The sequence below is a fragment of the Xenopus laevis genome, chromosome 1S, assembly GCF_017654675.1.
Source record: "Xenopus laevis strain J_2021 chromosome 1S, Xenopus_laevis_v10.1, whole genome shotgun sequence".
Taxonomy (NCBI): Eukaryota; Metazoa; Chordata; class Amphibia; order Anura; family Pipidae; genus Xenopus; species Xenopus laevis.
This window is the reverse complement of record NC_054372.1, coordinates 919,969-985,943: the sequence shown is the minus strand read 5'-3', so window position 1 is coordinate 985,943 and position 65,975 is coordinate 919,969. Positions and strand designations below refer to the sequence as shown.

At 38.9% G+C, this 65,975-nt stretch overlaps 1 protein-coding gene across 1 annotated transcript; it reads left to right on the top strand.

Annotated features, from left to right (window-relative positions):
• The first annotated feature begins 30,421 nt into the window (after window positions 1–30,421).
• Window positions 30,422–43,556, top strand: LOC121398253 (vomeronasal type-2 receptor 26-like). The gene is made up of 6 exons (XM_041577194.1): window positions 30,422–30,681; window positions 32,284–32,575; window positions 34,640–35,470; window positions 40,378–40,605; window positions 41,168–41,291; window positions 42,649–43,556. Exons 1-6 carry the CDS (start codon window positions 30,422–30,424, stop codon window positions 43,554–43,556), a joined length of 2,643 nt encoding a protein of 880 aa, XP_041433128.1.
• Window positions 43,557–65,975: the final 22,419 nt, after the last annotated feature.

Here is a 65,975-nt window from a genome sequence, read left to right as displayed (position 1 = left end):
GTTCAAACTGATTACAATGAAGGTGTGCTGTTCTCTGGTATATTTACAACATTTAGCACATAGGTCACATGACCAACAAAAAGGAATATCAATCTAGGGGGCAAATTCACTAAACGCTGAAGCGCCTAACGCTAGCGTTAATTCACTAGCATTGGGCATTTTCGTTAATTCGCCGATTCGCTAACGAATGCTGGCGTAAATTCGCTAGTGTTACTTCGCACCCTTACGCCTGGCGAATTTGCGCAACGTACGTAACTACGCAAATTCACTAACGCGCGAATGATTCTGAACGCTACTTTTTACGCCAGACTTCCTTCGCCACCTCAGACCAGGTGAAGCGCAATAGAGTATATAGGGATTGCTTCAAAAAAAGTTAAAACATTTTCTAAGTACCAAAAAACACTGGTGTTTTTTCATTTTTTATGGGTGATAGGCTGAAAAACATTGAAAAATTTTTTGGGGCTACCCTCATTCCCCCCTACATTTCCTAACTCATGGCAACTTAAAGGACCAGTAACACCATTTTTCATAATTTGAAAAAACGAAAGTATATACATAACTTACCTACAATATGCTGATCTTTCCTGCTGTTAGGGTAAGAGGTTGGAGAAATCGCAAACCGGCACTGTCCCACGGCATCCAAGGGGTCTCCGCCATCTTCTTCCTTGTTCTTCTTCATCTGCTGTACGTGCGCGCTGCTGTGGCTGTCTTCCGGGACCGACTTCCGGTTTTGTGACGTCACTTCCGGAAGTGACGTCACTTAGCAACCGAGGAGTCTTCAGATGGCGTCGGTAGTGCGGCTTCATTTCCCGGCTGCATCTCCAAGGGAACGGACGTCTTTTGGCTGCTCTCTCTTCACTGCTGACAGGAACACGCTGCTGAATCTTCACGCAGGACAGGATCTCTGCTTCACTTTTGGGTCATCTGATCTGAGATCTGTTATTTTGGTTCCACAGAAAGGGGGGGAGGCGTCTGGTCTGGGGTCTGGTTTTATTATTGGTACATATAGCAGGGGGGCCACCTGGTCTGGGGTCTGGTTTTATTATTGGTACATATAGCAGGGGGGATACCTGGTCTGGGGTCTGTATTTATTATTGGTACATATAGCAGGGGGGCCACCTGGTCTGGGGTCTGTATTCATTATTGCTGCAATAAAGCAGGGGGGATACCTGGTCTGGGGTCTGATTTTATTATTGGTACATGTAGAAGGGGGGCCACCTGGTCTGGGGTCTGATTTTATTATTGGTACATGTAGCAGGGGGGCCACCTGGTCTGGGGTCTGGTTTTATTTTAGGTACATAAAGCAGGGGGGCCACCTGGTCTGGGGTCTGTATTTATTATTGCTGCAATAAAGCAGGGGGGGCTGCCCGGTCTGGGGTCTGGTTTTATTATTGGTACATATAGCAGGGGGGGCGCCTGGTCTGGGGTCTGTATTTATTATTGCTGCAATAATTGCAATTGCTCCAATGGTCTGTGCACTTATAGTAACAGCTGACCCCCCCCAACGGTCTGTGCACTTATAGTAACATCTGACAGCTGACCCCCCACAACGCTCTGTGTACTTATAGTAACAGCTGACCCCCCACAACGCTCTGTGTACTTATAGTAACAGCTGACCCCCCACAACGCTCTGTGTACTTATAGTAACAGCTGACCCCCCCCCAACCTCTGCCGCTAATGGTAAATGAACAGTACTTTATGAAACCTGTCTTGTAACGATCTAAGCACCCCCTGTATGATAAAATGTAGACCCCTATGTTCCCAACTGCATTTTAGGAAACTTGTGTTACAAATACTTGTGTGTATCTATGTCCACTGTATCATGTTGTTTGATTAAAAGAAGAACAAAGAACTAATGTTTGTACGTTTTTTATTGAAAAAAATCATAAAGAATAATAAATACTACAAATTCAAACATCAATGACAAATAAACAATCACAAAAGGCATCAGTCCAGAGCCATATCAAAAGCATTATAGTCAAATGCCTGTAGAAATCCTCTGTACCGGCCTTTGGGGTCTGGATAAGAGCTGCGGACTTTTTTAACGACACAGGCTGGAATAGGCACCCGTTTCTTGGGCCCTAAGAATGAATGACCGATAGGAAGTCTGTCGTAATTTTCTGTAGAAGAAAGAGAGGATTAGTGATCTGTACAAAAATGTTGCTCTGCACTGGTCATCACACGCCAAGGGGATAGGTCATGTGACATTATTTTATAAAGGGTTAACACTGGCAGGACTTTATGGAGCAAACCGTTGTTGGAGCTAAAGTGGATAAAAAAACCATGACCAATTGTGCCATTTACAAAGCAGTTTTGTCTAGAACACATGTTCTTCACATAAGGAAGTTCAACTTTGGCTCCCGCACACCCGGTGCACAAACTTAGAGGATCGGCCGCCTCACAAACAATCTAGCAGAAAGAATCCCAAGGTTTATTGCGAAGTGCAACGTTTCGGGACGCCCCTTTCTCAAGCATGCTTGAGAAAGGGGCGTGACTCCAAAATGTTGCACTTCGCAATAAACACGCAATGCAGCTTGCTTGCATTTATCCTGTGTGCCTTGGGATTCTTTCTGCTTGACATAAGGAAAACACACTGAAATGATTCCCATAATCCTCAATCTATAGGTAAAAGTCAGATGAACTTGCCTGTTGTGGCTGCTTATTCCACCTGTGGGGTGTTGCATGTTCCAAAATATTTGCAAGTATTCCAGGTGGGATTTACGTAAACAGCTCAGGTAAAATTTGCTGCTATGGCAGATGCACCCATGTTGTAGATATTTCTTTTCCACAGATGATACTTCCATGCAACAAGAGGATTCCTCCACAGTTTTCATGGGCGCACAATTGCCACACCTACACCACTCAGTTGTCCCAATTCCATTATCTGCTCTTTGATGGTGACGTCCACTTGGTCTGTCGCGCACTGGCTCGTTGCCAAAACATGTCGGATCACCTTGCCCATGGGATTGCTATACAAAAAATAGTCAGGTTAGTCATAACAAATTCAAATGTATGAAAAGGGAGGAATCCGTTTCCAATCATATATTATATACCATGTTAGTTCTTTGTGCTTCAGGTTCCTTTTCATTCAACAGAATTAGTTTCTTTGGTGCCATAATCTAAAAATGTAAAAGAGTATATAATATGAAAAACAAGACAGAACAAATACTCTGCTTTCTCCCCCCCCCCCCAATATTAGAGCCTTCAGCCCCTCATACACAGTCTTTAGCCCCCACAATATACAGTCTTCCCCAAGAACAGCTTTCAGCTCCCACAAAGCCACCCCCCATTTGTCTCTCTACCCCCACAGCAGCCTCTCTCACCCACAGCATTTGTCTCTCACCCAGTCTCTCCTCCAGCAGTCTCTCTCTCAGCCAGCAGTCTCCCCCCCAGAGCATTTCTCTCTCACCCAGTCTCTCTTCACCAACAGCAGTCTCTGCCCCCCCCAGTAGTCTCTCTCACCCACAGCAGTCTCTCTCACCCACAGCATTTATCTTACCCAGTCTCTCCTCCAGCAGTCTCTCTCTCAGCCAGCAGTCTCTCACCCAGTCTCTCTTCACCCACAGCAGTCTCTGCCCCCCCCCACAGTAGTCTCTTTCCCCACAGCATTTGTCTCTTACCCAGTCTCTCCTCCAGCAGTCTCTCTCTCAGCCAGCAGTCTCCCCCCAGAGCATTTCTCTCTCACCCAGTCTCTCTTCACCAACAGAAGTACTGTGTCTGTGGAACACAGAGGGGGCAGAGGGCAGGCAGGTGACACAGAGAGGGAGCATAGGGCAGGCAGGGCAAGGAACAAAGAGGGGGCAGAGGGCAGGCAGGGCACACAGCTGAAATGATCAGCGTACACAAAAAAGTCACAACACACTTCAAAAAAAGCACACACTTCAAAACTAATAATTCATACACCAAAAAAAAAAAAAAAAATCATATATAAGTAGGCTCCAATAATCTCTTAAATTAAGGGCACACACACGCCATACAGAGACACGTCCAGCAACAGCAAATGCAAGTATGTAAAAAATTAGCAGCCTCCACTGAATAGCAAACACCCCCATATTCCACGAGCGCCCCGATATTACAGTAAGGGAAGATCGGAGTAAAATCCTGCCCCAGGAAAAAAAACCTAATGCTGCCCAGCTCAACCCCATACTCATTCAGTGGAGCACTGCGGTTCTGTGGCACTGTGGTTCTTCTCTAGGCAATCCCCGATTGACCACCATTTGAAGAAGGCGCTGAATATGCGCCGAATGTCACGTGACGGAGACGTTCCCTGAGGCGTTCGTGTGTGCGTTACGTCACCCACGGCCTGTTAGCAACTTGGAACTAGCAGCTACCAAGACGGGAACGCGCACGCAGAGCGAACTGGTCGCCTTTTCGCCGTTCTACATGGTAATGTAGCAAGGCTATTTTGATTTTTTTTTAAAAAAAAACCCTGTGTAATTTATATGAATGTATTAGGGCATGGCTATTATTTTTAGCTTTTAGAATGGGATTTTTAAGTAAAATTTTTTGGTGTTACTGGTCCTTTAACTATACAGTGGGCACATGTGTAGGGCAAAATAAAAATTTTATTTGCTGTTTTGAAGGTTTCCCAGGCTTTTGTAGTTTTGCTACATATTCCTCCATTGTAATTTGAATTTGGCGATGTATGCAAATTAACAATCGCTAGCGTAACTTTGCTTTGCTTGGCGAATCAACGCTAGCACAACTTCACAACCTTATGCTACCCCTGAGCGCAACTTCGGATTTTAGTGAATTTGCGGAGCGCTGGCGAAACTACGCCTGGTGAAGTGCGGCAAAGCGCAACTACGAATCTTAGTGAATGTCCCACTATGTGTGAGATGTCAAAAGTCTTTTATGAGGGGATCTGCAAGAGACAAGCAGATAAGGTACAAGATAATGTGGGTCAAAGAGGCTGAGTATAAACTAGGGCTGAATTATTGGCACGTAGAATAAAAGGAATTCCTTATAATCTTAGTCCAGATACACACGTTTGTACTTCTGACCGCATAATTAGCCATAAATCCAAGGCCCAGGTTTAGTCCCTTCTCCAGAGAATTGAAAGTTTCTATTAATTTGTATTCCCACACTTTTTGTTCATGAATGTATTGATTTACAATTGTGGAGTTGTAGCCCCTGTTGATGAAGTCAGATTTTTTGAGTGTTTTGAGGTGGTGGTTCCTTTCAGAAGTGTCTGAACATATACGATTACTGTATATTGAAAAGCCTGGCTGCAGATTATTGAGTGTTTAGAGTGGTTCAGGGTGAAAGCTATCATACATTAGATATGATGGTTTGTCCGTTGGCTTTTGATATATGGTGATTTGAATAGTATTTTCCCTGATGTCAATGGTGGTGTCCAGAAAGTGGATGTGAGTGGGGGAGTATCTCAGTTTCAAATAGATAGTTGGATGAAAATGTTTGTGAAACGGAATAAGTTCTTGTTCAGTATCTGTCCAGGTTATGAATATGTCATCTATATAGTGGAGGTATGTCAAATGCTTGGTGTTGCAGATGAAGTCCTCTTCTAGTTTTGCCATGGTTGGCATATTGGGGTGCAAAGCATGTACCCATACTGGTTCCCATCGTTTGCAGAAATACTTCCTGGCCAAAAAAGCAGCAGTTGTGTGTTAATGTGACCCTAAGGTTCCATTTTGATAAAGCTTGTACCACTGTATAATTGGACACATAATAAAACCAAACTATATTATCAGGCCTGTGCAATAGCAATGTAGTTGAGTTATATAGTAATTGTTTCACAAAAAAATGTTTTTTTGGATTAGAAGGACCGGGCAATATGCAAAAAGAAGGGTGTTGCACTCTAATGTCCATGGTGACTGAAACCAAAAGAGACACTTTGATGACCCTCAGTCATCTTTTATCATAAACAAATTTTGTGTTTTCTGCACCATCTCGAGTTTCTCTTTGCCAAAAATGTTTCTTTCTGAATATACCATTCTGTCGTACCAACACATCATTTTTCTAATGTCGAGTGCTTGGTGTTTTGGGTAGTCTTATACCAGGTCCTTTAGGCTGTCAAAGTTTATCAACTGGATATTGTGTATTGTAAAACAAGCAACAAACATGTTTGTGTTGCGTAAACGAGTTTGGAATTCTTTTGCATATTTCCCATTAACCATTGCTATCATCTGAAAAATCTAACGATGACACTTCAGACTGAGGAAGAAATATATACTTAGAGATCATCAGGATTAGTGACAATACTAGTTGTAGGCAGATTAGATTTTTGACCAAATTTACCCCACAGAAAATTTATAAACAGTTAAGATATTTGCCATTTTGCTGGATTATGTGCTATATATTCTTTATGTAATAGCACCCCCTGTGTTAAAATAATCTTCAATATACATCTGTTTTTTCTTATCATCTGCGCACCAACTGGGGTATACAGATTTTAAATATTTCCCCAATTTGATAACTCATATCAAAGGCCTTCTGAATTTCAGTTGTGCTACAAGTCCCTGTAAATGCACATTCATCAGACGTGTGAGATAGTGATGGGCGAATTTGCGCCGTTTCGCTTCGCCGAAAAATTCGCGAATTTCGCGAAACGGCGAAAAATTCTCGAAACGGCGCTGGTGTCTCGTTTTTGACGCCGGTGCCCATTTTTGACGCCGGCGCCCGTTTTTTCGACGCCGGCGCCCGTTTTTGATGCCGGCGTCCGTTTTTTCGAAAAAAAAATGTTGACGTCGGCAATTTTTTTCCGCGAATTTTCGCGGGCGTTTCGCGAATTTATTCGCTGGCGGCGAATCGCGCAAATTCGCTGCGAATTCGCGCCTGCCGAATAAATTCGCCCATCACTAGTGTGAGAGTAATCCATATCTTGATGTGTAGAGGCAAACGTATGGCACAGTGGAAATATTCGTTTTCCATTCATTTTTACAGGCAGGGCAGGAACAAACATGTATTTAGGATGATGTATTTTGACTTTAGTGATGCCAAAGTAAGAATCAAAAGACTTAAAATGTTCAAAGATAATTATTGGATGGCCTATTGGATATCTTTTTGTTTTATTTACATAGGGATATAGACTGGTGAAATCATAATAGTGCATCCCACAGAGACACTTTATGATAGAGCTTTATAGCATTTGTGTGACCACCGTACAGTGAATCAAAGGGTTCCAAGGGCTGGGGAGTCTTTTTTTTTTTCTTAAATGAATGCCCGCAGGTCCTTGTCAGATTCCAACATAACATGCCATTTAGGTTCAACCATGGTAAAAGCAACCTTGGAATTTGAAAGGCTATATGTTCGCTATTAGCAAAAGCATAACTGTCCAGCAGGTATTTACCCACCATTGTTTCACCTTCTTGTAAGGCGTGTTGTATAGAGATCCCCTCTTTGTATGAAATGTACATTAACCACTGTATTGAGGGTGTTGAGAAATGTTTTTGTTTCTTATTGTAGTTACCCCATTTCAATCTGCTTCACTGACCTTATCAACAGGTTCCCTTCCTTTGCTGCAATAACTGGCCCGTGATAATCTTAAACAGTCACCCTTTTTAAAACCCCTGAGGGTAGCGTCATTTGTCCTGTCCATCTACAATTGCTAGTCTTGGCCACTGCTGCATGTAGATCAAACATCTAATTTTTCAGTCCATGGCCTCTTTAGCTGATTTCTGGCCTCCCAGGGCCACAGGATCTCCTCTGCAGTTGGAAAATGTCAAAACACCCTTTCAGCCTCATGTAGTTCATTACTTGGCTGGGGTTTGGTTTCTCATACTCATAACGTGCTGAAAGAAAATAAAAAGTAAAAATGTTTGTACCACTTTGTAATTGGACAGAAAAAATACTTTTAGAAAATGGCACAAAAAAAAAGCCTGAACAAGTTCTACCAAACACATCATCCATACGGACTTCAATCTGTTGCCTCCTCCCTCTGTCATAGCGTTATTTTCTCTTGACTTCAGAAACCTCCTGAGTTGGGCCATTCATGTCAAGACCCACCGGAAACTTTTTTGATATGCTTATAGGAGATCTTTCTCATCTAACGACTTGCCTTGTCTGTGTCCGGCACATCTCCATCTCTGCAAAGCAAAACCAGATCTGTTGGGTTACAGAAGAAACACAACTTAAGACAACTACAAAGGCTCCCCTCACTATTGATGCTCAATCCATGTGCTAAACTAACCTTGAGTTTGAAGGCTTAGTCCATATCCACTGCAGATCACTCATATATACTCTGTAAGGTTGATATCATTCAGTTTGACATCTATTCTCAAAAAATCTTTTAGCAGTTCCTGATCATTTCTACTGCTGCCACAGATGACTTCAGAATGCGCAGTGTGTCCTGTCCTATAACCATGCAAGCATTCACCCTATCAGCATGTTACAAGTAGTGCCCATTAAGTCCATCATATGATACATGCTTTCCTAGAAGCAAAATGAGAATTGTTTGCTGGAATCTGCAGATGTCAATAAACTTAAAATGTAGAAATGAACTAGACAATTCATCCAGTTTCTGCCAACATGAATAAAACCAAACCATATCAGGTTTGTGTGACAAATGTGTATCACCATTGGCAATTGACAACAGTTTTACAAAATAACTTTTCTCCATTATCTGGTCCTGCTAAATAAAATACAGGAGAATGGATGCTGAAGGCGTGTATCCATGACCTCTATTTAGTACCCAAAAGGATATGTTGAGTCCTGGGCTCTATCTGCCAAAGGTTCTTGTTTCTGACAATAAAAGATTATTCTGTTCCTATTGTATCTGAGTTTCTTGGATAATCCAGAATTAGATCTTTTAGGCTGTAAAAATAATAAGTGTTGGCAACATTGAGTTATGCCTTTTACTTTCACCAGTATTTAGTCTTGGGACCTGCAGATACAGATTGTAATGTGTGTTATTTGGTGCTTCACTGGTCAGTTTGCCCAGGTAGTCTCCCAATGGTGCATTACTCTCATCCTCTTTCCTTACAGAAAATGCCCAAAGTCTATAATCTGACTGGTTCACCAATGTAAAAAAATCATATCTTTATATTTCGTTTAAGTATTATGGTAAAATTACCACTCACCAAGGTGAGAACAAAATATCTTTATTGTGTGAAATTGTTATGAATTATATGCAAAATACAAATAGCTGGTCAAACATACCATTGACAGCCTAAAGCAAATAATCTGCATGCATAAGTACAGTAAGTATAAAGTTTAAGTGTGTGAGGTGCATGAGTGTGTGTCCATCTCTCAGGGAGTGAAATCCTTCTGTTCCTCCAGGGAAGAAAGAGAGAGAGAAAAAGAGAAAAACCAACACCTATTGCAGAAACACAATCAGTAAATACTTTATATGTTAAGTTACCATCAGGGGGGCTGCATACACATGTTTTACAATATACAGGTCAGTCCAGGGGGCCTTGAGTCACATGTGGAGCCTAAATCACAGAGACTCAATATGGGTAATTATTTAGGGCACTTTATGGGACAGGCCATGGCATTAGTGACTGCAGATCCTAAAGAGTTTAAGAGTGCAGAGATAATCGTTGTCATAAAACTTAGTAAGATTTGTAAGGCTTTTGAAAAAGAAACAGGAGAAACAGTGTGACTAGAAACGGTTGGTGGTTGAAGGTTAGAACACGGCACAAACTGAACAGTGAACTGATCTAAAACTATAATTTGGGCTATTAAAATGTTGAAGATCTAGGGCTGCTTAAAAGGCATGGGAACAGATGTCATTGTTGTAACAATGCAAATCACTTTGCTACAATGACTTCTTCACATGACCAATCAGCTGCCTCAATACTCATGACAATGTCACAGAGTAACACATCTAGTTGTGTCAATGTAGAAATTAGCTGAGTATAAGTGGGGCATTTTCAAAGTGAGTCACCTTTACATTACTTACACCTCTCCACCAGATAAAGGGGTGTTATGTGTTACACTGCTCAGCACATACCTGATAATATTGGCTGCTATTAAACATGGCGACTCACCACCCCTAACAGATAGTGAAACCGATTCATCCATCTTAGAAATGAGTGATAATGGTGCTTTTCTTACTGCTCCATTGCAGGGGTTTTGATTTTATGGGCCCTGTTTTGATGAATCAGGAACAGGTGGTTGCGTGATGGTTTTGGTTGTTTTTCTTTGTGTTATTTCAGAGATTTTGGTGGTTTTACATATCCTAGCAACAAAGAGACAAGAAGACAAATTCAACATATTCTTTTTATTGAAAGTACTTGTTTCTTTTTAAAATACACGTTACATAAGAGCTGTATAGTTTGGTATATTTGTGTACTAACATTTATGCTGTTTTATTGAATTTAGTCTTATGGTGTATTTCATCCTGGGTAATTTCATGTGATGCTGATGTCAACAAAACATGTGCTGTACAAGGAATATTTACCTTTTCTCCAGTTATTTGCCCTGATTTTTTTAGCTGTAGAGACAAAAGAATAAACAAATTAGGAACTTTTGGACAAATGTTTTCCCTACAAAACTTTGCAAATTGTGTGTTTTCATTTCTTTTTCAGACTGTGACTGCTTTTTGTGTTTAGTCCTGCTCACACCATTAAACACAATCTCCTCCACATCAGCTTCTTACAGACTTGCAGTAAAGAATGTTTAATTCTAGAAATATTATTCAATAAGTATAGCGTGCATGTTCCCACTAGTAATGGGCGAAATTATTCGCCAGACACTAATTCGCTGTGAATTTGCCCTTTTCAACGCCAATTTGATGCCGGTGAATTGTTGCCGGTGTCAAAATCGCCATTTTGACAAATTTGCCCATCACTATACACCAATTATTATTTTCTTTGAAACCTTTTGCCCAGTCAAAATCTCTACCCAGAGGGATTCTACACCCTCACCAGTGGCAGCTATTGTTATTTCTTTAGCGCATGGCTTTAATTCAGGCTTTACATACAAACACACTCCTCCACCCGCTATTTAATCCCTCTGTCCCTCCTAAAAAGGGTGTAACCATTTAAATTCACAATCCAGTCACATGTTTCATCCCACCAGGTCTCAGTGATACCAATTATATCAGAATGTTTAGAGCAATTAATTCTAGGTCTCCCATTTTACCTGACAAACTCCGTGCATTTGCAGCATACAGTGGAGGTTACTACTTTTACTTTTGAAATTTGCATTACTTAGTGGAGAATTATATGTTGTTAGTATTATTCTGTTTTCCTTGTAACAGAGGGACCTCCTCAGCTGGTAAACTGTATGCCCCCCTCACTCCTCTCCTATGACCCCTTACTAACCCCACTGCCCTCTCTACCATAGCTTCCCCATAATTCTTTATCTCACCCCCCTTGCCTAGTTTAAACACTCCTCCAACCTCTTAGCCATTCTTTCCCCCAGCACCGCGGACCCCCTTCCATTGAGGTGCAAACTGTCATGACTGTATAGGTTGTACCCCAAGGAAAAATCAGCCCAGTGCTCTAGGAACCCAAACCCTTCCTTCCTACACCAAGACTTGAGCCATGCATTTAGCTCCCTGAGCTCCCGCTGTTTTCCTAAACTTGCATGTGGCATGGGCAAAATGTCTAAAAAAGACATTGAAAGACCTTCCCTTAATTTTAGAGCCTAGATCCCTGAACTCAGTCTTTAAGGTCTTCCAGCTACCATTTATTTTATCATTAGTACCGATATGTACTAAGACAGTTGGTTCATGCCCAGCTCCACCCAATAATTTGTCTATCCGATCAACTACATGCTGAACCCTGGCACCAGGTAGACAGAAAACTGTTCAGTTGTAGTGATTTGGACGACAAATTACCCTATCCACTTTCCTAATAATTGTATCCCCCACAACCACAATCTTCTTAGACCTGACTCTACTCTCCTCCCCACCACTACTAGAGAAACTGATATCCCGACTGTTAGAGAGATCAGCCCCATCTAGAACTGCTCTTCCTCTGTTTCTGTGGCTAACAAGAGGTCATCAACATATTACAGGAGGTTTTCTGATTTAGCGAACCATTTTAGAACAGCTGCCATCTTCTTAAGATACTGTATATCATGGGAGAATTGTGCAGTCCTAGGGGTAAACAGCTCCAGGTATATTGTTGATCTTTCCAGGTAAATGGCAGTTTATTTTGAGACCTGTGTTCCACTGCAATATTCCAAAAGCTGTTACAAATATCAATGCTTGAAAAAGATTTAACCCGGGGTGGTGTACAGGAAAGTAGGGTAGAGGCCTCTCTTAAAACAGGTGTGCAGGCAGGGGTCACAGATAGTGATGGGCGAATTTGCGCCGTTTCGCTTCGCCGAAAAATTTGCGAATTTCGCAAAACTGCGAAAAATTTGCAAAACGGCGCCGGCGTCTCATTTTTGAATTCGCAAATTTATTTGCAGGCGCGAATCGCGCAAATTCACCGCGAGTTCGTGCCTGGCGAATAAATTCGCCCATCACTAGTCACAGAATTAAGTTTGCAATAATCAATTATCAATTGCTAACTACCATCAGGTTTCTCTACAGGCCATACTGGGGAGTTTGTAGTTGACTCACATATTCGCAGTACACCTCACTGCAGCAATGAATCTTGTATTTTGTATATGTGATTCACTTGCTTTAGGAACTGCGTATTGGTTTTGAGTCTCAGAAGCCCTTCCTGGAATAGACAGTTCCCTCTCAAGTCTGCTACAATCATGATTGTATTTATCAAACACATCAGTACATTCATGCAGTTTTTTACAATGTGGCACAACATAGTATTCACTAAAGCATCTTAACAAGTGTGTTCTGTAGACTGACCCAGGAATACTTGCTTTGATGCCCTGATCCAGGCTACTTACTACAACATCACAAACATCACTATCCACACAGACATCAATATGGGACTTTTGAAAGGTCTGAATACGGAGCATGGTCTCTACTGGATCATCACTTAGTATAATGAGTCCAAGCTACTTACTTAGAGTACCTATGTCTGAGTAGGACAGTGGTGTTTCAACTCTCATTCTATCTACTTCTTCCCCATCAGTTCCAGTCTTAATATGAGCAGTGACTGGGGCCATTGAAGCAGAAGTACAGTAATTTAACCCTTTCCCTGCCAAGAACGTAGCTCCTACGTTATTTTAAAAAAAGGCTGCAAGTGCCAAGAACGTAGGAGCTATGTTCTTTCTTTAATTAGCTGACTCTCTGCACTCCTGCAAAAATTGAAGTGCAGAGAGGTTTTCCTGGCTCCTGCACCCCCTAAACAACTAGCCTAGGGGGCTGCCACTCGGGTCCTGTGCTGCGATTGTCGCAGGACCCAACTTCTTACTTGATCCTGGCTGCTGTATGCTCCTCCCATGTGCTGCTTCTTCCTGGACCGACCTCGTGTGAAGCTCCGCCCACGCACTTCCTGCTGTTGATCTCTGTGATCCTGGAGTGTGCAGATCTGCTTCTGATCCCTTCTTCTCCACAAAACTGTAAGTGCCCTTCTATTTACACAGTTACACACACACATACATGTAATCACACATACATACATGCATTTACACATACACAGCACACAGCACACATAACTAAAGGTAGATATTTTTTTAATTCTCTGGCTTTTTTTGTATTTTACAGAGTCACATACAGATATACACACACTTATACACTTGTCAGAGCTGTACACACATGTATACACAAACACACACATGTATACACAAACACACACATGTATACACAAACACACACTTATAGGATCTTTTTTACTTTTTTTTTAGTTCTTCATTTTATCAGTTTCCCTTTTGTTATTCCCTAAAAAACTGTTGCTTTACCAGTGTGACTAGTGGATCAAGCATTCTGACCAATAACCACACTGTTGGATCAGTTATTTTTTTATTTTATTGATTTGCCTAATTGTATTTGATTTTTGTGATTTTTATGCTTTCATTGTTGTTCCTTACATTTTTTTAGCGTCATTTGCTCTTTGATCATTTAGAGTACAAACAAATTTTTTGCAATTTTGGGTTCGTCAGAATGTGTACTTTCCAAAAATATATGGTTTTGGGGGTCCTTGTGCCGTTAGGAGGGTCTTGTGGCACACAATGCGCAGTCAAAGGTCTTTGTTCACAGAAGGCGAATCGGCAGCCGTGAAAATTCATATGCACTATTTGTATTTGGGGTCCGCACATGCCAGCTGCTTTGGTATATCTATGCATATTGGGCATCAAACTGTTAAGTAGGCCCTTGGCATTCATATTTAGGGTGTTTTACAATTGTATGTAAGAAATTGGGTGAGAAAATGCAGCCAATTGCAATATTTTAAGGTGATTTTTTAGAAATGTCATAAAAACCACAGCCTTTAGCGTAGCTTTGCAGTATGGTATTTTGGAGTACAAAGACATGCATACCCAATTTGTATTCAGGGGAATGTGTCCTTTCCGAAAATATATGGTGTTCTGTGGTGAAATTACTCTTTTCTAACTTTGCCCTCCTCAAAATGATGTAAATGTGTTGCTTTTGCAGTACCTGAAATGACAGACCATATGGGGGGTCTTCGTTTTGGGTCCCCTATATGCCACGTTCTTGGGTACACCTATACATATTGGGCATCAAACTGTTCAGAGGACCCTATGCTTTCATATTTGGGGTGATTTCTCTTGATACCTAAAAGTATGTGGGTAATACGATGCTGCAGGGTAGAAATTTTGAGGTGATTTTTGGAAATGTCACCAAAATCACCAAATTTAGGAAAGGTTTGCGGCTTGGTACTTTGGAGTAGAAAGACATGCATACCCAATTTAGATTCGGGGGAATGTGTACTTTCCGAAAATATATGGTTTTCTGGGGTGAACTTACTTTTTTCTACTTTTACCCCCCCCCCCCCAAAACAATGTAAATGTGTGGATTTTGCAGTATCTGGAATTACAGAACTGATAGCTCAAATAAGGTGTATATTTTGGGGCCCCTATATAACACATACTTGGGTACACCTATACATATTGGGCATCAAACTGTTCAGAGGACCCTAGGCTTTCATATTTCCTGGAGTGTGGTAACTATTTCTGTGTAGCATGTTATTGCATTCAGTGGCCTTATTGTAAAGGTTAATTTCCAAAACATTTTTATTCTTAATCACAGTCACATCTAAGTAGTATATCAAATTAGAATAATACTCAACTGTAAATGTAATAGTATCATGTTGATTATTAATGTACACTAAGAATTCCTGCAAAGTAGCTTCAATTGCACCCTAAATGAAGAAGATGTCATTAACAACTCTTAAATAAAATTTTATGTGCTGTCTATAACTAGTATTACCTAGAATCACCTTCTGTTCTATGAAATGCATAAAAATAATCGCATAACTAGGGGCGAGGTTGCTTGCCATGGCTGTCCCTTGTGTTTGGATGTAGGATGTCAAAATTCTTTTTAAGGACCAAGGACAATAATTCTAACAAGAAGTAAATCATTTTATGTGGCAAACTAGTAGAGAGTAATTCCTCTTCAATATAATGCATTCCCTCCTAATGTGGCATATACTGCATAAGATCCAATCAGGTTCTATTTGTGTAAACTCAGCCTGAAAATCAGTTGTATTCCTCAAGCATTCTGGTATATGCTTTACGATATTGTAAAAAAGCATCCGCAAACTGAGAGAGGGGTTGAAGAATGGATCCCATTCCAGATACAATGGGTCTACCTGGGGGGTTGTCAAGGCATTTGTGAATTTTAGGAAGTAAGTATAAGACTGGAATTTGTGGGTATTCAGTAATAAGCAAATCTGTTATTTTTACTGATGATTTCCGATTCGAATGCACTCTGTACAATATTATCAATATATTTCTTAATTTCCCAAGTAGGTCCCTATCAAGTTTTAAATATTGTTCAATATTACTAAGCTGTCTTTCAGTCTTATTTTTGTAATCACTATGATTCAAAAATCAAGATCCCTCCTCCTTATGTACTTTGTCAAATGTTATTACTATGTCTACATGATTTGAAATCTTGACACATGAAGCTGAACTGTCAAACTTTTATCTGGTTGCAATATTATCTAGCATAGAGATGTTTCTGGGATCCCAACTATGGGACAAATTGCCATCCATTAATCTGAGGACATGCACTAACATTGGAATAACCTCACCAGGCTATCGGACACAAGCTTGCTGTCTATGTATATTTGCATTATGGGCTAGAGCTACAAGTTTTGTGTGGGCCTCCATTCCATCCATTTCAAATGGATTCTTTTTGGCCGCTACTTTAGGGAAAGGTTGTTATACACTTCTAATGCTCCACTGTGGCAAAAATGTCAGGTGCTCTGTAATTTTCCTTAATAAGGACTACTTCAGCCACGGATACGTCGGCTTGGGCATCTTTTTCTATCCATGGTTGTAGACTTTGCTCCTCATCTTTGTATTTTTTATGTGTGTGTAGGTACCCCTAGGGTTAAATGTGTCCCTAGTTTAAAGATTTGCATATCCCCTGCTACTGGCCAAGAGGCGCTGTGACCACATCCTGCCTCACACTGGTATAGTGCTGGAAGGGAGTGGCAACTTCCTCTTTGCTTTCCACCTGAGGAGCAGGGTGGATGTGTGCAGAGTCTGGGCATGGGTCTAGTAAAGTCGGGCACCAGGAAACCCTGTGAAAGAGGTTTAGCTATAGTTGGGCAGACTTGTAATAGTCTCTCTAGGAGAGAAAGGTAGATAGTGTAAAGAGAGAGAGCAGTTGTAGCTTCAACAAGGATTTGCAGTAAGGGAGTAGCTTCCCAGAGGCTCTGTGTGTTGCCTCCAGTCAGGGACCTCAGTGAAGAGGGACTGTAGGGTACAAGCTGCTTCCTGACAACTTCCAGAAGGGAAAGGTTGTACTGATGTACTGCAAATGCCTAATGGAGTTCTGACTAAGCTGAATTCCCTATTACCTGAAGCTCTATGTGAGTTATATGTGCCTCTCTGTATGCTGTTTCTACCTTTAAGCTCTTTGTGAGTTTACCAGTTTCTGTGTGAGCTGTATAGTATGTGTCACGTGCTAAAAGTTCATCTCCTGCAGGAGTAAGCCTGTGGTCATTGTCTGTGACAATAAACCATTTGTTTGCACCAAAGAACCTCCTGGCGCCCAAGTTTCTGTTTTTGTGTACAGTAGCCTGGTGGGTTGTAGTGCCACTACATCGTAACAGTAGAGCTTCCACTTAATGAAGGCCCTGACCCTGTGTGTAAGTCGCAGTGTAACCCATGCTTATATCCTTAGCTGGACACTTTAACTAATTGTGGTCAAGATTGCCCAAATAGGTGTTACATGTGCATACCTGGTATATTATCCCATGATCCCATTCATGCTATTCTGTTATGTATAATGACTTATTGCCGTCTTTCTTTAATCATACATAAGTCACCATCACATTTACTGGAGGACCACCACAGATGGTTTGTAATTGCTGGGGTCCATTCAACTCTCTTTTGGACCTTGTAATAACTAACAATACTGAACTCATCTCTAACATTTGTGTGGGTGAGGGGCATTTAGGAAATAGTGATCATAACATGGTCTCCTTTGAGATTCTGTTGCAGAAGCAATTCTATAAGGGACCAACTAAACACTAAATTTCAGACGTGCAAACTGTGACAGTATAAGGGCATCTCTGCAACATATTAAGTGGGAAATGCTTTTCACAGGGTTAAACACAGAACAAAAATGGGAAGTCTTTAAAATGCTGCTTAATAAATCTACTTGTCAGTATATTCCACTTGTAAGCAAGGAACGTCGTTGCAAAGCAAAACCTTTTTAGTTCAATAGAAGCGTTGGTGTTGAGGTGGTTAAGAAAAGACCGGCTTTTAAGGCTTTCAAGTTAGCTGGTACAGCCGAAACATTTATAAGGTACAAGGAGGCCAATAAATCATGCAAAGAAGCTATTAGGCAAGCTAAAATTGATATAGAAAGGGATATTGCAGCAAGCAGTAAAAAGAATCCATAATTATATTTTAAATATGTTAATAGTAAAAAAATGAAGCAGGAAGGGGTGAGACCCTTACTATCAGAGGGGGTCAGCTGGTTAATGAAAACAAAATAAAAGCACAGATTCTGAACTCATATTTTTCATCTGTCTACACAAATGAGGAACCAGTAAGTGAAGGTTTCCTTCTTAATAGTCCCAATTCTAGTAATACAACTAATGATGCATGGTTCACACATGAGGAAATTCAAAAGAGACTAGAACATGTTAAGATTAACAAAGGTCCGGGGCCAGATGGTATTCATCCCAGGGTACTTAGCGAGCTTAGCTCTGTGATTGCCAAACCTCTTTACTTAATTTTTCAGGATTCATTGAGATCTGACATAGTGCCGAGAGACTGGCGAATTGCTAATGTGGTGCCTCTATTCAAAAAAGGATCCCGTTCTCAGCCTCAAAAGCCAGTTAGTATGACGTCAGTGGTAGGAAAGCTTTTTGAAGGGTTAATAAAGGATAAGATACTGGACTTCATAGCAAATAATAATACTATGAGTTTGTGCCAGCATGGTTTTATGTGTAATAGATCTTGCCAGACTAACTTAATTTCTTTTTATGAGAAGGTAAGTAGAGACCTCGATTCTGGGATGGCAGTGGATGTGATTTACTTAGACTTTGCTAAAGCATTTGATACAGTGCCACACAAAAGGTTACTGGTTAAATTAAGTAACGTTGGCCTGGAACATAGTATTTGTATCTGGATAGAGAACTGGCTAAAAGATAGACTACAAAGAGTGGTGGTAAATGGAACATTTTCTAATTGGACCAGTGTTGTTAGTGGAGTACCGCAGGGCTCTGTACTAGGTCCCTTGCTTTTCAACTTGTTTATTAATGACCTGGAGGTGGCCATTGAAAGTACTGTTTCTATTTGTGCAGATGAGACTAAATTGTGCAGAACTATAGGTTCCATGCAGGATGCTGCCACTTTGCACAGTGATTTGTCTAAACTGGAAAACTGGGGAGCAAACTGGAAAATGAGGTTCAATGTTGATAAATGCAGGTTATGCACTTTGGCAAAAATAATATAAATGCAAGTTATACACTAAATGGCAGTGTGTTGGGAGTTTCCTTAAATGAGAAGGATCTTGGGGTCTTTGTAGATAACACGTTGTCTAATTCTGGGCAGTGTCATTCTGTGGCTACTAAAGCAAATAAAGTTCTGTCTTGTATAAAAAAGGGCATTAACATAATTGTGTCTCTTTATAGGTCCCTGGTGAGGCCTCATCTGGAGTATGGGGGCAGTTTTGGACTCCAGTCCTTAAGTAAGAGGGATATAAATGAGCTGGAAAGAGTGCAGAGACTAAGTGCAACTAAACTGGTTAGAGGGAGGGAAGAGTTAAATTATGAGGGGAGACTGACAAGGTTGGGGTTGTTTTCTCTGGGGGAAAAAAGGCGCTTGTGAGGGGACATGATTAGACTTTACAAGTACATTAGAGGACATTATAGACAAATAGCAGGGGACCTTTTTACCCATAAAGAGAATCACGTACCAGAGGCCTCCCCTTCAGACTAGAGGAAAAGAAGTTTCATTTAAAGGAACAGAGTAGGGGGTTCATCACAGTGAGGACAGTGAGGTTGGGGAATGCACTGCCGGGTGATGATTCAGTTAATGACTATAAGAGGGACTTGGATGATTTCTTGGACAGACATAATACAAAGGCTATTGTGATACTAAACTCTATAGTTAGTATAGATATGGGGATATATCATTTATGTGACAGTAGGGAGGGGTATGTGTATGGGGCTGGGTTTCCATTTGGAGGGGTTGGACTTGATGGACTTTGTCTTTTTTCAATCCGATTTAACTGTGTAACTATGTAATTATGTAACTATGTAACTATATAACTATGTAACTATGTAACTATGTAACTAGGTCACAGTACAAGGCGTAGGCAGAAAGCATAGTCAAAACTGGCTGGGGCAGGTGGAGTACAAGCTGAGTCAGGAGATCAATTAGAAAGGATATGGATATAGACGAGACGGTTACCAGGCAGGGTCAGGATTGTCACAAACAGGCTGATGCAGTTTACTATTGATGCTAAATTCAGCAGAGATAAATATGTAGCAAACTTTAATGGTGTTGGTGCAGTAGATTGGTAGTCAGCTATGCTTTAGCAGTTTCAGCCTTGATATGTAGCATACATCTAGGTGTACATTACAATATTCAGCAAAGTGTGCACCTAAAATGTTACCGCATTCAATTTATGTGAAATAAGAAAAAACTTTTGCAAAATATACGTTGTGTTTTTCTAAACTATTTACCACAGAAAGATGTTCTGGTTGGTCCTGTTCTTGATCATGTACTGTTTGAGCTGTCACATTTCATCTTGTACAGCTGACACATCCACTGCGTTGCTTTCCTCTGTCTCTTCCATATTTTCCAGAGATGAAAGGTTGGACACGGAGTCCGTTTTCACCCCCTGATCTATAGTAAACAGCAGAAGATCAAAGTACCACAATTTAGGTACATACTGTATGTATCATCAGCTGAAGCCCTAGATTTTGCATGGACTTTGCTCAGCCCTTTTTTTTAAAACAGTACGTATGTTGGAAATGTTTGTCTTCACAAACTGTACATCAGCTGTAGGGCACACAGATTTGCACAGGTTAACAAGCTCTTCATATGCCTTTTCTCATTTTATTTTATTCATATTTCCATAAACAAGGAAGTACCCGGTACAGTTCAATGAATTCTCTGAGGAAATCTGGGCTTGTACATTTCTCAGATGGCATGATGAAATATAATTGCGGGAAAAACAGAAAATGATTAAAACATTGAATTTGTTTTATAAAATAAACACAACAAATGAATGGTGCTACTATGTTCTTACCAAGAAGTTGCAGTAGTTTTGAAAGTACTATATATTCATCGACCACACGATCGTATGAAGGCCACCAAATATTTTCGGTACAACAAACGCTTATACAACAAGATTGATCGTTCCAAAAACTAACGTCCATGGTTCTCACTTGTGAGTAAAATTTTTCATGGAATATGAAGAAATTATGGTTAAGGCAAAAGTCAAGAAGAGCTGACATAAAATCTATTTATTGTCCTTCCCAGTCACTTTCTGTTTCCATAAAGTAGCGTATATGGCTTGAAGTCCTTGTTTGTGTGAAATGGAGGAATAAAGACTCCACATCACATCCTACCAAAAGTTTGCCCTTCTCTACTTCAGGTCATTTCTGTAATAAATCGCCAGTGTCTCTGATTTAAGACTGAAGGGTAATCATCACAAAATATATCAATATATTGGCTTGTTTTTTCACAAAGCTTGCCATTGCCTGATACAATTAGTTGACCGTGAGGTTTAGATAGATTCTTATGTACCTTTGGTAGCATATAAAATGTCGGAGTGACTGAGATGTCATTGTACAATGCCTTCAACTCACTTTTATTAATCAGACCTGTTTGTGCAACGTCTGTTATCAGGTCATTATATATTGATCTAAATCTTATAGTTAGATCACTTAGTAGTTTCATATAACATGAGGTATCATTAAGCTCTTTCAGAGTCTCGGTGAGGTACATTACTCGTGGCCAGATAACTATATTGCCCCTTTATCGGAGGGTTTAATAATTACATCCTCCCATGAGGTCATTTGTTTTATGGCCAGTTTTTCTTCTTTACTTAAGTTCTCATTTCCACAGCTTGATATGCTCATGAAATCCCTCATAACTAGTTCACCAAATCTGGTGACTGTGGAACTAGTGTTCCTGGGGGCATAAAACGACTTTTTGGCTTTAAAGAACTCATTTGATCAGTCTGTTCCATCAATAGTTCATTAAGATCCACTAGGGCTTGTTCAAATAATGCTAAAGTGCCCAATTTCTATGTCTATCTTTGAAAAGAAGCGTGTATTTGCCATCAATTTAGACATAATGTCAGGAATATCCACTACAACTTGAGCTGAAGGAGGTGTGTATTTATTCAACATCCTCAGATCAATAGTTGGCCTCCAAGAACCATCTTGTTTTTTCACAGGCCATAAAGGATTAATAGCTTTCCTTATGACACCTGTTGCTTCCAGATCAGAAATAATGTTGGATTAAATCAAACGATTCAGGGGGAAGTCTGTTCTGCCTCTGTAGTTGGAGGGTCTGAAACTTTAATGTCAACCAGAAGCCCTTTCAAATTGCCACAGTTGTTTCTGCCCTGGGCACATAATTTCAGAAATTCTTCCACCAATTCTTTAAGTTTAAGATTTCCCCCAGTGTTTAGCCGTATAAAATCTTCTGGGAACACTTAACTGGACAAATTGCTTTTACATGATCAAAATCTGTGGGATCAATTACAATGGGATTTTTACCTTTTGCATCCTTCCAGATGGTCTTATTTCCTAAATTTACAATCCAGCCATGTTTTTTTTTTTTTTATAATGTTGGTCCCAAGTATGTGGTCTACTCCCTTACAATATTCAATGTTAATCTTTGTTTTTAGCCATCCTGGTATTATTACTGGAATTCCAGATACCATAATTGCAATGGACCTTCCGCCATCATTGAAACCAGAAGTCGCACCTGGCCATAAAGGAATTTTTTTTACTAGTAATGTTTAACTGTCAATTAAAAACTCAGTTTCAAAACCTCTTAGCAGAGCTTTAATAAAAGGTGTCCCGCAATCATCAAGGTGTACGGGGAGCTAGGAATTCAAGGGGATGAGGTTTAGGCATTTCTACCCATTGCCCATTTGGTGGTTTCTTATGTTCTGTGTGTGTTTTGACAGATGTGTAACCTGAGTCAGTTATTAATTCTCTAATTTGTCTCAAAAGAGGTGCATAGTGTGACTCATGTATTGTCACTTCTACAGGCGGTACTGTGGCCTGTCTCACAAATCCATTTTCTTTTCCTAGATCTCTCTGATCTGTTTCATTCTCAGGGGTCCTAAAGTTTCTTTTTGAATGACCCTTTCTATGACATCTATAACACTTTAGATTCTATGAGTCTGAGAATACTCTCCCCACCCCTTTCCATTCCTGTTTGTGTTATTGTAGGAGGACTTATTTACTAGTTATAATTACAATTTACAAGCTATTTTAGCTTTTGGAGTGCTTGCCTCCAGTATCTAAATATTTGAATTTTTTAACAAAAGCTTATACCATCTGTAGAGGAACTTGATCATCTTCAATCCCCATAACCAGTAGCAAGAATGCAAAGGGATTCTCATTTCTTGAAGTTTTCAGATTATCAAGTCCCTCGTTGGTTATTAGTTTCCCCTGTTGTTATTTGTATTAGCTCTTTAAGCCTGTCCCTAATGTCTCCCCATTTATAAACATTATTGAGGCAATAATTAGAATGGTGAGTCTTCTAGCCACATACACATTACAAGTAGTGATCGGCGAATTTGCGCGATTCGCCACCGGCGAATAAATTCGCAAAATGGGCGTTTCGTGCCGTTTTGTGAATTTTTCTCCATTTCGTGGAAAATTTGCGAATTTTCCCGCAAAACGGCGCAAATTCGCCTATCACTAATTACAAGTAGGGATGTAGCGAACCGCCGAGTATGTGTTCGCGAACGCCGTTCGCGAACACCGGCAAAAAATGCGAACAGTTCGCGAACTGTTCGCGAACTTCGAACATCCGAAAATCGTTCGATTCGAACAATCGAAGGATTTTAATCGTTCGAAAATCGTTCGATTTTAGCGATCGAATGGTCAAACGATTTTGACGCGAACGCCTATTGGCGAACGTCGCGCGACGTTCGCGAACTTGCGGCGGACGCGAACAGTCGAAGTTCGCGCGAACTAGTTCGCTACATCCCTAATTACAAGATGTAAAAATGTTATTGATGTGTTTATTAGACAAATCATATCTGGTTACATGTGCTTGAAAGTCATCATGATTAAAAAATTGATTCTTTGCCACATTGAATGGGGGTAAATACTTTACAATCTTCACCAATTGTTTGTGTATTCTAATTCTCAGTTTGGAAGCTTTTGTTAATAACTTTATTCCTTTTCTGTCTACCTAATTCCTCTTCAGCCCCCACCCTCTACTTGGGTTGACATACCATCTCAGTCTTTACTTGTATGGGATCCAATAAAGTGTTGCATTATATGTATTTATGTATAACTATATTTGCAAAGTGATGTTAAGGAGCTGCAGTGCTGTACATTTTTCATCTGCCAATCTGCCTCCCCAATTTCTTATTTTCCCCTCTGTCCCATCTCTCAGCCCAATTTTTCATCATGGAGGAAAGAGACACTGGACAAAGTAAATTCAAGGGGGAGGGAGAAAGACATGGAGGTGGCTCAGGGAAATAAAGTGGAGGAGACAGAAACACTGAAAGTGGGAAACAAAAAGTGCAATTCGTAGGACTTACCTCTAATGTAAATTTAATAGAGGAATGTGGATTGTTAAGATAATGTAAAAAAATATTCAACATGTCAAGGCTCCCTGTCAAAAGAAAAAAAGGTATCGTCCATGTAATGCATGTATGAAATGGGCAAACTCATTCTTGGAAAAAATAAACATTTTTCAAAGAAATCCATATAAATATTGGCATATGCTGGAGCCATGTTTGTCCCCATGGCACAGCCTTGTAACTGTAAATAAAAATTCTCATTGATTTGAAGATAATTTTTCTTCAGTACATTTTCCAGTAAGTCACATATGAGGTTTATCTTAAAATTTGGCAAAACCCCCTGGGATAGATATGTGCGAATGCACTCAATACCTTCATCATGAGGAACAGATGTAAAATGATCCTTTACATGGAGGGAGCAAAGGAAAAAAGCCTTAGTTGGCAATTTTACATTAGCAAGTCTGGTTAATAAATCAGTCGTATCAACTAGACAAGGTTTTAGCTTTGGCAAAATCTCTTGCAGAAACATATCCACATATATCGCTATTGGTTGCCAAATTGATCCAACATTAGAGACAATAGGCCGGCAAGGTGAATTACTTCAACTTTTGTGAATTTTTGGGAGAAAATAAATATATGGAATTGATGGATGTTCATTAAACACAAGAAGATAAACTTCGTCTGTAATTAATCCCTCCATAACTGCCACATTTAACATGATATTAATTTCATTTTATATTTCGAGGTAGGGTCTCCCCCCATTAGTTTATTTAACATCGTATTAGCCAAATGGCGATCTGCCTCCCTCTCATAATCGCTGGTATCAAGAATTACTATACCCCCTCCTTTATCAGCTTTTGTAATGGTTCTAGCTGTATTGGTTTGTATAGTTCTCAATGCCATTCTTTCATCCATAGATAAATTATCAAGATGTTGTTTCTTTGTAAAACCTTATTCAATTCCACCATCACAACTGTTTCAAAAGCTTCAATTGCTTGATAATTACCTGGTGGAACAAAATTACTTTTATAACCCAATTTGTTTTTAAGGGCCAACAATGATTGATCACTAGGATTAACATTCGGTTTTCACAAAAATAAGCTTTTAATTTCAATGTTCTCACGAATTTAAACATATCGATATGCAATGAAAATGGGGGTGCAGTATAGGGAGGTACAAAGTTCAGTCTTTATTTAGTGCAGTCAATTCAGCTTTGTTAGGGCTGTAGGTGGAGAGATTAAAGACCGTATTTACCTGCGGTTCTTTAGAGGGCCTTTCCGTCCTCTCTGCGTGATGGCTGGTTGGCTGCCGGCGACCCCTCCGGGTTTTGCTTAGGCCCCGTTTGCCTGCCCCTAAAAAAGAGACCACAGACTGCTGTGATGGGACGGGTGAGTCCTGCATAGACTCTAAGGACTGTTGGGAAGTTCTGTCCGATGAAGCTGCTGATAAAGTGCGATGTCTGTGGGTTGCGCGTCTGATCTCCTTCCACGTGTATATTTCTCCTTTGTTGTAGTGGATTGTGTCCCGCTTGAATTTGCACAATTTCACCTCTAGGATCTCCTGTTTCAAGCGCTCCATTTTCACTTTGTTATCCTGCACTTTTGCACAGCGATCCACCATGCTTGAGAGGGGCGTGGCCCTGAAACGTTGCCCCGCACTTACGCATTAAAAATTTGTGCGTAACCAGCAACAAGATTCTTGTGTGCCAGCGTGTTTCCATGTATTTCTATAGAGACAAACATTGTGCAGGTGTCAAGTCTTCTGTTAAAAATATATAATGGTGGCAAAGATACTAAAGTGACAATGTGCAAAACACAATGGTTTCACTATTTGTAAAAGATCATAGTAGTGGGAAAGGTGTTACAGTTATGCAGTTAATCCACTCAATTGATGCTGGCAATGTGCAAGACACAATAGAATCACTAGTCCTGGGAATAAACTGGAAACACCATATTTTACCAAAACGAAAATTGTTTATTTTTTTGCACACAAGTACAGAGTGATATTAATTGTCCCCTGTGTCCCTCTTTCAGCCGTTTTTTCATCTGCCTTTCTGTCTCCACGATTATTATTTTCCCATATCATCTCTATAGCATTAAAATCAGGAGACTCTGGGGGTGTTCTCTCCCATCTTATTCCACGCAGCTCCATGTGGGAAGCAGCAGCAGAGTCTTGGGGTCATTGTCCTGGAACAGTCTGTGGCCGGAAGGTCAATGTTGCTCGATGTATGGGACTAGTGAATTGTCGACAATATTTTCAATAAAGAATGTTTTGTCCATTATATCTTCAAATATAACAAGTGGTCCTGCACCTTTTCGAGAAATGCCTCCCCAGGCATGAACTTCTACTGCTTTGGTCGTGGTTTAATGGACAGATGGTCTTTTCTTTTGAAGGCACGTCTGGCAAATCGTTCCAAAGCTACAGAAGTTTCATCTGTAAAAATTACATCATTAAATGTTTCACCCGAATTGAGCCACTGCTGAACCTGAATCCCCCTCTTCTCTTTGTTTACATCCCGTATCATTGGAGAGTATCTGCGGTAAAATAAATAAGAATTAAAAGGTTTTGCCAATATTTGGATTTCTAAGAGACACTTACTTTAGGCTAATGCCAGACGTGGGTCTCTTCACTGGCGTCTTTCTACTTAAGGGTAATTACACATGGGAATTTTTCTCAGCCACTGAAAATGATTCCAGTATTGTACATACCTGACTTTTCTATATCTCCAACCAAGCTTGTGACACATATCCCAAATTGTAGTAAGTGAAAGGTTTTGTTGATATTTTGTAGCAAGGATAACCCTGATTTGTCTGGCAATGGTTTCATCATTTTCCTTTGTTATTTCCTCCACAAGAGACATCATTTGTCTATATATTGTACCATGCAGTGGAATACAAGAGTAGAATAAGTGAAACAATGAAACATTGTGCTACATAAAATATCAATACAGCAGTAGGCAGGATGGTGGAACAGTGGCATATCAAGTTACTGGACCCAACTGTAAAATATTCCCAGCCCCTGCCAAATTTTGAAAATAATACATAAGGCCATATTAACACTGCTTATTTGTCAGTTGTGCCTCACCTGCCAAAGTCCTAAAGCCACAAAAGGAGCCAAAGTTGAAGTCCTGAAGCCACTAAAAGACCCAAAGCTACAAAAGGAGCTGAAGTTGAAAATTCTTAAATGAAAAAGAAACCTATCTCCAATATACTTTAATTAAAAATATGTACCGTTTTTATAAGAAACCTGACTGTATGCAGTGAAATTCTCCCTTCATTTACTGCTGTGGATAGGAATTGTCAGACGGTCCCTAACTGCTCTGCAGGGAAACAATCATACTTATGAACAGCAGGGGGAGCCCCCGCCTTACTTCCCAGCCATGCAGAACTCAAGCAGCTTTGTTTAAGTTCATGTTTATATTTAGTATACAAAATACAGCATTTCTAGACTTATTCTATTTTAGATTTTACATGCCCTTTAAGTCCTGAACCCACAAAAGGAGCTGAAGTTGAAGCCATGAGTTCAGTTCTACTGAACACCAATGTGTTTTGTTGTTTTTTTTTTATTTTTATAAACCCCTGGCCACTAATGTATTATTTTACTACTCTATAGGCCTCTGCCAACAATGTTTTTTTTTTTTAAATATTCTCTGGGCCCCAATGTTTCTTTTTAACTTGTAAAGGGGGCCCTCACCATCAATAGATTTTATAACATGTTTTTGGTGCTGATGCCTTTGTAAGTGATCCACAGTTCACAGCTCCAAAACACAAGCTCAGGCAGCAGCTAAGACAACTATGTGCAGGTGGGAACAGACACAGGCTGTGGGAGGGGAGGGGTTTCAGCCTGTCAGTCAGTGCTGTGACCACTTCCTGTGAGAGTGTCACCATCATTGTTCTATTCTATAACATCTACTGAAGTATTTTTGCTGCACCTTGGTTGGAGGCCTTTGCAGACTCAATGAAAATGTATTTTGTTTGGTTTCAAATCTAACACTTTGAGTGGGCACCACATTATGAACCAAATGTAACAAGTGCTTGGGAGGTACCTCAAAATCACTGTTACTTTGAATGATGTACTTTGGGTCCAGTCCAAAAGGACTAAAATGCCCATCAACTTCTGGGCACAAAAGACTCTGTTTAGGGAGGGCCCTTGTTACACTATTGGATGAAGAGTTAATCACATTGTATAGCCACCAATACACTGACTATTCAAATAAACTTGAAGGACCATTGAAGGCAGATCTCAGAGTAATCCCACACTTTCTATCCAGAAGCCTATATGATTGAGTCCCTAACTGGCATTACTTGCTACAGACAAGTTTATTATCTACAAGGACTCCAAGCTCCGTCTCCATTATGGATTTGCCTAGTGCAGTCCCATTAAGGGTATAAGTGGATATTGTTACATCCCAGGTGCAGGACTTTACATTTATCAACATTGAATCTCATTTGCCACTTAGCTGCCCAGATTGCCAGTTAGTCAAGATCCTGTTGCAAGTGCCACATCCTGGATGGAATTAATTGGGCTGATAGTTTTGTCTCATCTGCAAACACTGATACATTACTTACAATACCCTCCCCTAAGTCATTAATGAACAAGTTAAATAAAAGTGGCCCCAATACTGAGCCCTGAGGGACCCCACTAAGAACCTTACTCCAAGTAGAGAATGTCCCATTAACAACCACCCTCTGTACCCGATCCTGTAGCCAGTTTCCTATCCATGTGCAAACGACTTCATTAAGCCCAACAGACCTTAGTTTAGAAAGCAGTCATTTGTGGGGCACAGTATCAAACGCTTTTGAATTTTAATTTCAACCCATCAATAGTTATGGTACATATATCCCTTTATCTCTGCATCAGTAGCGATATTAAACTTGCCACTCTCTCTCCATTAATATGTATATATACCTAGACCTAAAGGTCTTAGGAACAAACCAAAATTTTGACCCCCTGTTTTAAAGTGGATTAAATAAAATAATGGATTTTTAAAGAATTTTTCAAAAATTCTTAATTTTTTGATGTTTGGAAGGAGTACTAGATGGTATCACCGGGGTCATGAATTTTTTGTTACTGGTGTGCTGAACCTGTTTGAATCTGATGTTTGGGTCATTGGCTGTGACCTTTTTCAAGGGATTGAGCCCCTAACCCATATGAGTGAAAAATCGTGCCAAACAGTCTCAATGGCAACCTATCAACAAAGAAAAAAAGTGTCAGTAATAAAAATAGCTGTTGTACAGGGTATAATAACCACAGAGCACAAGAGGTGTGTAATATTGTGTTTAAAGTGTAGCGCATGTTGCCCAGAGAACCAAGTGAATAGCGCTTTGGAATAGAGTCAAATGGTAGGAAAGAACTGAGAAAGAAAGCAGAATAATTAAGGTGAGAGAAGTTGTGCAACAATAAGAGAAGAGGCAAGTTTTCTATTTCCTGTGAATAAACCATAAACCATTGGATTGTACTTCTGGTGACACTTTTCCCCTCAAGACATTTTAGTTAGTTATCCAACTGGCTTTCTCCATTCAGAATGATTTGTACAAAGATATTTCTTGCACCAATCAGCATTATCTGACCAACTGACTTTCTGCACAAAAAGCAACCGGCCCAACAGCGTTAAAATTATATATTGTTGCAAAACACTCATTCTAATCAATAGAACATTGTTAAATGGCTTTCTCTTACAAATGATTAAACTGCAAAGATATGTTACACAAAGTATTGGACACCAATTCTGCATTGATTGTGTTACAGGACCGACACAACAGCCCCTTGACTCATTGCAGAGGGGATTAGACGTAACTACAGCAGTTACATTGAAAAACAAACTATAATGTGGATGGGGGGGGTAGGGTAACTAAAAAGTAGAATTTGGAAATGAATAAATTGATGGCTGATCTAGAATTGTTTCAATAACCAGAGGGATTTGAAGTGTACAGGAAAATAAGATTTTTATGGCAGAGCAGAAATAATGAGAGTAAATGTTCCATTCCCAGAATAAAGCAGAGCTCCCCCGGTGGCTGTGTCTATATTCAGTCTACTGGATAAATCCTCTGTCTGTTCTCTATAAAATGAGGGTTGGATTAGCCGAGCTCCTTAACTCTGTTCTACACCTGCAGCCGATTCCTGGGGCCCCTGTGTCTCTGTGCTACTGACTGCTGCTGCTGCTACTGGGGAAATGTGTTGATTTACTGCATTATTTTGAGGTGCTTTGAGCTTTATTGGGGTGCAATGCTGGGATTCAATGCGGCATCGAAGTGTCTGAAAGTGCTGATCCATATTATAATGCTGTGTGTGTGGCCTTGCAAATCTGGGGATCAGCCCCCCAATCCTGCCTGTCGCCTGCAGATCATTAAAGCAGTTGAGGAATATGAATATATCCAGGAAGGAGACATCATGATCGCAGGGGTGATGACTGTAGACATGAATGCTCAAATCATAACTTTACCATCGGACAAATCTAAATTCAAAACCAAATTGTTATGTTTTGGGTAAGTATCATATTTTATAGATACTAAGGGAAGGAAAGAAAGGGTTAATTGACTGGTACAAGGGGAAGAGGTCTCTGCCTGGATATGGGGATGGGAACATGCGGATACATTTCTGGGATACAATAAAATATTGCCATTTGATTGTATTCTAATGGAATTTCACTTTCTTAAAACAACATTCTCCTAGAAGTATTCTATTCTGATTTAGGGCTGCAAACATCACACTCGCTGTCATTGTACAAAGTATAACTTTAAAGAGCCAATATCCCCCCACTTTGTTCATCATGACCCCAATAAATTGTGCTTAAACTGGACATATTTAATTCCTGTTCCTTTCATCATGCAAAACCCATTTTTTGGTATTTCTTGAGCTAAAAATGCCAAACAAGGATCTTTCTGTTATGAGGAGTCCATCAAGTCCTTTCCCAGATTCCCAGGCATCTATAACCTTGTTTATTGGCCTTATAGAACTCAATACAGGAACGGTGATATAAAAAGCAAACCAAACTCAATGTCTGAGATTTAAATAACACGGGTTCTTCCAAGATTCTCTTGAACAAGGATCTAATTATTTGCACTTGATCTTGTGCACTGCATTCTCATTTTTGAAATGTTAAGGGGTGCTTACTTTTTCCACATTTAAAACTTGCATTTATGTTTATTCAATTGATAAAAATCACCAACAAAATGTAAAATAAATCTTGGACAGAAAATCTAATGGTGTCACTAACTAGTGCAAGCCAAGCTAAATTTTAAAGAGAAAATAGATGCTTGGGACAGAAACCAAGATTGTATAGCACATCATTCATTCTATCAACAAAACTAAAACTCCGTTTCACAAAACTGAAAAAACATCAATTCTGTGAAGCAAAATTTTTCTGGCTAGTTAAATAGATGAAGCCATTGGGATTTCCCATTATCTCTCACCATGTCATTTGTTAGTGCTAAATCCTGTCTGTAGGTGGTGCTACAGCGCAATGGGCTGAGTTCAGAAGCAAAGTAATGTACTGAAAGAATTCAACTCTAGCACCATCTAGAGGCAAGATTTACTACTACAAAATGGTGTCTGGACAGGGAGTGACAAAATGTGGAATTTTATCTGTACATAATGAGGTATTGTGAATCTAGATTGTCAGTTAACTGCTTCTATGCCACATTTTTTGTGCCCGATGCTACTGTACCTCTGCCTATTCTAGAGATTCCATTTGAAAGAATAACTATGGATTCACATAAGTGGAGTCTGCTAGAAGACACCAATATATTCAGGTAATTCTGATTTACGGCACAGGCTATCCAGAAGCCATTCCTTTACAGTATTCATCTTCAAAAACAATTGCTCTTGTTCTCTTGCACTGGTACCCCCCAAAGAAATCCTTACTAATCAAGATGTTCCTAAACATTATATTATATAGAATAATCTAACACAGAAACTCCAATGCTCAAAATAAATGCCTAAAAGTTGGTCTCCAGTTTTCCCCACATAACAATTGTCCTGCTGATCAAGACTCTCACATGTATTTCATGCAAGATTGTAGTTCCACACTATTTGCCTGATATAAGATTCCATGGGGCTTTGGATATAACCTAATCTATATTATTCAGCCCCAATGGCCAGAATATGAAGTACTTGGTGGACTTTCGATTTGCTGTGGAGCAAACTAACAAGGATCCAGAGCGGTTGCCCAATGTGACTTTGGGGTACCATATATACAATTCCTGTGGGAGTTCACTGAAGGCAGTGAGGAGTGTATTACAGATATTATCTGGTACCAGGGAGCCGGTTCCCAATTACTCCTGTGTGAGAAAGAGAAACATTGCTGGATTTATTGGGGATCTCACCTCAGAGACAACTGTACCCATTGCCCAGATTCTGACTCTATATGGATATTCCCAGGTAAGAGAAGCAGAATTTATTAGAATTCATTCTGAAAAATATTCCCAGACAAGAAAGGAGCAATGTCCAGGGGTTCCCCAGTCATGGTGGAATTTCCCCGCAAGTTACTGGGGTGGTATTTTGTTCTCTGTACTATTGATGCACCCCAACCCCTCCCCGCAGAATGTATTATGTTATATACCTGTACATGTTTATCTGCAATGACATTTTTTGTATTAATTACATTTATTTCCCTTTATTTTACAGTTTCACTGCTTCCTAATATTCAAATTAAGTCTACAGTGGTTCATCAATAGTTAGTTTTTTAGGGGTGACTATTTATAACTGGTGGGGGGATTGATAATGCTCTGTCATTGTAGCACCTTCCTCAACAAGGTTCATGTTCAGTTAAAGGGAATGTCACCCCCCGAAAAATAAAATCTTGCCTAATAAAAAGTAAAACAATTCTAAACGGATACTGTCATGGGAAAACATTTTTTTTAAACATGTCAGTTAATAGTGCTGCTCCAGCAGAATTCTGCACTGAAATCCAGAGGAAACTGTTTTTTTAATTAAATTTTGAAATCTGACATGGGCTAGTCATATTGTCAGTTTCCCAGCTGCCCCACTCGTGTGACTTGTGCTCTGATAAACTTCAGTCTCTCTTTACTGCTGTACTGCAAGTTGGACTGATATCCCCCCCAGCAGCCTAACAACAGAACAATGGGAAGGTAACCAGATAGCAGCTCCCTAACACAAGATAACAGCTGCCTGGTAGATCTAAGAACAGCGCTCAATAGTAAAATCCAGGTCCCATTTAGACACATTCAGTTACATTGAGTAGGAGAAACAACAGGCTGCCAGAAAGCAGTTCCATCCTAAAGTGCTGGCTCTTTCTGAAATCACATGACCAGGCAAAATGACCTGAGATGCACCTACACACCAATATTACAACTAAATACACTTGCTGCTTCAGGAATGACATTTTATATTGTACAGTGAATTATTTGCAGTGTAAACAGTGTCATTTAGAAATAAAAACTACACCATAAAAATCATGACAGAATCCCTTTAATTTAACCAGTAACCTTTTGTGCGGTACTGTATCAAATACTCAAACCCAAATCAAACCCTTGGATGTTGCTCTCAGTGGCATCAAAGCAGGTGCATATTTTTTAGTTTCAGACTTTAAGACAAGTTTTAGTTGCATAAAACCAGTTGTACTGCCAAAGAACATCCTGAAGTAGGGGCTACTAAATAACCAATCACAGCCCTTATTTACCATCCCCAGGAACTTTTTCTGATCTTTGTTTTACTCCCACCTCTTTTTACTATTGAATTTGGCTCACAAGTAAAGTTTGGGGACCTCTGGCCTATCTGTCTGACATCATTATCAGAGTGGAAAACAACCCCAACTGCCCACATTTGCTGCTTAGGATTCACCAGTAACTCTTCTGTCTCATTCAATGGGCACATTTAAGTACTTACTAAATCTTGCAGCTTCCACATTAGGAACATTTCTTGCCTTCAGCCTTTGCCTCACACAGGAGGAACATTCTCATCCATCCCCTCATCATATCGTCTGTAACTCACTGATCTCTGGAATTTCCCTCTTTCACTTTCCCTCTTTCACTTTCCCTCTTTAAACTGACCCCATTGAAATGAATCATAACCAGTGCTGTAAAATGTTATTTTTAAGGGCCCCCTCACATGTCTCTTTCCTGGTGCTAAATAAAAAAAAATCTGTGAGGTACAGAATGTGGTGTCTATGGGTACAGGCCAGTCCTCTCCTTCCCCCTTCCCATAGGAAAAGCATTACAGTCTGCATCCACAGAGACACAGCAATTGACTCAAACTGGAAGCCAAGGTGCCAAGTACAAAATACTCTTCCTGTTTGACAATGACCCCTTATAATTTGTTACTTATATTATTTACCCCCTTAACCAGTTTATGAACCTTTAGCATACTATTCAATTTTTAGTGAGAGAAGTTCCAAAGGCAGATCTGACTTATATGACTTTTACATGATGCAGTGTGACTGGCCAATCTGTAGGACTCCACTCATCCTTCTCTCCTTCCCTACAGATCAGTTATGGAGCTACAGACCCAGCGCTCAGTGACAGCGGCACCTTCCCGTACTTTTTCCGCACCGTACAGAGCATTCACAGTGAGTTTTATGCTTTAGGGCAATTACTGAGACATTTTGGCTGGACCTGGGTTGGAATAATTACATCTGATGATATCAGTGGAGAGGAAGAATATAAGCTCTTGGCCAAGTATCTCTCCAGCGCTGGTGTCTGCATTGAGTTCACATTAAAACTTCATAAAAGTCGTCAAAACTATGTTCACAGTGTAACTGATCATTTCAAGAAAACTATCGCCTTTTCCTCTACCAATGTCATTTTAATTTGTGGAACTGTAATTTTTTTATTTTTTACTTATTTAACAGCTGGAAATGATTTTTACCAGAGAGAGACAATAATCCTTTCATCAAACTGGGGGGCTAATGATGCATTGATTACATACAACCCAGTATTATTTAATTATAGCCTGGTGCTTGTGCCAGGGTACCATTATGATCTGGATACTCCTGAAATGAGGAGCTTTTTAGAGACTTTCCACCCTTCTAATTACCCAGAAGACAAATTACTTGGAGATATATGGATGATTTATCTGTATTGTTTGTCTAAAGACCAAAATAAGAATTATATTTACCAATATATTTACTTTGCTGTTCCACTTCTCCAAAACTGCACTGGGCAGGAGCGAATTACAGACATTTATAGTTTTGGAGGAAATTCCAACTCTCCCCGAGTGCATCTGGCAGTTGATATGATGTCTCGTGCTCTCCATGATATGAACATGAAACTTAATAAGAAATCTGTAAGGAACAGAGAAACATTTCTGAAGTCTGAGGTAATAATTGTGATGTTTTGGTAGCTGAGGATGAGTAGAGTATAGCAGTCTTTATTAGCAGACTCATGCAGCCATTACACTTCAACTCAAATACTTGAAAACAGTATAGAAAGTACTATGTACACAGTATAACTCTTGTACACAGTGACACCTACAGGCCCTTTGTATATCACATATTCCCCTATAGTAGGAAAGCATTTGGACAAATGTAATACACAGCAACAATTAAACAGTATGCAATTTAAAGCAATATTATGTATTATTCACAATAATGAAAGGCGATTGGGAAATCATATGATGAGTGAGAATTTAGAAGGAACTAAAGTCCAGTAAAGAAATAGAAATAGAAATGCTTTACCTTGAGTGTTGGAGTTTCTGTAGAAGAAGCATCATTGCTTCCTACTTGGGCACTGCACATGCTCAGTTGTTAGCTGCTGTCAGTTACCTGAATTTAGAGACCAACTCATTTGTCTATGTATCATCTGTTTAGATAAGTAAAGGCTCAATAGTTAACAAAAGTTTATTGAGGCCTAACAGCAGTCAAAAAAAAGTAGATGGCAGCACTCTACAATTTAAAAATGTAATTCCTAATCCAACAGGTGTATTTAGTTGTAATATTGGTGTGTAGGTGCATCTCAGGTCATTTTGCCTGGTCATGTGCTTTCAGAAAGAGCCAGCACTTTAGGATGGAACTGCTTTTCTCTTTAGGATGGAGCTGATATCAGGTTACCTTTCCATTGTTCTGCTGATGGGGGGAAGGTGATATCACTCCAGTACAGCAGTAATGAGTGACTGAAGTTTATAAGCTCACAAGTCACATGACTGGGGGCACTTGGGAAACTGACAATATGTCTAGCCCCATGTCAAATTTCAAAATTAAATATAAAACATCAATTTGCACTTTTGAAACAACATATTTCCCTTGAAAGTATGCAATAAGAGGAAAAGAAATGGTGCTCCAGAACATCTATGTAAATAGCTCACCAAGTAGATCATGTGGTCCAGGTGCACCAGCCCCAGACCCTGAGCTTTAGTGAGCAGCAATCAAGAATGTACAACAAGAAAAACATGGCTATCCGGCACACAGAGGAATCCACAGGGTAAAAATAATGTCTTTATTAGTCAAAATTATTCTTACATATCCATAGGCCCTATGTGTTTTGTACCCCAAGGGTAGTTAATCATGGGCTGAAAGTATCCCCCATCCCCTGAAAGTATCCCTTTAATATTTCATCTCATTCAGTATGGTTTTGTAATTTTTTGTAAATACTCTTAAATGTAAAGCAAATTACCTTGAGAAAAGTTTTCACTTGGGTTTTGGCTAATGTCATGATAGAAAGTCTGCAATATGCATTTGCTTTTTTAGTAAGTCACATACTGTCTATGTTGTACTGTTGTAGCTCAAGCATCATGCACTGTAAGGGGCAGATTTATTAAGGGTTGAATTGAAAATTTGAATTTGAGAATTTTTTTATGGTCAAAACTGTCAAATTCAAGCAGGGAATTATTCAAACTTGATTTGAGTTTTTTTTAAAAAAAATCAAATTAAATTTTGTTAGATGTATCATACTCTGGCCCTTTAAGAATTCAAATTTGACTATTTACCACCTAAAACCTGCTGGATTGCTGTTTAAGTCAATGGAAGAGGTCCAGGGAATTTTGAGATGTTTGCAGCCTTCCTGACATTCAAGTTGTTTTTTTTTTTGGAGAAAAAACTCAAATCAAGATTGATCTATTTTGAATCTAATTGGATTTGAATTTTCAGGTAGTTTACATTTGTCTGAGTTTGCCAAATTCGATTTTATTAATAAATTTCCCCAACTTGAATTTCAAATTCATTCCAATTTGAAATTTGACCCTTGATAAATGTGCCTCTAAGTGTTTGAGGTTCCTAGTAGAAAATAAACAGTCTCAAAGCTGATTAGGTTTTTTTCCATGTAGATAATGATCCAATTTCTGATAGCAAAACACAATAACCAGACATTTGTTTTCAATCTGTGCATATCTTTGCTCTGTGGGACACATGGTGCATAATGTGAAGGAAACTGGCTGGACTTATTGCACTAGAGTTGCCCCTAGTTCCTTTTAACTGGCATCACATTGTACTGTCACTAATACACTCATTTACTGTACATCATTGTATCATTTCACTGGTGTGGCCGTTACAAGTTTTTTATTTGCTCCATGGATTCCTGATACACCGTCTGTCTCCTTAATGGCTCATATATTATTATTTTATTATTATTAACATGTATTTATATAGCACCAACATATTGCGTAGCACTGTAAAGTAATTGTGATTATACAACTAAATCACATGAATTGTATACATAGAACATATGGAGTTACATACATCACAATCAATACAGGTACAAAAGGTGAGGAAGGCCCTATGCAGAAAGAGCTTACACTCTAAAGGGAAGTTAGTAATACACAAGTTGTGGGAGTGGGCAAGATCGAATTAAGTGGGTGAGAAATGTGGTACTGTATGTGGTGTTGCGTTTGGTAGTTAAGCAGAGTGAGGGGAGGCTTCTTGAAAGAAGTGCGTTTTCAGAGATTTCTTGAAAGCAGAAAGGTTGGGAGAAAGTCAGACAGACCATGGGAGAGAGTTCCAGAGGAGGGTGCAGCCCTTGCAAAGTCTTGAATGTGAGCATGTGAGGAGGTAATGAGAGAAGAGTTGAGGAGCAGGTCAGTAGAGGAGAGTAGTAAGCGGTTGGGTGAGTATATAGAGATGAGTTCAGAGATGTAGGGTGGGGCAGAGTTATGAAGTGCTTTGTAAGTTAGTGTCATTAATTTGAATTTGATTCTGAAAGGTAGTGGTAGCCAGTGCAGGGATTGACAGAATGGCGAGGCAGAGGAGGAGCGGTTGCTGAGGTGTATGAGCCTCGCAGCAGTGTTCATTGTGGACTGGAGAGCTGACAGTCTCTGGAGGGGAAGGCCAATTAAAAGAGAGTTACAGTAGTCTAGACGTGATATGGTGAGAGAGTGAATAAAAATTTTGGCAGCATCTTGGGTGACAAATTATGGTATTTTGGAGATGTTCCTTAGGTGGAAGTGACAAGATTTAATAAGTGACTGGATATGAGGAGTGAATGACAGGGCAGAATCTAGGATAACTCCAAGGCACCGGGCCTGGGGAGAGGGGGTGATAGTGGAATTGTTAACTATGATGGATACTTCGCGGATGCTACTGGTGTTAGTTGGAGGAAAGAGAACCATTTCAGTTTTAGAGAGGTTTAATTTAAGGTAGCGTTGCGGCATCCAGGTAGAGATAGAGGACAGGCAGGAGGAGACACGAGTTAGGAGTTCTGGGTTGCGATCAGGGGATGAGAGATAGATCTGAGTATCGTCAGCATAGAGGTGGTAGTGGAAACCATACGAGTTGATTAATTTGCCGAGGGAGGAAGTATAGAGGGAGAATAGTAATGGTCCCAGGACAGAGCCTTGAGGAACTCCAACAGAAAGAGGTAGGGGAGAAGATGATACTACATTGTAGGAGACACTGAAGGAACGATTGGTGATGTAAGAAGAGAACCAGGACAGGGCTGTGTCACGAAGGCCAAGCGAATGGAGGGACTGGAGGAGGAGAGGGTGATCTACAGTGTCAAATGCAGCTGAGAGATCAAGCAGTATTAGTAGTGAGAAATGATTGTTGGCTTTAGCGGTTAAAAGGTCATTAGTTAGTTGAGTCATGGCAGTTTCAGTGGAGTGATGTTGCTTAAAACCAGATTGTAGGGGGTCCAGCAGGTTATTGTCAGAGAGGAATGAGGTTATTCGGTTGTAGACTAGGTGCTCAAGTAGTTTAGAGATGAAAGGTAGCAGAGAGATAGGTCGGAGGTTGTCAAGATTGGAGGGATCAAGAGAGGGTTTTTTCAGAATGGGGGTGACAAGAGCATGTTTTAGTTGAGAAGAGAAACAGTCCAGTTGAGAGGGAAAGAGTTAAGGCTTTGATTAGACAAGGATTGGTATTGGGGAGAAGTTTTGAGGGAATTGGATCAAGCGGCAGGTGGTAAGGTGAGAAGAGGCCAGAAGCTTTGAGATTCCTCATCAGTGACAGGGGTGAAGGAGCACAGGAGGGACTGGGGAGTGTGGAGGGAGGGTGGTGGAAGTTTAGGGGGGTTGAGTAGTGTAATGTCCCTTCTGATAGTGTCAATTTTGTTTTTGAAGTGCTCTGCAGAGACAGATGTGCATGGAGGGGGTGGAGAAGGGGAAAGGAGAGTGTTAAAGGTGGAGAAAAGTTGTGCTGGTTTTTTAGAAAGGGAGTTAATGAGTGAAGTAAAGTAAGTTTGTTTGGCTTGGAAGAAGCTGGTGTTATAGGAGCGCTGGGCAGATTTGTAGCTCCAAAAGTCTGATTCTGAATGGGATTTGCGCCAGCGACGCTCAAGTGCACGTGAATGTCTTTGGAGCACTTTTGTATGAGCAGTATGCCAAGGTTGGAGTGGTTTGGGTCTAGAACGTTTAGGTTTTATAGGAGCAGCTCATTGAGGGCAGTGGTGAGAGTACTATAGTAGACAGAGGTAGCCACATTAGGACATGAGATGGCTGAGATATTAGAGTGAAGAGAGTCAAAGGAAGAAGAGAGATGAGACTACAGCTTGCCAGTCACGGTAAGTACATGTTTGGGGAATAGCAGGGGATGAGGAGGGAGTTAGTGAGAGTTGAAATGTGACCATATTGTGATCAGAGAGGGGAAATGGTGAGTTAGTAAAATTGGTGGTTGAACAGAGTCTGGTAAATATGAGATCCAGAGCGTTACCATTGGAGTGAGAGGGGGAGTCAAAGAAGGGAGCACAAAGATAAGCCTAGTGTCTAAACATTAGGCATTTTACATCGTATATGTGTAATATGCTATTACTGGTAAAAGTTACCTACATAAACTTTTTTTTATTTCTTTTTTTTTTCTAAAGTTGCACCAAAATTTAAAGAAACTTCAGTTAAAATCCAAACATGGTGAAATCTTCTCATTTAATGAAAATGGAGAGTATCTCACTAGGTACAAGATCTATAGCAACTTTATTACTCTGGATGGAATGGTGACCAGAAACTTTGTTGGTGAGTTCTCTCCATGGGCACCACTAGATCAGCAGCTGAGTATAACCTCAAAGGCAATTCCATGGAAGACAATAGACCGCAAAGTAAGATAAGTTTAAGATTTCTTAAAACTCTTCTTTTAGAACTCTATTGGGTTTTGTCAGCCTCATAGACAATGTGGAATTATTTGGGGTTTTATAAGCCATATAGAACTATAGTAGGTTTCATTAGTTACACAGAAGTCATACATTTATATATACCACTACTGTGCCCCACATACTGCCTTACAGAACTTTCCTGCTACTCATTAGCCATATGTCACTCTACGGATTCTCATATACAGTATATGGTTCTGCTCGTTTTTATAAACTGTATACAACTCTGCACAGTTTTGTCTACATGACTGAAATATATGTAAGACACTGTTTTATTTAGTAGCCACAGTGCCATAATCTTGTGTTAGCATCTCCTCTTTTAAGGGCTTAATCAACTCTGCACTCAATGAAATAACCCAGCCACATCTCTGGAAGCATCTCCATACAGATAGACAACATTTTCTGTAATATATATTGCTTTTAAAATGTTTAAGGGAAAAAATATAAAGTGAATGACAACATAAAAGAATAACAGATATGTTCTTTGGAAATTTACTTTTAATGTCTTTAGATCCCAAGAGCTCAATGTACGGACAATTGTCTCCCAGGATACAGGAAGATGCCAATTCCTGAAGTCCAACCCTGCTGTTATGATTGTGTTCCATGTTCTGAGATAGAGATCTCTAATATAATCGGTATAAAGAAAATACTTCCAGTTTAATGTTTTGCTTCAGAAATAATTGAAGTTTTCAACCATCAGAGTATTGGGTGTTATGCCTAAGGAAAATATCTTTAGGCATAAGAGATTGCCTGCTGTTGGGTTGCTCTTCAGCTGTTGGTCAGGCACAAACCACTTATACCTGTATCATTGGTGGGTGCAGATTTGTATTTGCATCTTGCAATAGATAAAAAATCTAAAGCAAAGCCCAAAGCACAGAGCTGTCAGGTACAAGGGAGGGATAATTGACAACTGGAAATAAAGGATGTGCATTGCAAATAATTCATTACTATTAAACATTTTATTTTGCTAAATTTTTTAGCAGTGGTGTTTTAGCAGCCATCTCAATTCATTATGCATGATCCTGTGCTAGCAGAAACAGCCACAGCCATGCAAATATTTTTTTATGCAGATACTTATTCAGCCATCAGTTCTTTTCTCCTCTCTTTGGTTGGGGATAATATTTTTACCCAACATGTGCCCTTTAAGGTGCCCATACACAGTGAGATCTATTTGGAAAGGACACTCACATGCAGGGCCAAGTCATGTTGATCCAGCCAATGAATAATCATTTAATAGTTCTATTGAGACCCATCAGTTGAAGACAATATTAACATCAATATGGTCCTCAACTAATGGGAGACACATTTCTCCTTATTTAAAGTAAAGAACCTGGTAAGAACTATAATAGAGAATCTTATCAATTACACCCAAAAACCAACAGTACTAAATGTTCTACTTTCCGTATGGAAGATTGGTCCTGAAACTCTTTATTTTTTGTCTGATACCTGTTCTTAACCCTGTACCCTTACTTGTTCAACCAAAGCCATTTATTATTCTGTGGATTCTCAGCCTTTTCCACCACTCATTGTGGCAGAAAGTCTGTTACTGAGTGGTCAGGCTAGTACTCTGATAGTAAAATCGCAGTGGTAGGTCAGAGTAGTGTTTAGCATTGAGCTAGGCTATAACACTCTCACAGAAGCTTTCAGGTCTTCCAGGGAACATGGAGTCTTCTACTCAAGCAGAGGGCAGGAATTCCAAACTATATTATTGGGTTATCAGGGATATACAAATAAGGACTAATTGGAGATTTTAGTAAATGGCAATTAATATTTAATAAAGATCTAAAAAAACCTGTAGATTATGCCTACACTATATAAATGAAAAGATATCCTAGGTTTTAGAGGGTTAGTATTGGTTCTTGTTCTATTGTTACTAGTATAATGTGCTGTATTGTTAAAGTTATAATTAGTTTCTTTATAATATTAAAATACACATATTTTACATAACATAATCTTCTTCTTAATTTTCTATTTTCCTTGTTATTCATACAGACAGTGTGAGCTGCACCCAATGCCCTGACATGGAATGGCCTAATGAGATGAAAGATCAGTGTGTACAAAGAAAGGAGGTTTTTCTATCATACAGTAATGATGTGATTTCCATATTTTTCACAACTATTTCTATTCTTTTTTCTCTAATAACTCAGTTGATATTTCAAGTCTTAATTACCTACCGGAACACCCCCATAGTGAGAGCCAACAACAGGAGCCTCAGCTTTGTCCTCCTTGTCTCCATCAAGCTGAGCTTCCTCAGTGTGTTTCTGTTCCTCGGTCGCCCTGTGGATATAACCTGCATGCTGCGTAACATCACTTTTGGAATCACCTTCTCCATAGCTGTCTCTTCTCTCCTGGCCAAGACTATCATGGTTTGTGTTGCTTTCAAAGCCACCAAGCCAGGGAGCTCATGGAGAAAATGGGTGGGAGTCAAACTGTCCAATTCTGTAGTCTTGTTCTGCTCATCCATTCAAATAATAATCTGCATGACTTGGTTGGCCATTTCTCCTCCCTTTCAGGAACTGGACCTTCACACTTACCCTGGAACCATCATCATTCAGTGCAATGAGGGCTCAGCTATTGGCTTTTACTCAGTTATTGGGTATATGGGGCTTCTGGCAGCTGTTAGTTTTGTTTTAGCATTTTTAGCTCGGACATTACCGGACAGTTTTAATGAGGCCAAGTACATCACTTTCAGCATGTTGCTCTTCTGCAGTGTTTGGATCACAATGATCCCGGCCTATCTGAGCACCAAAGGCAAAAACACTGTGTGTGTGGAGATATTTGCCATACTCACCTCAAGTGCTGGACTTTTATTCTGTATATTTCTGCCAAAATGTTACACAATACTTTTCAGGCCAGAAATGAATATGAAAACTATTTTGCTTGGAAACAAATATAAATAAAATAACAGTTCTGTCATATGCTGTAATACAGAAACATCATTATTAGACAATAAAACCTATCCTTATGTGCTGTAAAATAGGAAATCTTACATATATGTTAAAATATGAATGTCCTACAGTATGTGCTTCCCTTCATGAATATATATTACACTACATTAATAAATGAATAATATTAAACCTGTCCCTCATTGATACGGTGTGAGGGTTCTTGTACTTTCAGTGCATTTGATCATATGGTTATGCATTTCATGTGGTTAGCTGTACCTTTGGAAACTTCTTGTTTTTTATTTATATCTTAAAAGGAAACACCTGTAACTCAATACAGAGTGTTATCTACCCTTTGCTATGCAACCTTTACCTATTTGTATCTTCAAATATCTTCTTACCTTTCTCCTCCTGAGAAGACTGTTGTTGGATAACACTTCAGACAGCAGTAGATGTTGGTGGTATAAAAATATGGTGGCTCTTCAATGAACAGAGGAGAGATCCAAAAATATATAGAAATAATCTGTAGAGAAATAATAAACATTCATTTTTCTGTTTATTAATATTCACTAATGAATGAAGTAGCATGTAACATGAAAGTGTGAGAAAGGTTTGAAAGGTACCTTTTTTCTTGTTTGATTAAAATGATATCCTCTTAGCTATATCGGAGGCCTGACAAAGTCAGTATAGAGTGCTTGAAAAAGTAATTTCTTATAGAAAGAAGAAAGTACCCCGCATAAGCTAATTACTATACCATTGGTCACAAAATTAGATCTGAGTCTCCTCTTACCTACTAAACCTTTCTAATGGTGCGATTGGTGATAATCAATTAGGAGCCCACCTGGGTAATCATCTAGTTTATACTACCAGTAGGTCACAATTAAATACCGAAATTCATTAAATAAAGTGCAGTGCCATAAATACAATCAGGATCCCATTCTGAAATTAATTAGTAGTAGGCTGGAATCAACTTAATTAATTGGGATTTGATTTAATCTATATAAATGCACTGCACTTTAATTTAAAACAAAACAGCATAGTAATTAGCTTATGCGGGGTACTTTCTTCTTTCTATAAGAAATTATTATATCATATGACATGAAGGGTCATCTACAATGTCCCTGACATTGTGCAAAGTTGATAAAAGACTTCAATTGGCCTGTTTTTGCAACTCTGCGGAACATCTTCTGCGCCAATGTCCCAGAAAATGTGGATGATGATGGTGACTGTGATGACATATCTTCCAAATACTCTGCTCCAGCAGATCTCCAGAATGTTTGCCATGTTATATTTTACTTAATAATACTTAATTTCTTAAATGCAGGCTTTGGTTTTCCTTTTTTAGTAAAGCCTCTTAGAAAATTACACCAAGAAATGTACTTAAAGCGATACTGATGCGTTCCATAGGCTGATCACGAATGAAAACAGGAATTCGGCCTGTGGAAGGATCGATCCGCCCCCAGCCCAGCGTCACTGAAGCAACCCGGAAGATCTGTTAGTGGTGTCAGCGGGTCGGCAGCACACAGTTTCGTGGGGCTGGGGGTGGCTTTGAAGGGGGGGTTCTGGGGAATGATTATGGGTGCAGCATTTACTTGATACTGACACGTTCCTATAATTTTTATAGGAACATGTCAGCATCACTTTAAACAAAATCCATACCTTGTGTTTGTAAGCAGACAGTTCATAAATTCTTATCCTTTAGATTTATCCGTGTTTCGTCTTCTTTACAATTTGATAAAAATAAACAAATGATGTGATATTATATTTTAATTTGTGACTCTTCAGCTATTTTATGGTCCAACGGTGGGACCAGTGTTGTATATTAGCTCAGTAGTGGGACCAGAGGATGAGCCAACAGAACCTTAGCTATAATACAGATATGTTGTATCATTTCAAAAGTTAAAAAGGGAAAATATCGGACTCTTGCTACTTTACACAAAAATTCACTTTCTGGAGAGGAGGTATCAATTTACCAAATTGAGAAACAACTTTGTAGAAAAAAAATAGTAAAAAAAAAAACCCCTCTCTCCACCTCCAGACCCATTCCCAGTCTTTACCTACTGGTGCTGTGTGCAGTTATCATTAATTTAAATGACTTGAACTGTCATCATGGGTGTAGTTCATTAGTAATAAATCAGTACTTGAATATATTGTAAATTAATTGATTAGAGTAATAATTGCATGTGGAGAGAAAGTGCTGTGTGCCAATTAATTACCTAAATTGATTTTTAAATAGATACGTAGGAAAACAATAAATTGTACACCTTTAAAAATTGATTTCCTTAATTTAAGGTGTGAGTGCTAGTACTAATTGCAATCTCAGAGTGATTCAAAAATTGATCAGGATTAGTTATAAAAAGGATTAAATTCTTCGGGGTTAAAAAAAACGAATTCATTAAATCATTAAAAAAAACTGCATTTAAGAAATTAAGGGGTGCGTTAAAAATATTCGCACAATATATAGACAGAATTTTCGCAAAATATGTTATCGCCAGTTTACTAACCTGCGGTAAATATAAATTTGCGAATATTCTTGCGCAAGAATAATTGTTCGCCAGTTATCGCATTCGCTGAAAATAACGCTACGTACACATTAACGCATGGTTTACTAAACAGCGAAATGTGCTAAAGACAAAATTAACGCCAGAATATTAGCAAACTTTTACCGCCACCTATGTAGTGGCGTAAAAGTATTTTTTTCGCCAGAAAATTCTCAAGGGGCAGGAAATATCCCATAATACTTATTTTTTTTACCCATCATTCTTTGCTGACAGGAGAGAGAGATCTGTAGCTATTGCTGACAGGATGTTTTGGCTTCTGCTTCTCTCTGGTGCAACAGCAGCAGTTTCAGCTCAGAGTCGTATTATTGGCAGCGGCATCACAGTCCAAGGTTTCGTCAGCCTCTACACTTTTTGGTTTCATTGGGATTGGCTACATTAAACTGTGCATTTCTATGAAGCAAAGAGATTGACTGGTATCATTTCTTGTTCCTATGATTCTATTGGCAGAAGGGTTTATATGATGCAGACATGTTTGATTGGTATTACTCTGGTGATGTTGTTGGATGGTCTAATCATCAGTCAATAAAGTTTATGAGTTTTGAAGATGCATTTCTGGCCATAAATGTCACAGTAAAAATTGCCATAATAACCGCCATAAAACAAGACTATTTTATAGCATAAATATTTGCAAAAACTAAATTTTTCGCCAGAAAATTCGCAACTCGCTAAAATTACCGCTAATGTAAGCTGGTTCCTTAACATAGTTACCGCAAGTGATCGCAATGACTTCTGAGCGCATCGCTGTTTAGTAAACTTAGTCGCTGCGAATATTCTGGCGTAAAAATATTCTCAGCGATAACATGCGGAAACTTAAAGTCAGATTTACCGCACTTTAGTAAACGGACCCCTAAGTAGGAAGAGGAAGAAAGTGCAGAAGTGGAGCAGTCCCAAGAAGCTACTGCCTGATTGATTTCTAGGCCCTGGGACCCCACACGGGGAGAATGTAGGACACTGGAGACTGTGGTCACAGGACTACCTTTCCATCTCAGAGGAGAGCGAATTTTCCCTGAAAGTCCACAAATAACCCAGTGCCATATAATAAAATGAGGTTGAGGGAGTTTAAATGCAGTAAAGGTAAGGCTAGGTTGTTCAGTCAAAATCAATTTGATTAAAAGCAAATTCAGGAAACAATTCAGTTTTCTAAATGAAAGTCGTTCTGCCAACATGCGTTTCACCTGGGCTTTGTCAAGGCAACAACTTTTTAAAAAATTAGCTTTCCTCTGAGATAGAAAGGTAGTCCTGTGATCACAGTCCCCAGCACCCTACTTTCTGCCTGTGTGGGGTCCCAGGGCCTAGAAATCAATCAGGCAGTAGCTTCTTGGGACTTCTCCACCTCTTTCTTCCTCTTCCTACTTAATTTCTTAAATGCAGGTGTTAGTTTTCCTTTTTTAGTGATTTAATGAATTAATTTTATTAACACTGAAGAATTTAATCTTTTTTATAACTAATTCTGATCAATATTTTAATCACTGGCAATCTGAGATTGCAATACAATTTTAAAGGTGAACAATTTATTGTTTTCATATGTATCTATTTAAAAATCAATTTAGGTAATTGGCACACATCACTTTATCTCAACATGCAATTATTTAAGCACAAGCACTTTGTCTAGTCAATTAATTAATTTATAATATATTCTTTTGCATTGATTTATTACTAATGAACTACACCTGTGATGACAATTTGTCAGTACCGCTGCCGTCGGGAGCACACAGCGGCGGGTCTTTTCCCGGCAGGCGGAATCCAAAATGGCGGTGCCCATAAGGCCATGTGGATCCGGCGCGATGATGTCATCGCTGGCGCCAAAAGTTTGAATAAAGGGCACCTCTGACTTTGCATCATCGCCCAATTATAGGTTTCTTGTGCTATAGAACCTGGGTGTATTATTGTACTGTTGTTATCTTGATATTGATCCCTGCCTGCTCTGGACCTTGACCCTTTGCTGCCTGCCTTTAGAACCTTGCCTGTGACCTGACCATGCCTTCTGTTAACCCCCTCGGATACCGCAATCTTGGACTCTTGTTTCTGGCTTCCTCCTTGGTCCGGACTACTCCCTTAGGGAGCCGCTAGGCCCCTTGACACAATTCAAGTCATTTGAATTAATGATAATTGCACACAGCACTTTGTCAGTAGGTAAAGACTGGGAATTGGTCTGGAGGTGGAGAGAGGGGTTTTTTTACAAAATTTTTCTACAAAGTTATGTTGTATAATTTCTTCATGCTATATATGTTATACATTTGATTCTACAGATAGTGGTACTTCTGCATAAGGCACCATATGCTGTAATGTGTGGTGTTTATTGACACCACAAATTTTCTACATTTTTGTAAAGCTACAAAGAGAATGGCACAGACAATGTTTTTAAATTATTTATTTGCAGAATTTTCCCAAAGAAAAGCATACATTATGCTCCCAGCAGGTTTGCTTCAGAAAAACAATATTACACACACAACAAACTTGTTTTTTGCAGCATAACAAGACAAAAAAAGAAAAAAAAATTAAAACCTTGCCTTTCTTTTAATATAATCTTCTTTTCATCTTGTCAGAAGATATTAAAATATGATCTCCTTGTCAGCATCAGTAGGTATAAATATGGAACAACCTTGATTAATTTGCTAATATTCTAAAGGTTAAAGCTAGGTTTAGTAATATTTAGGGTAATATTTACTAATTTTTTTTCAATAGATTCACATTCAACCTAACACCCATTGACAAATTGCCTTAATTTATCAAACAATTCAAATTGTGTGACTTTTTCGAATTTGACGTCTGAATGATGCCGCAATTTTCTCGGATTATTGAACCAGTGCAGATCACAATGGGAAGAAACATCTTCTAATTGTAAAAAGGACATCTGCCGTTGACTTCTAAATGACTATGACAGGTTTTAGCTGGAGTTTTTTCAGATTGTTAGCAGCTTTGGAGTATAATAAATCTCTAAAAAGTCAAAGTTTTTTTTTTCCCTGTAAAAATTCGAGTTTTCCCCCTTTAAAAACGTGACTAGAAAAACTTGATGTTTAATAAATAGGCTCCTTAAATTTTGGTTAGGCTAAGGTCTCATAATATGATTAGAAATGGCAAAAGCTTCATCTGCCACCATAACATGTAGAATCACTGGTTTATGTGTAGCCGGCAAATGTTTTCATCCAGGAATCTGAAGCTGACTATTCTGGATACTTTGACACAAATTGGAGGAGACTACAATCTGCACTGCTTCCATGACCTCCAACATCAATGATAGTGAAATAATTATTACAGTCTGCTAACAAAAGTATTGAGAATTTTTTTGTACTAGAAAAACTTGGAGCCAGAATGAGGTTTTTTTCTTTTTTACAAATGATTTCCCCAATTGGGAAATGTTTTTTTTTTCTTTCATAAAATTCCTTCTATAACCACATTCTCTGATGTTTCAGGCATCCCAAGATTCTTTAAAACACTCCAAGAATTTGGCATGTGTCTCTAATGATGGGTAAAATTGTAGCTTTTCCAGTTAGGTAATAAAGAGAGAGACCTTTGTTTTCAGTTGGAAGAAACGTGCATTGTTTTACCAAGATGTATGCCATTTATAGACCCCAAAACATACCTTGGGCATACTAATTTTATGGGGTACACTTCAACTACTTCAAAAACACAATCCCTGTTTTATGTGTGGTAAAAGTTGCAAAAACAGTGGGCTGACCCCTGAAAACCATATATTCACGGAACACATTTTCTTGAATCCAAAATAGGTAAATACTGTATGTCTCCAAGCAATCACAACAGCAAAACTTTGCTAAAATTTGTATTTTTGATGACATTTCTGAAATAAATATTCTGAATAAATATTCTCAAAATAAAAGCCAGAAATATATTAAGCATTTTGACACCACTATGCAAAGTTTTACCTATGGCATGGAGGGACCCTAAAATAACCATGAATTAATTTCAAATTAACAATTTCTATAAATTTGATAGGAATTTGATGTACTTACATGGTGAATCCTGTATTGAAGAAGCAAGGAAAAATTAATACAATTGTGAACTAACAAGTCTCTCAATCTCCAGGTCCTTGAATAGAAACAACCCCTTTAATTCCAAGAAGGCAATCCCGCACAATGACAAGAGATTAGCAGGAACTTTCAGGAAATTAAAGCTGTAGGGTAGGTAACTTGGTTGGAGATATGTGGTCTTAATAATGATGACCTTTTTCCAAAGCGGTATTGGAGAAACTTTCTTCACTAGATGAACCACTTCACGGAGAAGGAGAAACCAAACAGTCGGAGAATCACAGGGACCCTTGAAAACTCGAATAGGTATTCAGGCCTGGATTTAGGAGCCGATAGATGATATAAGCCCCCACAATCTTAAAGTCCAGGCAGCAGATAATAGAAGGTTGAGTAACTTGTAACTCACTATTAGGCAGGAAGAGGGAAACTTGAGCCTTTGCTATGGAGAATCCTCTTGGTAATGGTGCAGACAAGGAGTGAGAACAGCCAAGGTCAGGAATGCGCTGAGTCAAACCTGAGAATCCATCCAGCTGGGCAAAGGTATCAAGGAGAAGAGCTGAAACCAGAGTCGAGGACAAGTCGAAAATCATGACCGAAGAAAATCACTTTGAACACGGAGACGCTGAGGTTATTTCCAGGTAGATGTAAGTATAACTGTGCAGCTTCACTGTGCCTGCGCATATCTTAAATAGCCAGGGGGAAGGTGGCCACAAGCTCCGTCGTGGAGCTGCAGCGCCTTATACAATATGGCTGCTGCAAAATAAGCACCCTGTATGCATTTTATGTTTCATAAGAGCCCTAAGGTTAAGAAGACCCCTAAAACCATATATTTTGGGATCGTACTGTACACATTCTGAAGAAACCAAAATTGTTAAAGATGTATTTCCACTCCAAATGATAAAACTGCAAAGCGGCAGTTTCCATGATATTTTTTAAAATCATCTAAAATATTGCAATTTGCCAGATTTAGCTCAATTTCTTACATACACAGGTAAAACCTCCTAAATATGAATACCAAAGGTCTCCCCATGCATCCCAAACAGCAATGGAGGACTGAAGCCTCGTGTGGAGGGGACCATTAACTAATATGAGAGAGACCATTAACTGTGACGACTGTAGGTCCTACATGTTTGGCAGTTAGTGCCTTTTCCTGCCAGAATAAAAAACATACATGCTTGGCAGGTAAAGGGTTAAAGTTGTGTTTGTATTGAACTAGTATGGGCATTTCTGCATCTATCCCCAAACCTTCAATTAACCTTTATTAAAAGTATAAGTGGATAAATGTAATACACTGGAATGTTTTTTGATGACTTTGATTTCTCATACAGATGCCACTCAGCAGACTATGGCTTTCCCTCCATGTTGTTAGTCAATGTGCCATTGGTGCAGTTGCAGTTTATATGTATCTGGCACATGATGTAAAACACCAACAGTTACATTTAAAAAAAATAAATTACAAATAACGGCATTTTCATAAATGTAGAGGTGACATAAAATGAAAAGTCATAATATGATAAATAATAAATAATGTTGGCAGGTTATGATATTATACAGAACCACAAGCCATAGATTTGCCGGAGGGATTTGTACAAAAAAAGAAGATATTGTTTTTATGGCAGAGCAGAGATAATTTTAGTTAAATGTTCCATTCCCAGAATAAAGCAGAGCTCCCCCGGTGTCTGTGTCTATATTCAGTCTACTGGATAAATCCTCTGTCTGTTCTCTATAAAATGAGGGTTGGATTAGCCGGGCCCCTTAACTCTGTTCTACACATGCAGCCCAATCCTGGGGCCCCTGTGTCTCTTTGTGCCACTGACTGTTGCTGCTGCTACTGGGGAAATGTGTGGATTTACTGCATTGTTTTAGTGTACCCTGAGCTTTATTGGGGTGCAATGCTGGGATCCAATGCTGCATCTAAGAAAGTACTGAAAGTGCTGATCTGTATTATAACCCTGTGTGTGTGGCCCTGCAGATCTGAGTTTATGGCCCCTGCCTGTCGCCTGCAGATCATTAAAGCAGTTGAGGAATATGAATATATCCAGGAAGGAGACATCATGATCGGAGGGGTGATGACTGTAGATTTGGCTGTGAAAAACTTCAATTTACCATGGGACCAATCTACATTTACAAACAAACTCATGTGTACTGAGTAAGTATTATTCTTGCAGATACTCAGGGAAAGAAAGGGTTAATTGTCTGACATAAGGGGAAGGGCTCTCTGCCTGGATTTGGGGATGGGAACATGTTGGTATATTAATGGGATATTCCGATTATTACCAGCAAATGCGATGTTGCAGTTTGATTGAATTCTAATGCTAATTCTCTTTCCTAAAAGAAACTTTTGCAAAGTGGAAGCTTTGAGGTGATCTTTGGAAATGTCATCAAATTACCAATTTTAGTAAAGCTTTGAGGCTTGCTAGTTTTGGGTAGAAAGACTGTGTACCCATTTTGAATTTGGGGGAAAAAGATATGGCTTTCTTGGGTGAATTGATTTTTTTTTGTGGGTTTACTCTCATAAAATGCAGTAAATATGTTGATTTTTCAGTAACTGGAAATGACAGAGCACATGGGGGTACTTTCATTTAGGGGTCCCTACATGCTTCATACTTGGGTAAACCTCTGTACATTGTACATTGAACTGTTCAGTGGACCCTTGGCATTCACATTGATATTCACATTTACCTTGTTATCTTAACATTAATAGGAGATTAGATGCTATAGATTCTTGGGGGCCTATTTATTAACCCTCATTTTTTTATGGTCAGTGGAAGAACTCAAATTTTTGGAGGTAAAAAGAGAATCCAAAATTTTCAAGATTTATTATGATCCAAAGCTGCTGAAAATTCAAATCTAAAAATACTCCAGCAAAAACCTTTCAAAGTCATGTAAAAGTCAAAGACAGATGGAGCCTTTATTAATTGGAACATGTTTTTGCCTTAATGGATCTCGAAACTTATTTGCGATAATCCAAATGATTTGAATTTTTCAGACGACAACTTGGAAAAGGCATATGATTTGAGCGTCAAAACAAAAACTATTCGAATGAAAGCACAATTTTGTCTAAACTTTTTCTAGTTAACTTTCTGGTAAATTAAGAGGATTCAGGTTGGGGAGTTTGGTCTAATTTTATATAGTGAGAACAAGTTGTGTCTTAGTGAATAGGCCTATAAGCTTTGAGGTCATTTTTCAAAAAAAAATCAAAATTTTATAGAAATGGGATTTGGGAAAACATTGCAACTTGGTAAAGTGGAGTAGAAAAACATATTTACATATTTTGGATTGTCAGAATCTGTTCTTTCTAAAAATGTAGTGTTTTCTAGGTAAAACCTTCCCTAGTACAATTTTTAGCCCTGAAATGCAAAGTACACAGATTTCTAGATCAGTGCTTTAGACTTTTTTGTAGGGTACTGCTGGGAGTTGTTCACCTATACAAATGTGAAAACGATTCATATTTTGTATTAGCATGTTCAGGGGACATGGGCGTTTCCCAATCAGTTGTATTTTCTTGCATAAAATAATGTTTCTGCTATATGTGGTTATATTATGGAAAATATGATTTTTTTTTTTTAAATTAGGATGTCTGGCATGGGAACCTACATTTGGATGGTATCTCAGATAACTGGGATCAAAGCAGTAAAATAGCTGTAAAGCCAAGTATAAGCTCTCAAAGATTGTTACTTCTGCTTGGAAAATGTTTATACTGTACATAAAACTATCTCTAGTGATGTGTGAATTTGTCCTATTTCGCTGAAAGTTTTGCAAAAAGGCAAAAAAATTCAATGGGCCTCAAAAAATGTTTTCAGTGTGACAATTTTTTTTCTCCAAATGCATTACTTTGAATGACCGGTTTTTTGTTGCAGCGTTTTTTTTTGTTGAGCAACCTTTTTTACCCACGGTGAAACTGAAAAGATCACTGCAAATCTTACTATAGCAAATTTTTCTGCTCATCACTACCTATCTCTGATTTTTTATATATATATATATATATTTTTTTTTTTTTTTTTTTTTTTAATGTACTTAAATTATATAAGTTAAGGTTATTTAATCCATAAATGTTACTTAGCTCATTAGATATGTGATTATGTCCACAAAAACTGCCAAAACTGGATATTTAAAGAGACATGCAAGATAGGGAAATACAGACTTTGTGATATAAGAGATACAATTGAGATAAGAGATATAATTGTTTATCAAGATCCTCACTATAAATGAATAAAGGATGTTTATCATGGGGAGGAAATTTTTTCATTGTGTTCCTCTTGACCAAACATAAGGTGAGTAAAGAGTATAAGAAAAACTCACCCAATTAAAGTGTTTTTTAGTTTGATGTAGACATGTAGTGATATTCTGTAACAATTTGCAATTGGTTTTCATTTAATATGTGAAGTTTTTTGGTTATTTAGCTTTTTATTCTTCAGTTTGCAATTTCAGCCATGTGGTTGCTTGGATCCAAATTACCCCAGGACAGTTCTGAGTGAATTAATATAAATTAGCAATAATAACAATACATTTGTAGCCTTACAGATCATCTGCTGGGGAGAGTTAGAAGAATACAAATAATTCAAAAACTATAAAAATGAAGGCCAATTGAAAAGTTGCACATAACCAAAGTGAAAAGTACTGGGAAATATGGTCACCTTGGGAAAGATATATGAAATCATTAAACCCTTAAGGAAAAACATTAGGCTGCATAGTATATTTGCATACAGAGGATTAGTTTGTAACCAACGTTATGTGTACTTGATGTTATAAGTAGATATATGTGAATATTATGCCCAATTACCCTCTTTTCCCCTTTCCCCCTTTCCCCCCCCTTTTTATTTTCTGTACCCTATCCCCAAAAAATATCTATAAATAAAGAATTATAAAAAAGTTGCTTAAAATCTGCATTATTCAGTTCCAGCCAACAGAATTTAAAGTACTTGGTGGACTTGCGATATGCTGTGGAGCAAACTAACAAGGATCCAGAGCGGTTGCCCAATGTGACTTTGGGGTACCATATATACAATTCCTGTGGGAGTTCACTGAAGGCAGTGAGGAGTGTATTACAGATATTATCTGGTACCAGGGAGCCGGTTCCCAATTACTCCTGTGTGGGAAAGAGAAACATTGCTGGATTTATTGGGGATCTCACCTCAGAGACAACTCTACCCATAGCCCAGATTCTGAGCCTGTATCGATATTCCCAGGTGAGAGAAACAGAGTTTATTCTGGAAAAAAATTCACAGCCGGGAAAAGCCCAAATCTCATTGACAAAACAGTAACCTTTTTATTAAGGGGACATTACACTACTTTCCTTTTGTTACACATAAATGGGCAATATCTAATTATGACTAATTATAACTAATAATGTGAACGCATATATCGTTTAGCTAGAATTAGTATCAAAAACACCAATGGATGAAAAGAATTAAGTCTTATTTGGTCTCAAAGTGAAAAACTCACCAGTTTAAGGAAGAGGTCCAGGTGCACTGCCCTGAACCTGCAGCTGATGTATGTAGAGATTGAGCAGTCACTTCTAGAAACCAATCTTCCAGGCAGAATTTTCCGTTAAAAAGTATTTACTTTATTGAAGAGAACTAGGACACAACCTGACGCATTTCGTATCAACAGGATACTTAATCATGGGCTCTATGATTAGGTATTTTGTTGATACGAAACGCATCAGTGTAGTGTCCAAGTGTCAGTGTAGTGTAGCGTCAGGAAGCCTTTTGAAAAAGTCGAAGGACGAAACGCGTCAAGGCTAATACGCCATCACTAAGCGCCTGAGGTTTACACGCGGTGGGAAAAGACGCCGGTGAATTTTCGCACCGAAATATCAACAGCTTGTAGACTCTTGGGGACGCTGAAGCGGTGATTATGGGAGACAAAATATTTTATGCGATTTTATTACTGGAACATTGTGAGTGCATTTTTTAACATTTCTTTATTAAAGATGTTTACAATTTTACACTATGTCAGTGAATTTCCATAGTGGGATGAAGCTTTGGAGCCGCATGTAAAATCCGCTGCTGATATCTATGCCTCTTTTCTGCACAATATCCCTTAAACGTTCGTGAGTTCCCCTCTATACAAATCTGTATGAGATAAAGTCTGGGATAATACGTTGGAGTGGATACAAGGGACACTTTTACTTATTTATTTAGTCTATATGCTAATCACATAAAGGTGTGTGTACACATTTGGAAAATACTACACCATATTGGCGGAAATCTCTCTTTTCTCTTTTATTCTTTTTCTCTGTTTTTCATGGATCTGACCTCGTGCTGTGAGCGCTGGTTTTCCTTTGAAACTTTGAATCTTTAGTGTAGCGTCAGTGTAGTGCTCTTCAATAAAGTAAATACTTTTTAACTGAAAAGTCTGCCTGGAAGATTGGTTTCTAGTAGTGCCTGCTCAATCTCTACATATCGTATAGCTAGCTCTAAATTAAATGGACTTGCTGAGTAAACATGTTTAATGACTTATACAAGCAGATTCTCCACCTGGTAGTGTATTCTATGGAATCTGAACCCTTAAATGAACATGAAACCTGTTGAGAAAGGTCATACAATGACAAAAAGTATGAAGAAGACATCTTGCATCTTGGGCATCTAATGAATCCCAAAACCAATAAGGAACATAGATGTGAAGAACCTGCTGGTTAGAGTGATCCAGCTGGAGACCTGATGAGAACTCCATGGGGCACAGACATAAATGTACTTCTGTAATATAATGGAGCTTACAAAGCAATAATAGATGTCATGCCAAAAGATAATTTGACTTTCTTTATGGGTGACAAATACCCCCATTTATATTTAAGGGTTCCCTGTTTCCAAACTTCTCAATCTTAACCTCCTCCTATGGGCTCAATTAATGAATCTCAGCCCCCACCCAGGCTGATATTGTTAATGTCTTTAATAGGGTCTTGGATGATTTATTGGACAAGCAGAAATTGAAGGTTATATTGATACTAAAATTATTATTGTTTTAGCTAGCATCATAATATATAGTTTATGAGCATATGGAGGGGCCCATGTGAGTGTGTGTATGGATGTGGGTCTTTTTTTTAACCTAACAACTATGTAACTATATAACTGATAACAATACACTATAGATTAATATTGATTTAGTTCTTACAGTGGAATCTAAACCCATTGTATTCTACAAAGCTTATCTGCTATGTAACCTGTGCATTTTCTACATTTTAAGATTGAATTGCTACCTCTATGGCTACACAGCAATACTGGAGTTTCTGAAGCAAAAAAACACCACTAATACCACTACTGTACACTCATTAATCTATAGTATCTCTGACCACTCTACACCCTTTACTTTCCTCTGTGTTCAATTACTGACCTTGAACTTGCTGTATCTTCCTACAGTTAACAACACAATCATCAACATTTTGGACAGCTCCCCTCTCTACACACCACCCATGTTGTACTACCTGCAACCCTGACTTACACCAATACAAAACTACCCCACAAAAATTGAGGGATATGTTCTCTTCTCCAAATATGTCCTACTTTTCCCAAACAAAACTTTAACAATTTCAACTCCTTGTTCCATTTTCCTACCCACCCTACTGCCTACTCTCTACTCTCACTTTTTTAAGACTTTCTTAGTTCTTTTATTGCTAAAATTAAAAATATGTGCAAGGAAATAATGCTAAAACAAAGAACAGTGCTCTTGCATACATCCCTCAGCTGCTTCAATCTCATCCTTCTCAACAATAACAAAATAGACCATCCATATTTGCTTCTTCCATCTTACCCCTGCTCTCTTGACCTGCTCTCTTGATTCTCATTCATGCCCACGTCATATCTCATATAGACTATATAACTCATTGCTCTTGTGTTTAAACTGACACCACCACAATTTATCATGCTGCCCAACTGAACCTTTCTCCAACTCTGACCTTCTCTGTTGGTCTAAGTCATTACAGAGAATCTTATGTATGACAAAGTACACCCTGAGATGTAACCTTGGGTCTGCACATGACCTCCTCCTCTGCTCCTCTCTCACTATTTCTCACTCCTGAACCCAAGTTTTATTTCACGCTGCATATATCCTCCTCCCTCCTATTAGACACTCCCAGAACCTCCGGGCTTTGAAATGATCGCTTAAGATGCAACTTTACTTTGGGCCATAATATAGTTACATAGTTAAATTGGGTTGAAAAAAGACAAAATCCATCAAGTTCAACCCCTCCAAATGAAAACCCAGCATCCATACATACACCCCTCCCTACTGTCACATAAATGATATATACCCATATCTATACTAACTATAGAGTTTAGTATCACAATAGCCTTTGTATTATGTCTGTCCAAGAAATCATCCAAGTCCCTCTTATAGTCATTAACTGAATCATCACCCGGCAGTGCATTCCCCAACCTCACTGTCCTCACTGTGATCAACCCCCTACTCTGTTCCTTTAAATGAAACTTCTTTTCCTCTAGTCTGAAGGGGAGGCCTCTGGTACGTGATTCTCTTTATGGGTAAAAAGGTCCCCTGCTGTTTGTCTATAATGTCCTCTAATGTACTTGTAAAGTCTAATCATGTCCCCTCACAAGCGCCTTTTTTCCAGAGAAAACAACCCCAACCTTGTCAGTCTCCCCTCATAATTTAACTCTTCCCTCCCTCTAACCAGTTTAGTTGCACTTAGTCTCTGCACTCTCTCCAGCTCATTTATATCCCTCTTAAGGACTGGAGTCCAAAACTGCCCCCATACTCCAGATGAGGCCTCACCAGGGACCTATAAAGAGACACAATTATGTTTCATCCCTTGAGTTAATGCCCTTTTTTATACAAGAACTTTATTTGCTTTAGTAGCCACAGAATGACACTGCCCAGAATTAGACAACATGTTATCTACAAAGACCCCAAGATCCTTCTCATTTAAGGAAACTCCCAACACACTGCCATTTAGTGTAGAACTTGCATTTATATTATTTTTGCCAAAGTGCATAACCTGCATTTATCAACATTGAACCTCATTTTCCAGTTTGCTGCCCAGTTTTCCAGTTTAGACAAATCACTGTGCAAAGTGGCAGCATCCTGCATGGAACCTATAGTTCTGCACAATTTAGTCTCATCTGCACAAATAGAACCAGTACTTTCAATGGCCACCTCCAGGTCATTAATAAACAAGTGAAAAGCAAGGGACCTAGTACAGAGCCCTGCGGTACTCCACTAACAACACTGGTCCAATTAGAAAATGTTCCATTTACCACCACTCTTTGTAGTCTATCTTTTAGCCAGTTCTCTATCCAGGTACAAATACTATGTTCCAGGCCAACATTCCTTCATTTAACCAGTAACCTTCTGTGTGACACTGTATCAAATGCTTTAGCAAAGTCTAAGTAAATCACATCCACTGCCATCCCAGAATCCAGGTCTCTACTTACCTTCTCATAAAAAGAAATTAAGTTAGTCTGGCAAGATCTATTACAATGTGTTACCCTGGGGTAGTGTGTAGTTTGACATACAAATAAACTCCTTCCTTCATTAATCCAGATTAATGAGCTTCAGTTTTATGAACAAGGGGAACTTGTGAAACTGGGTAAAATAGAAAATAATAGTACCAAAATGTGCTGAAAAAGTCAACCTCGGCTTATACTCGAGTCAGCGGGCAGTAGCAGAGATTGCAGTCACTTTTAATCATTCCTATACCAACAGTTCACTTGGGGAGAGACTGCAATATCACACATCGCCATCTGTTGGTTGTATGAAAGAATAACAGTGACTGCAATATCACACAGCACCCTCTGTTGGTTGTATGAAAGAATAACAGTGACTGCAATATCACACAGCACCCTCTGTTGGTTATATGAAAGAATAACAGTGACTGCAATATCACACAGCGCCCTCTGTTGGTTATATGAAAGAATAACAGTGATGACAATATCACACAGCGCCCTCTGTTGGTTATATGAAAGAATAACAGTGACTGCAATATCACACAGCGCTCTCTGTTGGTTATATGAAAGAATAACAGTGACTGCAATATCACACAGCGCCCTCTGTTGGTTATATGAAAGAATAACAGTGCGCCATCTGTTGGTTATATGAAAGAATAACAGTGACTGCAATATCACACAGCGCCCTCTGTTGGTTATATGAAAGAATAACAGTGACTGCAATATCACACAGCGCCCTCTGTTGGTTATATGAAAGATTAACAGTGATGGCAATATCACACAGCACCCTCTGCACATGGTAGTGGGACAGTGGGACAATGCACACAGTAATCCGTTTGGCAATTCTCTGTCACCATCAACTTTGCAAAGAAGTCCGGTTGATCACTGTGGGGTCTCTTTGGAGGAATGTGCGCTGCTGGGAGACAGGGCTGTAGTTGTGTCTAGGCTTATACGCAAGTCAATAAGTTTTCCCAGTTTTCGTAGGTAAAATTAGGTACCTCGGCTTATACTCGAGTCTGCTTATACTAGAGTATATACGGTACTTAATTCATTAAACATTGTGTAAAGTACATGAAACTCTATATAAGACATAAAAGAAGAGAGGTATCGGTGTAGGAGCAAAGCCTAATACCTGGGCAGGAACATGTACAGTGATGCCATGAGGTGGCTGTATATAAACTGTTATACACTTGTAGAAAAGTAGAAAACAGAAAAATAATCATCTGTATTATTAAACCAACTCTGGGGATTATTGATACCTACCATCTATGGGGAAAATTTATAAACCATATCGCAACTTCGCCTGGCTTAAGGGTGCGAAGCAGCGCTAGAGTAGGTCCACTTTGCTAGTGGCCAGCACCCATTAGTAAATTGGCAAAGTAATGAAATGACATCATGCTGGCAAATTTGCACTAATGTTACCCGCTTCGTGCCCCTATGATACCACGAGGGTGGATGGGGTAAGGTAAAGGGAAGCTGGTGACATTATTCCAACATGCAGTAAAGAGTGACTGAAGTTTATCAGAGTACAAGTCACATGACTTGGGCACCTCAGAAACTAACAATATGTTTAGATTTCAAAATAAATAATAACATAAATCAGTTTGCTCTTTTAAAAAACTGATTTCAGTGCAGAACTCTGCTGGAGCAGCACTATTAACTGATGCATTTTGGGGGAAAAACGTATTTTCCCATGACAGTATCCCTTTAATGACCCCATGTAAGATTGTCAGAGAGAAGTTTCACACATTATGCTGTTACTGTAGGACTCCACTCATCCCTCTCTCCTTCCCTACAGATCAGTTATGGATCTACAGACCCAGCGCTCAGTGACAGAGGCACCTTCCCGTACTTTTTCCGCACAGTAAGGAGCATTCAAAGTGAGTTTGATGTTTTAGGGAAATTACTGAGACATTTTGGCTGGACCTGGGTTGGAATAATAACTTCTGATGATATCAGTGGTGAGGAAGAATATAAGCTCTTGACCAATTATCTCTCCAGCTCCAGCATCTGCATTGGGTTTACTTTAAGACTTCCTAAAAAATACAATTCAATTAATCAATTCAAGAAAACCATCAGCAGGTCTTCTACCAACGTCATTATAATTTGTGGAACTGTAACAATTTCTTTGTTTCCCTATTTAATTAAACTAAATGATTATTTCAGTAAAAAGACATTAATCCTTTCATCAAATTGGGGAGCTAATGACATTATTATTGGTTTAAATCCGGAATTATTTAATTGCAGTCTGATCCTTGTGCCGGGGTACCATTATGATCTGAATACTCCTGAAATGAGCAACTTTTTACAGAATTTTCGTCCATTTAATTACCCAGAGGACAAGTTACTTGAAGATATCTGGATTATTTATGTTCGCTGTTTATCTAAAGACCCAAATAAGAATAAGATTTATGATTATATTTACCATCACATGATTCCTCTCCATAACTGCAGTGGGAAGGAGCGAATTACAGACCTTTACTGTTTCAAAGGGAATTATAACTCTCCCCGAGTGCATCTGGCAGTTGATACGATGTCTCGTGCTCTACATGAGATGAACATGAAACTTAAAGAGAAAACTATACGGGACAGAGAAACATTTCCTTATAAGTCAGAGGTAATAGTTAAAGGGCCCTGTGTAATAATATAATGAGGGATCCTTAAAGGGGAACATGAGCCTAATAAATTATATGCTTTGAATTTTGGGATTTCTGTAGTAGCTGAAGGATGCCACATCCTCCGGGTCCAAGCCTCCAGAGAAACCCACAGTAGCATCTTATTTTCAGCACAGGGTCAGTCGCTAATGGATGAGCTTAGGGATGTAGCGTCTATTCAAATAAGCAAAATGTCAATATTTAATCCTGTATTTTACCCTGTTTCCTTGAGGCAAAACACAAAATGTCCCAAACCTTAATGATTATAAACAAAACAGAACACGGTGCCACATGTTAATCCTTTTCTTTTTTTTTATATACAAGAAAAACAAACTGCAATTTTGTATTCTGTTAAAATTGGTATATTGTCCATATTAAATGAAGGTTTTACAAAGTCTTTGGGGGTCATTTATGAAGTTTGCGCAGCGCATATTTATTTGCAAATTGTTATTGCCCATGTGTTTTCCTGAACGCTAATATATTGCACTGCTGTGTCCGTTCTTCCGTTTTTTGCAAGAATTGAGAATACATTTTCGCAAATGAGACGGGTGTTTGCTCAAGTGCACCCACTTTGCAAGGTTGTTGTGCGCAAAAATAGCGTTGACATCGATTTAAATTTGCAATTTGTGAAACTGTTTTGTGAATATTTTCTCCGTCACCAAATTTGTGGCGTAATTCAAACACAGAGTGTGCACATACAGTAAGGGGCATATTTATCAAGGGTCGGATTTCGAATTTAAAAAGACCAACCGGAATTAGGTTGAAGGCTTTTTTTGGCCGAATATGTCTGTTTTTGATGGAATAGGTCCATATTCGGCCAAATTTCAATCATACAAATCTAATATATATATATATATATATATATATATATATATATATATATATATATATAGGAGCATTCATTCAAATTGAAGTTTTTCCCAAAGAAAACTTTGATTTTAAAAAGTCCACCAATTGACTCCAAATAGGTTCTAGGAGGTCCCCCATAGGCAGGTTTAAGATGACGAATGGTCGAAGTCGAATTTTTTTTTTCAGATTCGAATCGAATTTGGACTATTCCCTAGTCGAAGTACACAAAAAATTTCTTAAAATTCAAATTTTTCATTTGAAAAATTCACCTCGACCTTTGATAAATCTGCCCCAAAGTATTTGCAATTTGCTATTTTTGACATCTTTGAAAAACTCTTATAGACATTTGCAGTGTGAAAAAAAATGCAATTCTGTTTGCCCACTTATTCAGCTTTATAAATGTAACCATGTGCAGGGCAAATACTGTATATTCACTGTCGGAACCAAACTGCCCTGTGCAAAGTATATAAATGAGCCCCTTTGTATCTTGCAGGTGCTTTAATTACATTTAGTACCAGCGCCATGTGGTGAAGCTGTAGTCTCACAATTCTCTACATTTGCTTCTACCTCTGGGTTTATAGCTGATGTCTGGTCTGGAATAGCCAAAGAGGATCCTATAATTGGTGTTGCCTCCTCAGTGGTGTTAGTGTCACTTGTTTTATTGGTATTTCTGAAAGTATTTCTCCAGTTTCTATGAATATGAAGTAAACTTCTCCACACAAATACCTTGGCACCACCAGCCATCTACTGAAGCAGGGAAACTTTGTATACATAAAGTCTGACCAATGTCTAGTTCTGGCTCCTCTATCATAATAGGCTTTTTTGCTTTCTGGCACCTCTTTCTGAGTGAATCAGCCATTCCTTCTATCACCTTTTGAATAGTGAGTGCGGGAGTTCTTGTCCTTTGTGACAAATGGTCTTTGTACAGGACTGCTGTTGGTTTGTATGAGTATTCCTCCAGTCAACTAAGGTCTGTTTTTGGTGTTCTTAAATGAGAAGGATCTTGGGGTCTTTGTAGATAACAAGTTGTCTAATTCTGGGCAGTGTCATTCTGTGGCTACTAAAGCAAATAAAGTTCTTGTATAAAAAAGGGCATTAACTCAAGGGATGAAACATAATTGTGTCTCTTTATAGGTCCCTGGTGAGGCCTCATCTGGAGTATGGGGGCAGTTTTGGACTCCAGTCCTTAAGAGGGATATAAATGAGCTGGAGAGAGTGCAGAGACTAAGTGCAACTAAACTGGTTAGAGGGAGGGAAGAGTTAAATTATGAGGGGAGACTGACAAGGTTGGGGTTGTTTTCTCTGGGGGAAAAAAGGCGCTTGTGAGGGGACATGATTAGACTTTACAAGTACATTAGAGGACATTATAGACAAATAGCAGGGGACCTTTTTACCCATAAAGAGAATCACGTACCAGAGGCCTCCCCTTCAGACTAGAGGAAAAGAAGTTTCATTTAAAGGAACAGAGTAGGGGGTTCATCACAGTGAGGACAGTGAGGTTGGGGGAATGCACTGCCGGGTGATGTTGTGATACTGATTCTGCTTTTAAAAGGGGTTTGATTTCTTGGACAAGCAGGATATCCAAGCTTATAGTGATGTGATGTGAATGAGTATGGATACAGACTTTCATTTGGAGGGGTTGGACTTGATGGACTTTATGTAACTATGTAAAATATGTCCAATACTAATAATGCTCAAAAGCTGCAGTATATAAGGGCCCAAATATCAAGTTTTAAAAATTATATTCCAAAATGTTATATTCAACGTTAAAAATCAATATTTATTGAATACAAAATTTAAAAAAGTAGGCATACAGACCCACTGATGCTCCCCCTTACGCGTTTCATACCCACTGGCACTTAATCATAGGCACTAGTAATGCTACATTTGACTCCAACCTTTAAACCCATTTCCTTTTCGTATGTCCTTACTTTAAACATATTGGCACAAATCCCTTGCAAGTTTGTAGAGAATGTTCGTGTCACATAGATAACAAGTGATTACTATTAGAAACAGTATAGTAGAATATACACATCAAATGTCATTACTTTATAATGAAGAATTACTAGCAATGCAATACATATTATAAATATTTTAAATATTTAAACCCTGTATCATCTGAACCATTTATCAAGTAAAACATGTTACGTCAAACTCATAATTTAAACCAAGTGTCAGTCTAGTTTGCAAATAAAAAATCCAGAATAATTCCCTTTTCATTAGAAGGCCTGTCAGATCTCCTCCCCTACTTCCTATCCTCACCTTTTCAATGACCTGTGCAGAAAAATATCCTACATCACTCCCATTGCATTTTGCACAAATTCAAACTTTTTATTTATTTATTTTTTCTTATAAAGCTGCCCCGTTATTTAAAGAAAGTTCAGCTTAAATCCAAACATGGTGAGATCTTCTCATTCGATGAAAATGGAGAGTTTATCACTAGATACCAGATCTATACCAACTTTATTACTCTGGAAAGATGGATCAAAACATTTATTGGTGAGTTCTCTCCATGGGCACCACCAGATCAGCAGCTCAGTATAATTCCAATGCCAATTCCATGGAAGACAATAGACAACAAAGTAAGATTGTCCTTTACTTTCTATTCTATTTGTTTAACATTGTGTATCTTGATATCTGTTATGTTGTTAAACCTGCATCAGTGGCAGTGGAAAGTGAGGATTAATTTACAGGAAGGACCTGTATATAACTTCACTGGCTGTCCCAAACCATAATATAACTCTGATTGGTCTCACAAGTCATAGAGAACTTTACAGATTCTAACAAGTTGTGTAGAACTTGAATATGTGTCACACACCCTTCACCACTGTATTTGGATGTAACAAGTTTAAATCAATGTAATATGTGTCATAAGCTGTATGGAGCTTTGGTTTTGTCATATAGAACTTTGTTTCTCTGGTTCCCTTTTTACCCATAAAGAGAATCACGTACCAGAGGCCTCCCCTTCAGACTAGAGGAAAAG

Bases quoted from the DNA above. Each gene is read 5' to 3' on its own strand.
- LOC121398253 (XM_041577194.1), top strand. From the start codon at position 30,422: ATGCTGGGATTCAATGCGGCATCGAAGTGTCTGAAAGTGCTGATCCAT. The intron at 30,682-32,283 runs GTAAGTATCATA...TATATTATTCAG, and splicing joins ACCAAATTGTTATGTTTTGG to CCCCAATGGCCAGAATATGA. The intron at 35,471-40,377 runs GTAATAATTGTG...TTTTTTCTAAAG, and splicing joins AAACATTTCTGAAGTCTGAG to TTGCACCAAAATTTAAAGAA.